Below are 71,141 nucleotides of genomic sequence, written 5' to 3' on the forward strand. Positions count from 1 at the left end.
GAATTTGGGGCAAATTGGGGAATATTGAAAAATATTGAAAAATGTTGACCCGCGGGTCATCGATTTTTTAAACTAGAGGAAACTTGAAAAGCCCATATCTCGGCTGAGGAAGGAGATAGAGAGCTAATATTTCAGACGCAGCATCCAGGCAGAAATGGCATGAGTTTGTGTGAATTTGGGGCAAGTTGGGGAATATTGAAAAAATGCTAAAAACGTTGACCCGCGGGTCATCGATTTTTTTAAACTAGAGGAAACTTAAAAAGCCCATATCTCGGACAAGGAAGGAGATAAAGAGCTAATATTTCAGACGCAGCATCCAGGCAGAAATGGCTTGAGTGTGTGTGAATTTGGGGCAAATTGAGGGATATTGAAAAAATTCAAAAAAACGTTGACCCGCGGGTCATCGATTTTTTAAACTAGAGGAAACTTGAAAAGCCCATATCTCGGACAAGGAACGAGATAGAGAACTAATATTTCAGACGCAGCATCCAGGCAGAAATGGCATGAGTTTGTGTGAATTTGGGGCAAATTGGGGAATATTGAAAAATATTGAAAAATGTTGACCCGCGGGTCATCGATTTTTTAAACTAGAGGAAACTTAAAAAGCCCATATCTCGGACAAGGAAGGAGATAAAGAGCTAATATTTCAGACGCAGCATCCAGGCAGAAATGGCATCAATTTGTGTGAATTTGGGGCAAATTGGGGAATATTGAAAAAATTCAAAAAACGTTGACCCGCGGGTCATCGATTTTTTAAACTAGAGGAAACTTGAAAAGCCCATATCTCGGCTGAGGAAGGAGATAGAGAGCTAATATTTCAGACGCAGCATCCAGGCAGAAATGGCATGAGTTTGTGTGAATTTGGGGCAAATTGGGGGATATTGAAAAAATTCAAAAAAAGCGTTGACCCGCGGGTCATCGATTTTTTAAACTAGAGGAAACTTGAAAAGCCCATATCTCGGACAAGGAAGGAGATAGAGAACTAATATTTCAGACGCAGCATCCAGGCAGAACTGGCATCCACTGTGTGAATTTGGGGCAAATTGGGGAATATTGAAAAAATTCAAAAAACGTTGACCCGCGGGTCATCGATTTTTTAAACTAGAGGAAACTTGAAAAGCCCATATCTCGGCTGAGGAAGGAGATAGAGAGCTAATATTTCAGACGCAGCATCCAGGCAGAAATGGCATGAGTTTGTGTGAATTTGGGGCAAATTGGGGGATATTGAAAAAATTCAAAAAAAACGTTGACCCGCGGGTCATCGATTTTTTAAACTAGAGGAAACTTGAAAAGCCCATATCTCGGACAAGGAAGGAGATAGAGAACTAATATTTCAGACGCAGCATCCAGGCAGAAATGGCATGAGTTTGTGTGAATTTGGGGCAAATTGGGGAATATTGAAAAATATTGAAAAATGTTGACCCGCGGGTCATCGATTTCTTATACAAGAGGAAACTTAAAAAGCCCATATCTCGGACAAGGAAGGAGATAGAGAACTAATATTTCAGACGCAGCATCCAGGCAGAAATGGCATGAGTTTGTGTGAATTTGGGGCAAATTGGGGAATATTGAAAAAATTCAAAAAACGTTGACCCGTGGGTCATCGATTTTTTAAACTAGAGGAAACTTAAAAAGCCCATATCTCGGACAAGGAAGGAGATAGAGAACTAATATTTCAGACGCAGCATCCAGGCAGAAATGGCATGAGTTTGTGTGAATTTAGGGCAAATTGGGGAATATTGAAAAAATTCAAAAAACGTTGACCCGTGGGTCATCGATTTTTTAAACTAGAGGAAACTTAAAAAGCCCATATCTCGGACAAGGAAGGAGATAGAGAACTAATATTTCAGACGCAGCATCCAGGCAGAAATGGCATGAGTTTGTGTGAATTTGGGGCAAATTGGGGAATTTTGAAAAAAATCTAAAAATGTTGACCCGCGGGTCATCCATTTTTTAAACTAGAGGAAACTTGAAAAGCCCATATCTCGGCTGAGGAAGGAGATAGAGAGCTAATATTTCAGACGCAGCATCCAGGCAGAAATGCCATCAATTTGTGTGAATTTGGGGCAAATTGGGGAATATTGAAAAATATTGAAAAATGTTGACCCGCAGGTCATCAATTGTTGAAAGTAGAGAAAACTTGAAAAGCCCATATCTCGGACAAGGAAGGAGATAGACAGCTAAAATTTCACACGCAGCATCCATGCAGAAATGGCATGAGTTTGTGTGAATTTGGGGCAAATTGGGGAATATTGAAAAAATTCGAAAAACGTTGACCCTCGGGTCATCGATTGTTGAAACTAGCGAAAACTTGAAAAGCCCATGTCTCGGACAAGGAAGGAGATATATATATAATGCTATATTTACTTTAGAACTTTGATTTGTGTTTTCTTGGACTATTCTGCATCACCACTCAACATCACAGAATACTCATACTGCAGTTGCTTCCCATCTTAACCCAATAAATAATGTTTTTTTAGTCTTTATAATTTTTCTCTGTTTTTAGGGTGCAGATTTTCTTAACATTGAAAGACATTGCCGACGCTTTTCCGTTTTTCCCGAAACCAAGACACCAATCTTAGTGAAACAATATCAGCATATTCTATATATCCTTTCAACAAGTGAGGCCAGACACCAAACTAACCCCATGCACACTCTGTCCAGAAGCATAAATGATTGTTATCTATATCACCACTGACTTCATCTCTTCCAGCAACAGTATCAAACTTGGCAGCGATAAAAGACAACCCTGTCTTCTGCGGGGCACCGTCTTCAATAATGTGACTCCTTTGCCTTGTTTTATAGCATTTTATCAATCCAATCCTCAATATGTTTGCTGTGAATTCATACCTGACAGCCAGGACGGATGAGCAACCCTCCCAAGGTAACTAAATGTATCATAAAATGAACAATAAAATCCAAACCCTGTTCTGATTTATCACAAGTGCAGGATGGAGCCACGTGGAGATATTAGGGTGATGGATGGCAGGAAAGAATGCGGGCACATATTGTGTTTTTGCAGTAAATTATGATCAAAATACACACAAAACTAAGAGGTTCTGATATCCCTGCCTTAAATCGCACAACCTGAACTGTAAATTGGAGTAAAGCAGGTCATCAAAAGCGTCATTTGTCAGTGATGGAACGTGATACATCAGAGTGCCTGTATTCATGTCAGAAAGTAACAGTTGAGGAAAGATTTCTCCATTTGCTGATACAATAAAAGTATTGGTTTGATATAGAGAATGAATTATTCCTCAAACTTTAAGGAGCTGAAATGTTGCCAGCTGTTCTGTCGATCTAAACCATTCTGAGCATCGGTCATGTGAAAGTGTAATGTAGTCTGACATGACGGCACGATTTGAAAGTCACGTTCTTCTATTCAATCTCAGTGACCATCAAAGTGTTGAGAGAAAAGCGTTTAGTGGAGAAGCTTCTCACCGTTGGCTCTGTGTGGCTGTCCTTCAGTCATTTCTTTGCACTTTGACTTAAAGGTCGGAACAGGCAGCCAGTGTGCTGTCGGCTGGAACAACGTGCGTGTCGTCTCCTGTTTCCTCTTTAGCCATGGCAGAGGTCAGACAGGAACATGGCTGCTTTTTAAATATGACACCAAACTGACACAATTTGCCAATATCTTAGTGTAACAATGGACCTCTGATTGTCGCCCTTTTGGTTGAACTGCAAAACTTCTTCACACTCTTTTTTTGCAGTGAGTCATTGTAATCCAAGCAACCTTCATGATGGCGGTAATTGTTTTAGTGAAGCACAAGGGAGGCGTGTTCACTGTTGAGCACATCTAGACAATCGTGAAAGTAATGCATTCATTTGTATGATAGAAAAACTCATACAAAATCATATCATGTCCACGTTGCATGTTTCTCTGGAACTTTCTTGTCTCCTGTTTACAGTTTTCTTTACATTTATGAGAAGAACACAGAATGGGGACTGACTCTGTGAATGCCAAAGACACGTAAATGTCTGTGGCTACGTATTTGACCCTTGCGTGGTCTTGTTAGGTTCAAAGGCCTCTATGGTTGTGTTTTGTTTATGGCCCAGCAGAGCCATAACTCACAGCCGTCCGTCCTCCCACAGCTCGTCCCTCACTGCACAACTATTCTCACAGTGGACTTTCTTGGGTCAGATCGCATAAACCTCTTTGCCTCTTTTTTCCGCAGATTTATTGGTTGACAGCTAATTTATCCATTATACACATTCTAAATTATAGGCTTTAGTCAGCAGGATGGCGGCAAGAGAACAAGGAAAGGGAGAAAAAGAGGGAAAGATGTGCAGTCATCCTCTGCATAACCACAACTCCCATGTGGATCCAATGGGTTTAGCTCACCGATTCTGTTCAAAGAGACTCTGCAGAGTTCAGCGCTGGATAACACCTCCGTCATGAAGTGTTAAGTGCAGCAGTGTCATGGCAGGCCCACTGAAAGGATGTGGAGACATGTCATTGCAGGTCGTGTGAGCGATGCCAGGGCTGCTGCAGAGCTCTGAGGTAGAGCTGATTCTGCAATCTGATGATGCAACGTTAGATGAGATGAAGGAAGAATTAAAGTGATAAATCGCAATTTTGCTGCATCCTCTGAGTTCACCCATCAAATCAATGGTTCTGTGTAATCAATGATTCCCGAAATGGCAGAACTACTTTTTTTGGCCATTGATTACAACTACACGGGCAAACATGCAGCAAATGTGAGTACATGTGTAAAAATCTGAACTGCTGCTCAATTTTGAAGCCGTTGCCCAAGGGACTCGTATTGATCACCACTGGAGGAAGACAGTTCAGTCTCTGCATGATACCAGCACAATTTAACGACTTCGCTTAGACACAATTTTCAGTTGTTGGTGCTCAAACTATGGTAATTATTAGCAAATGACACTTTGATGTATTGTGCGTCTGACGTACATTCATGAGCGCAATCTTCTTGTCACACAGCGGAAATGCATGCATGCAGTGTATGTGTGTGTGAGCTTAGTGTCCATGTGAAAAGTGAATTTGTAAAAACTGCTGACATTCATTTTAATCCCATATTTTATTCCAGGTCCTTCGAATCAAACTTTCTATTGTGGTTGTTTCTTTTACTTTCGTTGTAACCAACATCAGCTTGATTGATCTTACTGGGAATACACAATGCAAAGAAAACAACATATTTTTTTACTAATAGAATAGAAATAAACCATAAATGTTATAAACACTTGAATTTTAATGTGTGTGTGTGTGTGTTTACGCTAAGTTTAGGTCAGCCTGAAGGTTCTTCAGCAAAATCCCCATATATCAAAAGCTCTGCAGTAACAATTTAGTTGTTGATACTAAAATATTTACTATCTACACCGATCGCCTCCATGTATAAACTCTGTGCTGTGACGTGTGAACAGCACTGCAGCTCTCGGCCTCATAATGTGCCGGTGTCCAGACCCCTTGGCTGTGTTATGAGCTTATTGTGCAATGAGCGTGATTTCCTGTCTGTTGATATACTGTATAGTAAAGAGCTATTGTTGCTATAAAAGAACTGTGTTTCTGTCCGCCCACAGCAGCCGCTTCCATTCATCCACAGCTGACGACGATCTCACCAGCTACATTTCAATTTTATGTCCTTACTACTGAAAATCTAATCAATACCGCTTAAGTGGCCATCGCCAAAGTCTGAAGGCCTTAAATAAATGACTGCTCGCTTTATTTCATTCAAATTGTTCATGTCAGTGCTTTAATTATTTATACTTCTGCTTCAAGACTTCAACTGCAAAGCATAAAAACTGACCAGAAGAATTATATAAGCTTTTGCTTCGACAGGTAGCAGCAATGTGTGTGTGTGTGTGTGTGTGTGTCTGTGTGTGTGTGTGCAAGTCCATGGTGGCCTCACCACCCATTACCACCATAAAGCATCAACCCACCCCCTCAGCGGCAAATATACAATCACACTCTGCTGGTATCACACATACACACACAACCTGCTGTAATTGCACCTTTATTAGTCTCCCATTCACGCTTTTTACAACGGCACGCAAAGAGCAGGTCGCATCCCTCAAAATGGCCTCTAAAAGCATTGCGCTGTCATAAACAAGACCCTTCAGGCCCATTAGCCTGAGTGGTTGGGGGGAAAGCAGACGCAGCGCTGCTCTGCCAACACAGTAAGTAAAGTCAATTAGCGTACTTCATTAGAGGGTGGCGAACTTGTCCAAAGGTCATAATCCCAACGTCCAAACACTAATGAAGTCGCTCACTTTGAAAATCTCAGCGTCTCTGTAATAGTTGCAAATTCAGTACATGGATTGAATATTAATAGAACTTGCATTTTGTGGCATTTGATGAAGAAAAAAAAGGCCATTAAACTCTACTTTTTGTCACTTTTCAGTAAAAGTTTGAGTTTGAGACTTTTGACTTTGATCAAACTTTGCCCTCAGTTGCAGCTTTATTAAATGTAGCTGTGCAATCGAGTGTAATCTTACCTCAGAGGCTAAATGGGAGAGGAGAGGATTCTAGTGCCTACAATTGTTCTGATTGTGTTCAAATCAGATCTTCTCACAATAATTAGATTTTCCAGGTTATTATAACAAAATGGCACTAATATATAGCGTACTACTTTAAGACCCAATGCATCATAACGTGCCTTGGGGGCCCCGGCGTTTTTTTATTGCTAACCACACATTCCTCCACTTCGTCTGATGTCACGTCATCAGAATTTCCCAACATGCCGTGTTTGTCAGATTTGTGAAGGAGCGCTGATGGGCAGTGACAGGAATAGAACAGCTAAATCAAACCAGTCTCTGTCTGTGTTTCTCTGTGATGATGCCACTCTGACAGAGAAGTGGAAATTCAAACAGCATCCACGTGTGATGGAGGCCCACAGACGGCACCGCCCCCACACAGCCACGTTAAATCCACTCGAGAAACCCTCAGAGTCTGGACATCATAAAAATGTTAGTCTACTTTTTTTTCCATTGAGCGTTTCATAACATTGCACAGTATTTCTCACTCGCCAGACTTTACTACGCGGCTCCAGTGAAGTCTGTCCGCAGGCCTCTTTTGGTGGTGCCTCCCCACGGCCCACATTTATAGGCGCGGAGTGGAAAAATACGTTTTCTACCCGACTTTTCCACGCCTTCCAATACACCGAACAGCCTCCCGCACTCTAGTAGTGATGTTTGCCATTTGTCGGAGTAGTTTGGAATGTTTGACTCTGCTGTGTGCCACATGATGGACCAGGAACAATCCTGTCCTGGATCACATCGCCAATTTTCCGCCAAGAGACACTGAAACAAGACGGTGACGTTTACATCAACCTTTCTCTGTCTGCGTTTCTTTGGCAGGAGCTTTTTTTTTTCTCCATCCATTTTATTCAACGTAGCAAAATCTGCCATTTGTGAACATTTTGGCGGTTCATGGATAAGAATGACACCAATCTTAGAATTTCAGCTCCGACAGGGCTCACTGTACGGCAACAAATAAGGCGAGACGAAAATGTTGCTGACGTGTTTGCAACAGATATAGAATAGATGCAGATCCAGAGAAGGCTGACGTCTGTAACACGGCTGCACCATGAATTTGTATGATAAATAATCTTTATTTCCACATCTTATCTCACTGTAATAATATAAAAGTCTGTCTTTATATTGGCTTTATATCATATTCTGTTTGATTTATCAACACATATTCAACATTGAAGGAGAAACTAACATCTATTTCGACATTAAAGGTGGTTATGTCATCTATCTTAGATTCATTCACAAATATTCACTTTCTTATACTTTCAATAGGAAAGAGACAAGTAAGTGGTGGAGCTCTAAGGAGCCTGTGATGCCTGTCTGTGCCTCTCAGTGGAGTGTGTAAGCGGGCAGAGCGAATGTTTCGTGGCCTGCACCCACCAGGAGCAGCAGCACGACTCCGTCTGCATTCTGATTTCACGATAGGCTGAGCATGTGTTGGTCTGGCTTGGAAACTAAACAGTACCCTCTATTGGAGGATGCAGAGATTACATGTCTGACCCAGTGACAGGAGGACATTCTGCACTCAGTCTGCAAACTTCCTCTAAAAACTTCATCTGAAAGAGTTACAATGACTTTCTTCCTTTACACAGTATGTGTTTCTGCTGTTTTAATCCCGTCAGTGAAATCTGAAACGGGAGCCGAGAGTGTGTCAAACACTTATAAGTACTTTCTCTTTACGCGATGACTCTGGAGCATTAAAGGAATTAGTCTAAATTAGCTTCGCCTTCAGCTCAAGTTAATCATAAAGAAGGACCATTGATTTGTTATGTGCTAGTGTGCCCAAAGTGTCACTTTGTGCTTGTAAAAGTTCAGATGGTGAAGCATGAAAGTACAATATGGATGTGAAACAGTGGTCTGGTGGTTTTCCAAAATGGGGGCCAGGGGCCACCAGGGGCCGATGACGGGACTGCAGGGGGCCACCAGGGCCATGAGTCTGAATTTAATTTCATAGTTATTTTACAGACTACTTGGATCAAAGGCTTTACACATCCCATTACAGTTATCACCCCGGGCTCAGACTGCAGACTATTACGAGTATGTACTCATATCTACAACAGCATATGTCATAATGCAGTGGTTCCCAAACTTTTTCTTTCACGCCTCCCTTTATATAGATAAGGGGGGCCAGGGGGGCGTAGGGGGATCTATATAAGGAAAATAAAACAATAAAATCCTATGCTTTAAACCAACGAGAGATAATGTCATGGGCAAAATATATGCAAAGATGATGTCACCATTGCTGAGTTAAAAAGTGATTAACCCGCTTGATGAAATATGTTCAAGCGTGTAAATATCAACGACCGTGAATGTATTAACAATGTATTAACATATGATATGTGCCAAGCCAGATATGCCATCCAATTAAAGACATATACTGCACATGTTCATTCAAAGCGTTAATGCAACTGGAAAGCAATCTGATGTATCAGGATGTATGGTGATCAGGCTGAAATGTTAGATAAAGGTGCTGTGGAGGAAAGAGAGGAGTCACTTTCAGGACGTTGCTATGCTGAAGACCCGATTTGAGCATCTAGCTGCTGAGGGGTTAGAAATGAAGAGTGAGGACCTTAATGACGCTGCTGCTGCTGGCCACTGATGTTTACAAAAAGGCCTGTGAAAATGTCAGGTCACCTTTGTTCTTTCCCCACCTCTGATCCTCTTCCATTCATGAAGCTGGGGCGTCAAATTAAAATTCAATAGGGCGTCGAGCTGCTTTTCAATTCCCCAGCTGACACTGCACAGTTTATCACCGCAGTTTATCGCCGCACGGATTTACGCAATCCGCTCTTTATTTCCTCAGAGAGCCTGAGCAAATTTCATCGGCCAAAAGATGGCGATGAGGGACAATAATGAAGGCTTGTCTACTAGGACGCCCTTTGGGGGCCTCGCTCCACAAAGACCTGGTTATTTAGCAGGCAAACATCTGCTCTGCTGTGAGTATTTATAGTGGCGCTAAGGTGATTTTACAAAATGTCATGTGTGAAGCAGGTCATGACTTGTGAGATGCAGCAGAAATTAGAGCCCACTCAAACGCCTCTGACCTAATAAGAAGTAAAAAAATATCACATTCACTTACACAAATCTATCAGAATTGGTAAACTTCACCAGAAAATGCTTCACACACATCCTGTATTGTCCATCACTACCATTACACTGTGAACATATGGACCACAGGCGTGCATCATTACCTCTGCAAAGCTGTTCATTTCATCTGCCTCCATTTGTCTTTGTGTCTGCAATTATACGGCGCAATGATTGTAAAAAGATACTAATAATCGACATTGTTTAGAAATGTAAGTAAAATCTCAAAGTACCCCTAATTTTACTGCCATTTGCCACCAGTTGAGGCAGCGATGCGACCTGAGGAAATCCTGCTGATGGTCATTAAAGCTAATAGGAACACTTTGCAGACTAACAGCACGAGCATAAACATTTACAGCCTCGATAATTCAGACGATCAGCCTTTAAGCGTCACCGTGGCATCGGTGGTTTCCACGTCTGCAGCTTGGGACCGGAACGCTGGTAATCATGGAGTGATTTTACACCTGGGATGCAAGAGGAATGCAGTTGAGTTTAATTTATAGGAATGAGTGGAAAGCAAACAAACCAGGCAATACTGAGCCCGTTTAGACCATTTCACCTGAGCTGATGAGCTGAATCAGGTCTGTTTAGCGAACTTAAATGACCTATTTCAACCAATCTGGTGTGGGTAGAGCAGGGAGAGAAGTCCGTCGAGTCCCATTCTCTCAACTCATCTATTCTACTTTTATATTGGAGTTGCTGCTCATCCATTTCAGGGTGCAGTGATTGGAGTGACCAGGCATGAAACAGGAGGACTGGAGCTTGTCACTGCATTCTTTGCATTGGCTTTGGGGGTGCATGTACACAACAGAAACAAACATTTGGGGAGCATCGCAGAGAGACAACAGGGAAGCACAGACAGCAGCTCAATGTCTGCAAGTACACACTGTTTCCAACCGCTTCTTGACAGACGTGGACAGCCGTGTGGCATCAGCATCTAAGGGTGAAGTCGGTGTGAAGTTCAGTGGGAGTGAGGCAGTCGACTCCAGGTGAAAGACTTCAGATTTCATCGACCTGGCTCCTGGTGGATATTCTCACGCCTCAATCTCCGCCTGTCCCCTCCCCGTTTCCGCACTTCCCATCTTTTCAGAACATTCGCTGTGATCAAGTAAGCAAGACCACAAGCATAAAAATGTTAACATTTATTGCTGTTTCTGAATACCGCATTGAAAGCAAAAGCATTCAGAGTATACACAGAAATTATACAATTATATATGGTTTCACAAAGGCAGTGAACACATACTGTATTACAATCTACAAAAATCTACTTTACAGAAATTTAAAATTCTAAATATCAAAAAGTACAGCTGCAGAAACAGGTGTAGAACTGTAACCAGTAACTGCTCTGGATATCCGTCGGTGAAACAACATGGTGACATCACGATACAAAGAAAGCAGAAGTCATCTTTGTACTTACAGCTGGTTTTGGAAACTACAACTGGCAGACAAAACAAAAACATACTCCAAAATAACTGAGTTGAAATGATCATATAAATTATGGTGGTTCTAAGCATCCAAAATATATAATTTTACAGAAGATGCCTCTACAAGGTAGCATGTCAAAGTATTGTTCAGTGGGACTGGTAGTGTATAACTGAAAAATATGGTAAAAAAAAAAAACATATTTTAAGGGCACAATGGAGAGAAATGTCTCCCATCACACAAAGATGGAGGAGTAATTTAATAATGATGTGTTAAAGTGGCGGAGGGGTGTTGGGTCCAGGTCCATGCTGGAGTGAAGCACACTTGTACGTGTGCTTGAAGCCCAGATGGTGCTAGTAGCTCATTCTTATGTTGGACATTTCATAAACAACGAGTGGCTGGTGTGGCTTTGTTCTGACTCTGGTGCTGTGGTGCCGACGGTCGCTGGGCTTGTAAGAGTACAAAACAAACAAAAACTCACCCTCTACCTTTCCTGTCATCACGTCCAAATGTCTGGAGGAGGAAAGAAGCAGAACACAGCATCCCAACAACCCCATCTGGAAAAAAACAAACAATCTAGCCATGACACTCGAGGCCTTTGAAACCAATCCAACAATCTGAAGGAAACTTAATGATAAAGAATTAAGAACACCAATAAAATATTCCAGTTTTAAAAAAACTTCAAATGAAAAAATTTATTTGTATGCCCACATCGATGCCAGGTAGCCATTTTTTTGGAGGAGTGTCCAAAAGGGGGACGAGGTGTTCAACTTGTCTATGAGGTGCAGTTCTCCTCATTCCCAGTGACAGTCAAGCTGGATTCAAGGACAAGCTGGTTTGTGGTCACGCATGGCTGCAGGGGGGGGGGGGCTTCAGTCTAGTCCTGCTCCATGGGCTCCTCACTGGTCCCAGTGTTCAAGCTGGCACTTTCCATGGCGCCCTCTGTAGGGGGTTCAGTCGTACTGCTGGAGGGAGCGAGAGCCACGTCGTCTCTGGCCGCTGCTACGCTATCCTCTATGCTACTGCTGCTGCCACTGCTGCTGCTACTACTGCTGCTGCTGCTGACCGGGTCGCCGTTACTCTCCTCGCCGTCCCTGCTGGTCTCGGGGCTTTCCGACATGCCTGCCGGTGCCTGCTGCTCCGTCTGATCCATGTCGACGCCCTCGTCCTGGGAGCCGCACGGCACCTCCCTCTCAGCTTGCTCTGCCTCGTGGTCCGAGGCCGTGCACGCCTCTGCCTGCGTGCTGCTTGTCGGCTCTGCGGGGGAAAAGAGGGACAACGGGTCGGTCGGTTAAAACATTGGTGCAGGAATCTAAAGCGGCAGACTGTGAACCTCAAGCTCATTCCTCTTTACAAACCAAGTGAAAAGCTTTATATTTCAATCCATCTTCCTAACCCTTTTTTCCCAATTTGCAATGCTGTGAGAAAGTGTCACTTCTTGCTGGATGAGTAATAATGGGTCATTTTAAGATGTGTGAACAAATGACAAGTGATGGATACTGTCATTTTCTGGAGAGGCCAGTCTCTCAGATTGACAAGTGAAAATGTCTCTACGGTTTATTTGGACTCCGCTACAAAACATTGACGTACTGGGTTTAAGGATCCTTTCACACTGAATGGAGGAGGAGGTGGTGTGGCCGGTGAGTGAAGTGAGTGACTGACTGTAACTATGGTAATGTGAATGTTTCCCCTCAAGAGGACTTCACAGCCGTAACAGCATCTCTGTGTCCAATTTCTTACGCCACTTTATTTTATCCGCGACAGAATCTTTCTCTAAAATCTGCTCACCGTGTCCCTCTGCCCGGGGAGAGGAACACGGTACGAGAGCCATTATTGTCTGTTCATCACGCCGCACAGCAAATCACATTACGCTTAGCCGATTTGTCTCCGATTACTACGGCGAGATGGAGGCGTCGTGCTGGTAAGCGGCATTTTCATTACAGAAAGTGTTTATGTTTATGAGTTATAGCCTCAAATTGGTGAGCTTCCTTTCATGCGGGGATGAAAACTTTGTTTGACATCCCACAACCTTCTGCCATTTCTGTGCTCTTAACTAGCAGAACGATAGGATGAAGAGGTCAATGGAAGGCGATGGGGTGGGTGTGACCTATTCACTCGCCACCTCGACCGGGTGTCACAAATGAATAACACAGAGAAGAAAAAAAATGACATTAAACTGTTCCTTTTAGCAGTGTGACACAAAAACTGATGCTCAACTGGAGCAAAGCCAATCCAATCCTACGTGACAAAGCTTTCAAACAAACCCAGAGGACTTTTACTGGGAATAAACTCCCACTTATCTGGAGGAAGCACTATACACTAATGGCCAAACAAACCATATCCATAGCTTAAGGTCATGTTTGGAAATGTGTCACCTGGACAAAGGAATGTGCAACTGACAAAGTAACAACTTACCAAACAATTAAGAACAGAAAAGTGTGTTAAGGCTCGTGTCATGTTGTCAGCATGTTGAAGTTTGCTATGACATATTTCTGAGTGTCCGTGTTAACCAGGTAGATCACACTTCACACAACACTGTCAAACTCTAGGCGCCTTCCACGTTGTTTTGTTGTCAGCTAGACAGTGGCGGCTGTGGCCTCTGTGTACATCTGTGCACGTCGCCTGTGAATGCTCACGTCCAGAAGCCCGTTCAGGCTCTTACACAACGTTCCTATTTATAAACTCTGACTCGCTTCAATTCAAAGCTCTGCATACCATATAGAAATACCATCAATCCCCTCTGTACTGCAGTGTGACAACAACTGTACGTAAAGCAAACTGACCAACGCAACCGCTTTCCACGGCGATATTCTCCCATTACTTTACCTTGGTCTTCCGCGGCAGCACTGCTGGAGGCTTCACTCTCCACGCTGTAGCCGACCTTCTCCTCACTCTCTTGGACCATGGCTTCTGCCTCTTTCGAGAGGCTTGTGGCGTGCAAAGGTCTCAGCGTGTCCACCTCCTGCTCCTCGTCGTCGTCCTCATCCTCGTCATCGTCCTCGTCCTCTTCCTTGGTGAACTTAAGTCTCTTCACCTCGTGCTGCTCGGCCTCCATGTCCTCCTCCACGTCCTGGTGCTTGTTTTTCATCGAGCTCCCCGGGGAGTCTTCAGATGCCGACACCTCGCTGATACGCACACGAGTGATATAAATGTGATTCCAGTTGATTATTTGCGTTTCATGTAGAGATTTGGTTTCGGTTTGTGCAGCGGATTGTCACGTACCTGGACTCTTTGTCGTCTGCTGGCTCTGTGGTGAGGTCTTTGTTGTCTGTGCTGTCTGGCAGACCGTTTGCTGCTAGCGAGCTGGCCAGGGACACCTTTGGTCGGTTCAGTGGCCTGGGAGTTCCTGGGCCATTCACTTTCCTAACAGAGGACCAAGGGAGAGAAAAGAAAAGAAAACTCAATTTAACTAAATAAGTCCTTTGACTGAAAATTACGCTTTATGCAATACAATTTAACCTTAGGTGAATTTACAGTAGGAGGGACAAAGGTCGCCTCCAGCCCAACCTCTCTGTGAAAGCAGATGCGTTGCCAGGGAGCATCACGCCGTTCATCCTATTGACTGCACTGCATCCATTTTTTCTGCAAAAGAATATAGAACTTTTACTGAGCAGAAACCACAATTCCCAAAAAGTAATACTTAGATATTATATTATGGTGTTAGTCATACTTATGTTCAACTTATCAAACACAACATTAACCACTTTGTACACTTATATCATCATAAATGTATAATTTGGACATCACACTTACTCTGAGGTTGGATGCACACAGCTGACCACCATTACATTCTACATGGAAACAACCATTAACAAATTAGTGATGTGGGTTTTAATGGTTTAATGAACAATTTTGCTCCACACTTACCTTCTCTATGCCCCGAAGAAACTTTTCTATTCCTGTGTAGTTCCTCTTGGGCTCTGTAAGCAGCTCGCACAAGCGCTGAATCGTAAACGGGATTCTGAAATACAGAAATAAGCGAAAGACTCAACAGATGGAAACTTGAAGACCTGTAATTCAGAAGAGCTACTCTAAAAACAAACAGAGAATTCTTCTTTTTCATTTCATGCTGGTGTACTGAGGCATGGAACACAGCACACACTAGGGGAAACATAAATTATCCATATATTTTGTAAACATCCATTAAAAAAAAGTTTTAACAAATTACCCAGCCGTTTGTTATTTTAAGAGCAAATTCATCTCATTCCAACCTTCCAAACACCCCTCCAACATCATGTGGTCCTCCTCTGCCTCCTTTTAAACCATGTCTCTAGTATCCCATTAATCATACTACGACATTTTAAGTAACACCAGAATGCTAATAGTCTAAGCAATACCAGCACATTCCTGTGTAGCTACCAATGTCACTTAGAACAGAATCAAGCTTTTAGCAAACAAAATAACAGTGATGTCATCTAAACCAACAGAAGTTACAAAATGTCTTCAAAACTAGCAAAGTTTAATAAGTTTATAAGTAGGTTATCTGATTAAAAAAAACCCTGACAGGATATTCTGTGACAACAAGAATTCGAGAACCAGACTAGTACACTGCGCCTCTCACAAGCTGTCAATTAATGATCACATGAAAGCATTGCACAAGAGTTATCACATGACTAGAAGAAAATGTTTAGTCTATAAAGATTGCATCACTCAGCACACTGACATGCACTTCAAAACTTTGATTATACCGAATTAAGGGAATACAGTCATTGTCGTTTTTTGAAACGTACTATATACACTGTTATGTGTCATTATCGATTATCAGAGTTGGAATATGGAATTGTGTATGAAAATTGCTTTCAAGGCTCAGGAAACCTCAGCAGGTGATTTGAGTTAATGAGCTGATTAGAGTGCGACACCGTGAGGCTACAATATTTAACTTTTTCCACAATTTTTATAGATAGATAGAGATACTAAATGTCCTGACTGATAGGTATACTTGGTTTTATCGTGCAGTTACAGGTTAAGGTCAGCCTGAAGCAAGTAGGAATACAAACTTCTCAAGCAGGTTCTGGTGCCATATCAGTGTTTTGTCTTTGTTGGGTACGTACCCATTGTATCCCTTCACTATCTTCAGGATCCTCTCCTTCATATCGTCAAATGGAATGGACTCCACATTTGGATTGGCCTGGCCTCTTTGCTCAGGTGCCGAGGCTTTGAAGTCGTCCATCACCTTCTCCAATTTGAAAAGGAAGTAGGTCTTAAATTGGGACCATTGCACCCTAAAAGAAAATGGAGTTGAGACAAAACTCAAAGTCAGGCGTGACATTGAGGATGTGACATGTAAAAACTTCACCGACATTAAAGTGGCATGTACAATAAACCTACACTAAATTCTGTTCAACTGTTGTGTGTGTGTGTGTGTGTGGAGAGGAATTTCTGGCAGGCTTTCCATCAGGCCTGTAGTGTGTGAGTGTGAGTGTGTGTGTGTGTAGTTCACTTACATGGTCTCTCCAGTCTTTGCAATGTGACATAGAAACTGTTCCAAATAAGGAGACGGCTCCTTCTTTGATTTCTTGTCAAAATCTGAGGAGAGCAAAGAAATCAAAGTGAGTAAATTTTCACTTTAATTACTCAACCAGACAGCACAGATGGTTCAACCTGACCTTCCAGTCAAGATACCAACAGTGCCGAGAAACACGAGTGTTACCTTTATCTGCCATGAAAACAACCTGTTTGCCAACTACATTAAACTCGCCAATGCAACAATGGCTGATTATCACTGGCTATTTACATAAGCCTAGCCGCACACCGGGGCTAACGGATGCTAACCACCGCTCACTGTCTGGAACTAGCTTAACTTTAGCTCTGGTGGCTCACATCGGAAGTTACGGTTTAACGGCGCAGGCTGCTAACATTAGCCACTTAGCGAGGTAGCCGGTGACAGCGGCCAATGATTGAAGCTCGGCCAAAGAATATCAGTGAACAAGTTGGCAAAACTGGCGCCAGACTGGATCAAAAGAAGCCCCTAATGTGTCAGCAAGTTCTCCAGCCCGGCTAATGTGTTGGGAGCAAGCCAGCGTTCACATCTTCCGCGGAACTGCTTGTAACATTAGCATTAGCCATCTCTTGAAACAGCGTTATCTTGGCTAGCTGGCGTTAGCTACGGAGCTACAATTCATGTGTTTCTCAAATGTATCCACTACGGAAGTACACATGAAGCCGGTGACGTCAATTAACACAAAAGATGTCGAAGTAAAGCGAAATAACCTCTGAGCGCCTCTTGAAGTGAGTCAATTTCCATCACGTCGTTGCCCTCAGTCCAGTCCTGTGAATGTAAGAGGCAGACTGGCGGCTAGCTGCTGCTAAGGCTGCGGTCTCACAGGCAGGAGGAGGGAGAGGAGGGAGCATTTTAATATGGCGCCGGCTGCTCGCTCACACCGAACACTCACTCACTCACTCCACGCTCCGGCACAGAGCAGGAGTGAGAAGAAACGAGGAAATGATTGTACGTTAAAACAATGTGCATGTTCTATTAAAACAGTTGATATTATTATTAGTTATTGTTGTTGAATTTAAATACATATTTACTTGATGTAATGTCTTTAGTTTGTGTATCTATTGTTGTAGTTATGCATAACTCCTACATGTATGATACCAAACTGAAGAAAATAATCTCAAAAGCATTTCCAAAAACAACAACATGGGTTTGGTGGCAAAGTTCTTTGTTTGAAATGAGTGTGAATTGCCCCTTTGAATGTATTTATTAAACTTTGAAGTCAAAAATGAAACCTCAGCAATCTGGTCCAGGTGAGATCAATGTACAAAATAATGCATACTGAGACCTGTGCAGTGTTTTGGAAGAAAATAATTCAGCTCCATATATTGCATTTGATTTATTTAGAAACACGTTCTGACCGGGCAGTCATTTTCAGTTTCCAGTTTGAATCATTTGATACATTTAGACAATCGACCCACATTGAGTTAAGTTTTTAGAACATAACATCCATGTGACAGACACAAAGATGCCCTCTCAAACACACAAGGGCATACCAATCATTTCCTTGTAGTAATAAACATGGAAGACATGGCTATTTATATGGCACATATTCACCTGTAATACATCACTTATATGCTACCACTTTTGGTTTAAATTCATTTAGACATAGTAGCATTGAAGTTGGTCATACAGTATGACCATTCCGTCCTCAACTGTAGTTTTATTATTATGTAATTCTGAAAGTGCATTTTAAAATTCGGCTTTAACGTAACATAGAAATCTGTATTTTTATTCTTCTGTGCTGTATTCAATACTGTCAGTGGAATTTGGCAACTGCAGGATGGACCAATAACTCACAACTGTTCACATTCACAGACACATAATTCAAGTTATTTGTTGGTAAAACATTCACATGATTTTAGTGGAGTGGTTTATGAACCTAGTACATCACATAGTAAAGCTTCCCAAGTCCCAGATTGACTTTGTCTACATTCCCCCAAAAGGCAGAGAGGATTAATCGAAACCATTTTCACGAGGAAAAATTAAGGAAAAAAAGCCTTTTGAGGCAGACGCTTTCATGCAACAGTGGCTTGAAAATATTCCTTGAATGTTTTTGTTAGCCTACACTTGAGTTGAAGAGCCTTTACATTCCAAATTCCTGACATCATTAGAATTCATGCAGTCTTTTTCCACTGTACTGTATGAAGCTTTCCAACATTTTCATATATTCTAATCCCCATACATAATCTACAGCATCACTGACCAGCACTGTATGCTTAAATGTATACATAGGATTGTTACCCATACCATCATTAGATTATCAGAATGTCTGGAAAACCAGTCCAGGGTCTCACGTGTTGAAAACAAACACTGATCTAGGACCTGCTGGAATGACACATAATCCACGGCAAAATGGTCCTCGGTGTTATCAGATAAACAGGGATTTCCTTTCTCCATCATCTGTTTGTCCATCAGTTATTTGTGTGGTCTGACATGGTGGACCACTTTCTCCTCGTATACTTTCCTCATGGTCTTTTCTATCTGCTTGAGGAAAACTTGAGGAATTCGACCGCACAGGGTGTTGACCGTGTCCAGAAACTTGGTCTGGATGGGGTAGAACAGTGACTGGAAGAGGTTGTCCTCAAAAGGAAACTGCAGGGATGAAAGCAAAGGGATATGTCATTTCTGATCTCAAACAAAGTTCTACCTATTTATGGCTTTAAACACTGCCCCGCCTCACTTGACTTTCATTTATGTGTTTTTTAGAAACTTGTGTGACAGACAATGCTTGGCTGCCCCTGTTGCAGTGAAACAATAGTCACAATCACGCTAAGTAAATTGCAGCTTTCCGTCATAAGTAATTAATAACTCAATCATAGATCATACTTGCTCCATTATATCCCAACAATGAAGCCAGAGCTCTCAATGGGTTTCTTTTTGATCGATTAGTACTCATTAATAAGTGATCAACCACAGACTGATTGTGGGTCAGCAATGTTTCAACAGGGGGCGCCATGCATCAATACTAGATTGAGTCTGAAAATAAAGTACCCCACAGGTTTACTCACCTCTTGTATTGCATCATAGACTACTTTGAATGCCGGCTGCTTGTCATCGTGATACACGCCACGGTTGCCATGGAGGATAGACACGCCCTCCTCTTCGGCTCCTTTACAGTTGCTGCCGTACATACAGTGATCAGGTCTGTAGTTCCACTGACACGGAAAGATGAAGAGACACTCTGGAAAAACACAAGAAACACGGTTGCTGGGCAGAGAATAAACTGTAGAACACAGATAAAGAATCTCTTTCCTCCCTGAACAAATACAGAGGATACTGCAAACAAAATGCTCATTGCTTCTTTTTACCTGTTGTAAATATTATCTAGTATATGAGTGAATGTGACGGTGTGTTTGCTTGTCCTTTAGTCCTTGTTCCTTCCATTTCTTTCCATCCATTTATTATTTCTGACAAATAAAGAATGAGGCTAAGAGGACCTCTGAAAGGAGGATGCTGTACTGTAAGGTACCCTTGAGCAAAGTAATCAGCCTCCGACTGCTCCGGTGCACCACCTCATTGACTGAAAGTGTTTGCTCTGCAGCTGCACGATGTGAATGTGTGCAAATGCATGAAGATAAAATTTCAAAAGCAGCTTGAGTCTTCCAAGAGCAATATTAGAGCTTTGTTTACTTGTTGGCAAGTCAGTAAAACGATCACAAATGCTTATAACATTTGATTATTCAACTATCAAATATCCTGCATTTTTAATGGCCAACAACAGTGGTTCATGTTATGCATTTAAAGATGTGGAAATGTCAATATTATCAGTATCAAAAATCCAGTATTTATAATATAAACTTGATCTTGATTTGAAGAGAGCTGAAAGTCCTCAGAAGTCTCTTGACACTCAGCAAACAAATGAGAAGAGAGACTCAAACAAGCTCTCTGTGTGGACGGCAGAGGGCTCAAACACACACCATGTAAACAAACACCCTGCACGGCTCCGCTCTCACTGAGTGCGAGTCATCAAGCAAACACCAATTATGCCAACTCTGCCCGGAGCTTTGAGCACTTAATACCCACATCTGGCCACTGCAGCTGGGGCTCAGTCTGTTGCTGCCCACAGCCTTTAATGTTTACCGATATGTATTGAACGAGAAGAAATAACAAAAAACACAATTTATGCCATTATGTATGTGAAAACTAATGGAGTGTAACAGCTTGTCCCTCCCATACTGATACGGGACTATACAAGCATCTGGACTACAAAGTGCAGTGTGTTGAATACTGAAAGATGCAAACATGAGGAAAATAATCACCAGAGAAAGGATGTAGATTTATCAGTTTATCCAAATCAGTTAACTCGCTTCAACACGTTATTTGACATTGCAGTGCATTTTAGAGGTTCATGTATTTTACATCCCCCAACCACTTAAAATGCACAGGTACAGATACACAAGCGACTTGGGCAAGAAGGATGTACCTGGGTTATAGTGGAAGATAATGTTGAGGAGGTCCTGGTCGCCCCAGGTGATGTGGTTCTTGTATTTCTGGTAGAGCGGATGAAGAAGATCCTCCCACGAAAGGCCGCCACTGATCATACTGTTCTGAAATACCAACAACACGGTTCTCCTTGAGTAGCCGTTTTCAAATGCACATCATCAAAGGACAGGCACATTTACATACATTTCAGTTTGAAGTTCCAATTTGCTGGCAGTATTAAGAGCTGGAGAACTGCTAAATTGAGCTCTGAGGGCAGTCGTCTGTGGTGTTAGTGTGGTAATCTGAAAGCTTCAATCACAGCCCACTCAGAACACTCAGCCATTTCACACGGAGTGACTTCAACATAAAAATCCCTTTAGAATCTAAAAGGGACTGGCAGTTCTCTTTCACTTTGTACTGCTGAGTGCAAAGAAATATTATATTAGGTGGATGAAGAAAAAATATGGTCTTACTTTAAACAGTGTGCTGCGGATCCTTGTGAGATTCATTAGCATGACACCAGAATTGACCCCTGTGACCCCAAAGAAAGGGTGGCGTGCAAAGCGGCTGTACCATCCAATCTTGGGGACCTCGTGCTCTGGGGCCATTGCTGCCAGCTGAGTGCTGTTGAAGGACTTCAGGAAAGCCCAGATATCATCCATGGGCCGCAGGAAGAGGACGTCAGTGTCCACGTAGAGTAACGAGTCCACATCCTTCAGAATGACCTGGAAACACATCATAATGATCACATCCTTCCAACTTAAGATATTTATATGCCAAAAGATATTTATAGGCATCACACTACACTCACCACTATCTTCAAGTCACGTCTACGTTTGCATAAACAAACTGCTCCCCCCAGAGACCGAGTCATGAATACATAACACATAAAGACCCAAAACAGCGTAAACATGTTCACTTAAATAATCAAATAAATTCTGAGTAAAGTGGGATTTAAGAGACTTTGGATGTGGTTCAATCACTGGTGTCAAACACCTCTGTGCAATCATTTTGCTGACAGATTTCTGTGTATTTTTACTGAGAAAGATTACAAATAAAACTGTCAGTTGCAATCTCATGGGAATGACTAAAGAGACCAGAAAGACTTGGTAAGATCTGTTCCCAGAAATACCAGAAGTAATCCGAGATGGTCTGTTGCATAAAGGCAAAAAGCCTCTTAGTGTACGAAAATGTTACTCTTAAGGGCTTATAAACCACAAGGACAGACTGGATGACCATTCAAGGCAACTATTTCATTTCCCCAGTATCTGTAATGTCTGTAAAATCAGTCCTTGGTATATCCAGCAGTGTGACAGAATGTGAGAAACAACAATAAAATAGAAAGAAAAGTAATGACATTGAACAATGTAATGGTTTATGTCATTATGGATGCAGCACAATATTATAGAGAGAACGGAACAACTCAAGCGAAACTCAAACTCAAAAGTGCACCTCCATCACAAAATACCTTCACCAAGACCCAACAGTATTCTATTTGGTGATAAAGATAATGTATGGATTTCTGGTCTATGAGTGGTGTAATCTTCCAGGTGTAATGGGGATTATATAATGTTGGGTTACATTTACTTTAAATCCGTTCTTCCTTTGTTCTAACTGGCCAGCCTGACAATATAGAGCCAGGATTTGACAATCATTCCCTTGAAACCAGATGTGTCTCAAAAACCAATTTAGAGAAAAACTAAAACAAAATGCAATTTTAAAGAAATAGGAAGAATTCCTGTATCCAGACCTGCTTCACTATACAATAACACAACATTTCATAGTTAAGGTGTTTTGCTTTCTGGTGCAGGTTTCAGACAGTGATCAGAGACGCACAGTACATGCACGTCTTATGGTGATCTTGAGGACGTGGATCACTGGATACAACCCTGCCAGCATTGGCTGAAAGCTTGGTGTATACAGGAAAGGCTGGGAAGTATTTCTGCTGAAAGAATGGGCTCCAAAAACACTTACAGATGTGGATTATGCAACTGGGCTGGAACAGACCATCCCTGCACTAGAACACTGAAAGCAATTCTACCAAGTCTTCACTAGGTGTTCTTAATAAAGTGAATATTGGATTTACATCGATTGCCTTCCAGCAAGAGAAAACAGCTTCAAATTGAATTGACCTGCAATATGTTCATTACATGTCCAGTAAGCTGGTTGGTGTTTCAAAGGCGAAACATTAAGAAGATCAATGCAGAGGCACAGCCTTTCCTTGATTAGATTACTGGACTCGCTCTCTGGAGACGGCTTATTTGTTGAATGAATGGTGCGGAAAAAAGGTGTAAAATCATCAATAATCATGCAAGGAATTAATTAGAGCCATACACTGGACTGGAATAAAGCACTGGAAAAGTCTATTCAAGGGAAATGTAATGGATTAATGCATTTTTATTAAGGCCGGTTAATAAAATTATCCACAGTTAGGATATGAAGGGAGATAAGTGCTGCAGCCTTACAGGGAGGAAGAGTCTCTGAGCAGCACAGGGCTTGAAGAGCTTCTTCCATTCCTCAGCGTTCCCCACAGAGAAGGTGATTGGGTAGATGCTGTACTGGAACTTTGATGAAACAGCGCGAGGCCACTGCTTCAGCTGCAAGAGACATGACGGATCGTCATTGGACAGAGGCATTGTCTTCCTTAAAAGCTGAGTCTATGAAAAGTGTGTGAGGGCTAAATAAACAACATTATTCTGAGAGGTAAAATCCCTTCTCCAATCTGTTATTTGGCCTCTCAGTATCCATGGTGACGGATGTTTTCTTTTCAAGCTGAAGTAGCAGAAGAATTTACATTTACATGCTTGACTAAATCAAGTAAGTTACAATTGCACAATTTAGGGAAACAAACTTTTATGCCATAAACAAACATTACTGCCAAATTCAATCCAATTATGGTATTTAAAAAATCATCTGAGTTTCAAATCATAGTTTTTAGCTTGTCTGCAAACATACTATTATGTCTCTAATTATGTTTGTACAGGGTCGCAGAATTGTCAACTTGAAATGTTTTGGCTATTTAGAACAATGACAAATCTCTCATACAGATGGGACTGGATATTATATCACACTGTGCATATTTAGCATCTGTGCTACATTATCTACGTCTGGCTATCACAACTCTCCGTCTTCTTCGGCAGCTTTTCTACACGTGGAAATCATTCCCCTCATACAAAGGCTGGCAGAATTGAGAGTTTGGATTTTAAGCTGTTTAAACGCTCCAGTTAACTGAAGTAATGGTTAATAGACTGATGTTAGAAGATTATCAGGGGAACTAATCAAAATCATGCCAGGCACCTCTGTAAAGGTGACTTTGAAGTGCTTCACAGTATCAAAGCAAAGCGGCGTGTCTTAGTGATGTATTACCCTCCTTAAGATAAAAGGGGTACGTGTGTGTACGAGGGTGAAGCAGAGGCATTCCGCTGTGATCTGGATGTCAGGAGGGGGAAGGAGGAATGATTATCATGTGCAGCATTAAAGCAGGAATCGGTTTCAAACTTAGATCCACTAAAGAAAGACCTTATTAGATTAAGCTTCATACCTTTTCTTCAAACTGTGGAGCCAGAGGGTCCTCGGCAAAAATGTGGAACTTGATCTTCTTGATACTGAAGAGGAGGGCAGATTTCACCATAGTAAGGGTCTCGTCCAGACGAGTCCCACAAGCCACCACAGCCAGGTGCATGACGTTCTCAGCTCGAGTGCGCCTGGCCGTATTTTGGAACACATTACTCCTTTGTCTGCTAGGAAAGAAAGAGAAAACACGTTTGAAAGGAGTAAAAATTACTCTGATCTTAAGAAAACAAAAAAGAGTCTTAGGAGTCAATATATTGACATCAACATGTAAAAAGCATGAGCAATGTGTTTGGCCAATCAGAAAAGAGTGGGCTTCCTAGTAGTCCTAGATCAATTACTCTACATGTGTAAATGCATTCTCACATTGATTGATTTAGTAGCTTTCCCAAAAATCGGGAGTATCTACTTGAATAGAAATGAAGTGAGAGTGGTTAGTTTGAATTTATGGCCTTGGGAGGGGCATGAAAAGAACAGAGGCGTTGAATCATCCAATATTCATGCATTTCCTCTGGTGTCTGAGCAGAACCCAAACATTATGTGTTACCACACTTCTGCAACCAGCATCAGCACAAAACAGCAAATGTCAGGTCTCGTCAGCACCTGTCAACATGTCACCGCTGGACAGGAATGATACGATGCTTCATGAACACCTCAACAACACGGTCTCTTATTTTTGGCATTATGAGAACTAAGACAGATGTAATAAGTGGCGATATGATGCTGAGGCACAACATTTACCTGTCAGACAGACATGACACCCTTGCCTTATAGTGTTCACCAACTCATTTCTGCACACTACACGTATCGCACACCCACATCCAATTCTCCTCTTCTGTATTGCTTTATGTTCCCATTGGACATTGTTCTTACAGGGTAAAAGACAAGGAGGTTCTTTATCTGATGTAAAAACTTGCTCCGTCTGTTAAGGCAGCGCTGCCATTCAATTAAAAATAGACTCAACCGCGAGAAACGGCCCTCGCTACAATAGAGAAACATTTGTGCAGTGGAAGAGCCCGAAGCGAAGGCCATCCTCATCTGCCTGTCCTCCACAAACACTGCATGGGGCTGTTTTTGATAACAACATGTTCAACATAAATGTTGTCACAGCCGCAAGGACAGAAGACTGCCAATTTATAGTAAAAAAAAAAGAAGAAAGAACAGAGAACCTTCTGTTTTGGCGTTTTTGTGAGAATAGTGGACTGTCCTCTGTCATATCGCTGCACAATTCCAACAGACGCTGATTTCCTCCAAGACTGACAGAAGCAAAGAATCGACTGGAGAAGGGGGGTGGGAAGGAAGAAAAGGGAAATTTGACAGGTGGGTTGCAGGGCAGTCTCCAAGCATGGCACTTCGTTTTCTGCATGGCTGCAGGACAATGATGAACCGCAGATTAGGATGAATGGGTAGGTGCGGAGAAATCTGTCGGCTACGCTTCAAAGCCCAATGCTCTGTCAAGGTTGTTGAACACGCAGTCCTATTTTCCCTCGGAAATGGCAATCCATATCTCCTATGCACGCATCATTATGTCACATTTAGCCTTGCAATGTGGAGATTTCTTTAGAACTGGATTGTAAAAACAAAAAAAAGGCTCTGCTTCTTTGCAGCATACGGCATGTACAGAACACGTGAAGTTATGTGTCCGTGGCATGATTCCCCACATCTGGAAGCAGTTAGAAGAGTCAAAGCATTGAATTCGTTACTGGAGCTGCAGCAGGAGCAGAACCCTCTGCCTACACAACCGCTGCCATTCCCCCTAAAAACAAGACAAACATGCAGCAGGAAGTGCATTGTTAAAACTGTACAAAATTAATAATGGGAGTTAAAACATTGCCAAATGTTTCCTTCAGTACATCCACATGGCATGAGGCCATTTGGTGAACTCACATCAGATATGTTCATTACTGTTGGCACAGAGTGTAAAACGCATTAAACACATTGCCAACAAACTCTTCCTGTTGAGCAGGGTGACATTACAGTTAAATTCTTGGAAACCTACACAGTTCAAATCAATATCATATACACAGTAATTATTCAGAGAGAAAAGAAGTTCCTCCTACAATCACACTTTATTTCATTTCAGCAATTTCCTGTGATAACTAAATTTCTGCTGTCTCCAACCCGAGTCAATAGCTTGCCAATATTTGTGGCTGATGCAGACACATCCAGCTGGCTGATTTTGAATAAGAAACAGATCCCCTGTTTGTTTAATTTCAGCTGGGATGCGACAAGCTGTGAGAACATCAAGATGTCCAACTGAATGACCTAAAGCAAATTCCAATGCTAGTACATTGCCCACGACATATCAACCAATCCTGATGACATTTTTCAAATTTGATGCATCTTTGAACTCCTTTGTTGCGGCACCACTGTGCACACCAAGTGAAAATTGGTCATTTGTAGGTGCTAAGGACAATTCCACTGTTCTGATTGGCCACCTGTGTTAGGCTTTGAACTGACATAACAGAGTGAACACAACTTTCACAGCAGTTCAGCACCTAAGTTTGGACTTACTGTTTGTATTTCTTTAGACACGGGAATCAATATGAGAGAAATCAACAAAAAAAGTGTAATAAAAACCTTAATGGCCGAAGGGCCTCAATTAAAAAGAACATTTTCTCAAATGGCACAAAAACCCAAACAAAGAAGGTGTGACGAGAATTACAAGTCACATATTTCCTCATCAATGATCTTGATTGAAGTACTGAATGGTGCTTTAATGACACCTGAAATTAAAATTAAGTGAAACCATCAAGGGAACAATAAGGATCCTCAAGGTCAAGGATCTAAAAATCAAGCCTGTTGCTTGAGCCGAAAGCGTTACAATTGTGTGTTTTCCCCCAACTTTAACTCTCGATTGCAGTTGATTGGAACCAAAAGATTTCACCCAAACTGGCCCCTCTAGCTTCTCCTTCCACACCCTCCATGACTCACACTCCAGCAATCCACAGAGATTGAACCCAGACAGACACAGTACAACAGCCCCTGATGAGGTGCAATCACTCCGTCCAACCACGTCAGGACACACACGGGCAAGCGGAGAGGTTTCCAATCAGAGTGTTCAGTCCTCCGAGATGCCATTTTTATAGCTACTCAAAATTCCCACAGTGAGAGTAACTTACAGCTTTCACTGTTTAAGTGTACTTGGAAATGACATGAGATTTGTCTCAGCTGAGAGAATAGACAGCGATATAATTCTCCGAATGCTTTTATTCTTAATTATACTCATTGTATTGAGAAAATGTGCAATTTAAAGGTGAAGACGCTATTGTGATGATTACATTTAGTGTTTTTTTACAAAATTGGTAAGCATTCCTCATGAGCTTTAGTATTAGGATGAAGGAAAAGGTTGTTTTGGGGACACAGGAGATCTTCCCTCTATTTGTGGCCACAGGAAGTGGTGTGATTTGTCAAGAGGAAATGATATGATTAGGAAAAACAGGGATGTTTGTCTATTAAATGGGCTGCACAGGAAATTGGTCCGCAGCAGACTTGCAGATGAATAGCGTTAGCGGATAAGAGACAAAAAGGAAAAGACAAAAGCAGAAGCAGGTCGTTTGGATGACACGTGTACTTACTCACTCCTTTGTAAAAAAACAAAACAATTTCAACTCTGGAAACCATTATTGTGTTTTTAATTTGAGAGCACACTGAATGCACGTTAGGGAAACACATCGTAAAGTTTAGGCAGATGCTCAGTGTGTTTCCGCTCCTCTCAGCAGTCAGTCTTGTGTGTTTGCCAAACCTGTTATTGGTTTTCTACGGCCACCCGTGACCTCTCCCACCCCCGTCTCCCTTATCAGCGCTGAGCACACATGCAGGAGTGTTGCTTTCTGGGAGGACACAGAGGACCTTTCTCAGTGTAACGCCTTGATGGCTTTTATCTACAGAACAGTGTCTCCAACCTCCAGCCTGGCTTAGGGATAGAATATATTGTCTGGCAGAGGGAGCCTCTACACACAAACCACAGCATGGTCACTATGGTATCACTGGCATGCAGTGCAGGGTTGGAGAGGAAATGAAAGGGATGCACCGGGGCTGAAATTAGAATGCTGAAAGTCATAATAAAGCACGTCCGTCCCCGAAACAGAAATAGCAACCAGCTCTCCCGATTGTCTAAATTTCAGACTCTGCAGTTGTTGCGTTTCTCTGACAATCCACAAATTAAATCTGTCAAGCCTGTAGCCTCTAACTAAACAGTTTTCCTTCACAAGAGAACAGTAAGATCTCAGCAATGTTAGACTAACTACAGACTCAAAGCAATTCTGTGCCCATCATAACCTTTAAAAGCAATTGATGTCTGTCAATCTGACCTTTACCCCTTTCATAAAGAAAAGCCTAAGGGTCAAATGATCCAAGATTTAGAGGTCAAGCCATGATTTCTGATTCCCTTTGCAAACACTAGGCACAGTCAGTCATCCACTCTGCTCGTATTTCAACCAGATTTGAGCAGATCAAGGAAGACAAACATGCAGTCAACAGATGTCTTACGCGTGTTGAATCGGCCCCTTGACAGATCGAGCTATTGTCAAAGCACAATGGAGGAGCGTGTCTGCTTCGAGGAACGATTAGTAAGGAAAGATGAGGCTATGAGTAAGTAACATGTGAAAGTGGACGATTGTGTATAAGTGTGTAATGGGAAAGCGAGTGAGAGACATGGAGAACAAGGCTAACCGGAGGCTGCATAAGCAAACTCCCCCTCACCTCTTTGCATTCACGCCGGCTCCTCTGCTCGCCGCTTTCCCCTCTTTCCGTCTTTCCGCACCGAAGCCGACCCGGGCGGGGGGTTTTCTCTTCAACTTAGCCGCAACATCGCGTCTGAGCACGGGCGGCGAAGGGGAAGAAGAGTTGCCGGCCTCCACCTTCTCCACAACTTCTTTCAACGGCGGGTCGTCCGCAGCGTTGCCCCCCAAAAAGTACAAAAGTAGGAAAACTCCGAAACACACAGCGATCACAACTACTTTACAATGGATCCGCATGGTGCCAGAGAGTTGTTGCTGTTGTTGTTGCTGGTGGTGGGACAGCAGGATCCGCTCATGTCTGCGGGTGGAGGAGAGGCGCAGCAGTTGGCATTTTGTGAGCGATCCCTGCTCGCATTTTAGTGCCGATGATGGAGAGCAGAGAGGCGCCGCTGCTCCCCGTCCATGGAGGCTCACACAGGGAGGCGTGGCGTCAGCAGCCCGGCCGTAATGCTCCGAGTACAACGCCGAGATTGGGTCGTAATGACGGACATAGTATGTCTGGGGTACCGGGACTATGGGCCCAGACACCCGAGTTTGACAAAGAACCAGCAACACTAATCTAGAAATCTGAAAAGTGGTCACTTTTCTCCTTTGTGGGGATACAGCAGCAACACGAGTTCAGACTGGGAACTTGGGAATTCCGACTTCCAAGTTCAAATGGGACGCACCTTATTTTACAGCCACGTTCATAAAGTATCCCACCAAAATAAAAGAACAGCTACAAAAACCTTCGGCCCAAAGATGTATATCAAAATATGGCTCAGGCGTTTTCGTTAGAAAAAAAAAAATCTAATCCAGTGGTGACTGCAGAGACTGTAGACAAAGTTCCTGTTGTCCAGTTTAACTGTCAATTTTCAAGTAGCATTTTATTTTATGTAATTAGGTAATTATTGCATTTAATAATGACTGACGTTGACTGTTTTTCCTACTGACTGTTTGTCCTTTGTTAATAATGTGGTGTGACATCACTCAGTAAGTATTCCTACATTCAGCTTCAGATGTCCTTTTCCCAAACCCACAGACACTGTTCATTAGACTACAAACTTCGAATTCACAGGTGTAATGGATTTTCATTCATGTTTTTCTGTCTTTCTTGTGTTAATAAGGAGCCTCTACAAGTCCCTTCATCTTTGTTAAGAAACCAATAGACTAATTATTAGTTTACAAATATTAAACTTGTGAATGCTCAAATGCATTTAGACCATAATCTATACCAATATAAACGGTTTGTTTTTGTATTTTCATGTTTCTACAGTTCGCAGTATAACAGATATTTCTCACGGAAGTTGTATCTGTGGAATAAACCAATCCTTGGAAGATTTCTACGGCTAGTCTATTCCATACATTACGGTAAAACATGGACGCTACATCAGAGAGCTGCCAGTGAATCTTGAACTCATTGTGATTTTGGTGAGATTATGCTCATTCTGTTGACAATTACACAGTAGACGTAACTCATTTAAATGGCTGTGCCAGTATATTTAGACTCAAACATGTAGCGGTGGTAAAGTAATGGCGACAGAAGTGAGACCTGTCGGCGTCTCTGTTAGCCAAAACACACGAGGATCTCAACGTGTGTTAGCTTAGCTGAGAGCCCAATAGCAAGCTAACCACAACTTGATTTCAAAGTCTGTTAAGTTAACCTGGCAAAGTTTTTTGACATACACACATCCACTTTAGAACACAACGGCGTGTGTGTATTAGTATTGACAGCTAAATGTACAACTCGGAATGCGTGTAGACAAATATAGACGCGGTACTGTAACTCCTTTGCTAAAAACAAATCGTTCATTTTAGTTGCGACGTTCAAACAAGTGCGGTTTGGTAGATGAAACTTTTGCCGAATATAACATTAGATAATCTTGAATCGTAAAATCGGTTGAGTTATGCCGCTGAAGTCCCGCCATTTAGTTTTTTCGCCAGACAGCTAAGGCTTTCTAAGTGTTTCAACCGAGTCTGGAATGACATGAGACACGTGAACGTCCCACCACATTTTCCAGAGTCAACCACTAGGTGTCAGACTGGAGTCAGCTGCTTATTGATTCCTTCTAACAACACTGTTTGTAGTCTGCTTTGATGTCAGTCAATACAGGGCGACTGGATATTAACATTGTTCCTGTCATTGATTCTACAGATCAATATTCATAATGATAACACCGGCGTTTGATCTGAGCCAAGATCCCGAGTACCTTATCCTCAGCATCCGTGTGCCCTACACCAGAACATCAGAGTTTGATCTCTACATCGATGGAACAGACTTCAAGTTCTACGCCAAACCCTACTTCCTTAGGTGAGATATACAATATACATGTAACTGCATTAGTCTGTTGAAATTGAGCATAGTTATTGGGGTACTTTGCTCCCTTGTATCTTAGAAGGTTGATCAAATTAACTGTTTACTCAACAGAATCCTTTCTTTTTTTTATTTTAGATTAACTCTTCCTGGAAGGATAGTGGAGGATGGGAGAGAAAAGGCAACATTTGACGTTGATAAAGGTAGGTTACATGATGTTGTGAGTGTAGCACAGACAATAAGGTCAAAACAGCACATTTTTGGGACTAGTTTTATGGTTATATTTACACAAGTAAATGCTGGCTAAGGTTTTGAGAATGTGCTGTCACAGCTCTTGCATGAACAGGAGATTTATGAGAAATATGCCAACAGATACTGAAGAATCTGAAGCAGTGAGAACAGGTCGCTGTCCCAAACACAAACCTCACTAAAACTCAGCCGCAGCGTCCAACCAATCTGATTGGTTACATTACATTACATTACATTACATTACATTACATTACGATCATTTGGCTGACGCTTTTATCCAAAGCGACTTACATTACGTTTACCACCCTTCGCAGAGGGGGGAGCAATTGAGGGTGCGGTGCCTTGCTCAGGGGCACCTCGGCAGGGGCTCGAACCAGCAACCCTCCGGTTCCCCAGCGGAAGCTCTACCCACTGAGCCACTGCCTCCCCGGTTACTGTAATGATACTGGCCCTTGAATCAAATGTCATTGTTTGGTGAAAATGGAGCCACGGGTGCTTTGAGATAGAGACGGAATAAGAACTTCCCTTGTAGCATCCAGTAGCTTCCATTGGTTTTATTTATGGCACCATAATGATTTACAAACACAGTTAATGACGCTATTTCTCCACAATGTCTGTCTGCGTTCAACCAATTACATTTCTCTCCAGTGTTTATCAGGCTGTGTTGACATTTCTTTCAACGGGGGAAAACAGTTTGCCAGAGTCATTTGCAGAGCTTGTGTCAGACTGTTTACTTTTCACCCTTTGTGCTGTACTGCTGCACACAAAGCTGTTGTTTGACATGTGACATGCATTCGAATACCTGGTTGTATTCTGGCACGTAGCGGGAGAACGCGCACGTTTTCCAGTCCGTCATGCATCAACATGACGGCTCACTGAACCTAACAAGTGGCTGACGAAGAGAATCTGGCATCTAACAAACCGCAGAGACCCCAGAAGTCTTCTCGGGAAAAACTAAAACAGCAGCTTAATATTGGACGCGGATCAAGCGTTTGGCAACGCCGCTCGAGTGGGACGTCCGTGTCCCAGCGGGAAACGCTAACACATTAACCAAAACATCTCCATAAGCAGATCCGCTAATATCGAGGCTCCGTGAAATGAGTTTTGTTTCGCAATCTGTTTGCCAACATGTAGCCAGAAATTGCTTAACGCAGCTGCGAGGGTCCTTGACAGCAGTCGTCAATCACCATGGCGCCACTGGCGAGCGTCTCCGTCTGACCATCAGCTGTAGTTTTTTGCTTTGTCTGCACAAATTGTCCGTCATCAGCAGCGGTTTGGGCAATTAAGCCTGTTTTTAATTAGTGGCACAGGCAGCAGCGGCGATTTCACAGTTTTCTCTTTAATGTTTCACTTGTGACTTTGTTTTTTCTTCCTTCTCTTTTTTTGGATAAAGCAAATAACATTCCACCTATAAAACCATATGCACTCCTCCTATATGAAAGCAGTGCCAGAATCCTGTAGAACCTACGTGGAGAACACAGTTGGATAAGACAATTTTTTGCCAGTGACGGGTTGATCCAATATCTTCGCTTAGTTCTTGAAGGGGAATTGCGGGTGCAGCTTATTGTACTGTGGCGGCTCTGGAAGGTCCCACATGCTGCTGCTGCGCTAAACAGCAAGTCAGACAGTTTGGGGAAAAGGGCAGGGACTTAATGGAATTTATGCTGTTATAAACCCGGCTCCCCTCCCCCTTCAGGGTGGAAGTATTTGCAGTTTTTCCGCAGTGTTATTTGCCGAGATTAACGTCCCACTTGTGCGAGAGCTGCAACCGCGCTCGCTGAAGTGCCCACATGGAGCAGACACGGCTGAGTGCAGATTTGAACAATGGCGGTGCGTGTGAGGAAGTACCTGCACTTTCCTTTTGTTAGTACATGGTGGTGCTGGGATAACAATCATTCCCTGACACGTCATCCTGGGAATAAACCTCCACACGAGTCTTCTGGTTATATTAAAAACATTTGAATCTTATGTCTGTGTTTTCTTAAGGGGAACTCTGTATCGCCCTGTTGAATCCTGCTCCAAATCCTCTTATATAGCTGTTGTAAGTGCTTTTGTGTGGTGTTTTGGCCCAGCCCATTCCTATAAGAGCCTCGCAGCAGCTGATTGATCCCTGGGGCGTCTTTAGTTGCGCCTCAGTCAATCAGGGTAAATGAACCCACTGATCATGTTATTTCTTCCCATTTAAAGGGCCACTGAAACCCTCTGTAATGTCATAATGATTACAGCCTGCAGGCCTTCTTCAACGTCTAATTTAGGGTGACACACGGCGTTTCATAAATGTCTTTTCGTACCGAGAGATTACCAACTAGCTGTGTGATGTGTCAGTGTGTGGAGTATGTACATGTTTTCCCTCCCCATCTTCAGCCCCGTGTTGGATTTAGAAACAATGATGGTTGATGTTATCTTACGTCTGTGCGCTGCTGTCTATCGCTGTGATCCGACTGTGACTTTACATTTGAAGTAATGAGCTCTAATGGAGTCGTCTTTAGGAAGACGTCTGCCTTATGGACTCTGACACCTCATTGCCCGTCTGTCAGCGTGGCCCCGCTTAACACGCTGTGTCTAAATAAGCCCGTAACATCTGCTAATGCAGCGCCGCTAATGAGTGCCCTTGTTTAGACGTATAACAAGCAATCATTAGGATTCCTCTTTTGTGCGCTCTCTTCCACTTTTGCAAGGCCTGCAAAATCAAACAATTAGTCAGAAGTTTAAGCTGCAACCCTCGGGTGCGTTCAAAGTTTTATGAGGCCTCAAGCCGACTGTGAGATGTTTCTGTCTCTGTGCCGCGGTGGAATCGCTCAAATTCAACCGTTCCGTTCTATGGCGCTTGTTTTCTGTGTGATGAATCAATGTAACCAACTTCATTTTGTATTGAATGATCTGCGACTGATTTGTTTTCATCTGAAGCGAAAGCCTAATCTAGAAAGCTACTTGATGCATAATAATGCTGCCTAATATGTCTCAATAGTATAGGTTTTGAAAATATATACAATATCTGTAACAAACTGCAATCTTGAGCAATCACTGGATTTTCATGGAAAAAATCTTAAATCTGGCTGGATATTGTGAAACGCATTAAAAACCCCTCTCTGTCCTGTTATGGTTCAGGCCTCTTCAGTCTCAGAGTCCCCAAAGAGACCACCGGAGAGCACTTTGAAGGCCTGCAAATGCTGACAAGTCTACTCGCGCCCAAAGGTTCCCGCTCAGCAAAGCCACTGGTGGAGGATGTGAGCGTGGGTAAGCCGAAGCTCATCATCATCATCCTCCATTGCAAAGAGCATAGCAAAGAAAGCACTGAGCGCTGCACCATTTATCCTGCAATTAACCTTACCTGACCTTTCAAAAGCATGCGGTGAAGGTGTAGAAGACGACGACGAAGAGGAGGACGAGGATGAAGAATTTGACTGGCAAATTGAGCAGCAGGTGTACACGGAGCGCTCGGATGAAGAGCTGCGAGCCCTGCAGCAGTACGGCTTCGGCAACCAGAGGTCCGGAGTGTTTGCCAGACTACAGGCGAGGCCCCAAGACTCATTTGTATATATCAGACATTTGTATATTTAAGACGTAGACTTAACAGTGTTGGAAACGTCCCGACAGGAGGAACTGAGCGACGTGATTGATATCAAGAACCCAGAAGGTAGCACGGCGGCACAGAGGAGGCAGGCTCGGCTGGAAGCAGAAGCGTCCATCTTCTCCTCCGACCACTACCTGTAAGTTCACACAAGCAAACAGAGCCACAAACCTCTCTTCTTCCCTCTCCCGCCTGCGGCCTGATGATATCCTTCTGTCGCCGCAGAGCCGATTTGTTTGAAGACGAGGAGATACAGCGGCTTCTCAAGTTCCGTCCGTGGTGGGCAGAGCTGGGTCCTCCCCCGGACCAGGAGGGAGAAGCTGGTGAGTTTGATAACCCTTCAGATGTGAGTTAGAGATGATATCACCAGAGCTGCAGTGCGGATAAAACAGCTTAGATACAAAAGCTGCACCGGGAAATAAATAAAATAATGTAACATTTGGAGTGCTTAAGTTTGTTAAGCTGATTTAATGTTAAGGTGGTTTGACAATCATAAATCAAATCAGCACTTTTTTCAATTGAAGGTCTTCTGGTTTGATCCATCCCAGGTTTGTTTGTAGAAGTGGATCATTTGGCTTTTTGAAGCAATTAAGAATGAAGCAGTTGAGCAGTAACTGAAGGCGACCAGGAGGTGGCATGAAGCAGCAAAAATTGGCAATGGAGGGATCGGGCACTGGTTGTTTGTTGGTGTTATTTGCTCGAATCAACGTTCTTTGTGACAGCTTCTCCTACTGCCAGAGAGATTCCAAACCCTGTCTGGGTTAATGCTGCTGTGAATTGGAGTAAACCTCCAAACAGGAGCTGTGTTCTTGGCTGCCAGGCACGGCCATTGTTCTGTTCTCTACATCAATCCCCCAGGGACACATTTGTCTTTTCACTTTCCCCCTCGCAGACTGAGGTCAGAGGTCAGAGTCTGCTGCAGCACTGCCCTCCTGGCGCTTTCCTGCCAAAGCACCTCGGGCCATTTCCACTGTGCAGATCTGTGACATTTATGAAGAGCTGAACCTGGACCTCACCTTAATACGCTCCCCGTTGCCTGTTTGACCAATGTACGTTTTGCTTGAATGGCAACCCCTTAATGGCAGCAGTCTGATCCGTATACATTCCCATTATGCTCTTTTCTTCCTAATTTAGAAGTACCTTTTGTCCTTCTAGCTCCCATCCAGCTAAAATCAATAGCTAACACACTTAGGTGAGATATGCAGCCTGTCGACTGGAGCCTCTCGAATTCTCCTCTCAGCCTCTGGTACGGGAGCGACGGCTTATGGAGCCTCAGCCGCGGCGATAGACAGCGTGAATTGTGCCGCGGAGCTCTGCGCACAGCCCCGCCGGTTCCCCCGCCGGTTCCCCCTGCACCTCCGCTCCACTGCTTCAGCAAGGCACACGGCTCATAGCCACAGCTTATGTTTAAGCGCAGGGGTGTCACACGCTTGAGAGGGGATTTAGATTAAACTGATAGCATTATCTCAGGAGGCCGTGCTGCTGGGTGTGACAGTTTTCCCGCCAGCGCGAGGGGGGCCTGGTCAGCGACGAGGTGTTGCGGTCAGCAATGCAAAGGCCATTAACTGCAGTCGGCCAGACATTACGGTTCCCTGTAGCGCTGCCTTCCTCCCCTCTTCTCCCTCATTCAGCATTCTAAGACGGAGTGCCCTAGTCGGGAGCGCAGGCATGGATAAATGGGCCAAATTAAACTTAATGGCTTGATTGACAGGTCAAATAGCATTAGCCTCTACTGAGTGTGAAGAATGGGGTGGATAGGAGATTTAAGCAGCCTGCTGTCAAATCTTAAAAGCATACTCGTGAATTTTCTTTCTTTTTTTTTTACAGTTTGTCGTATTTTAAACATTTGAGACTACAATGCTCCCACGTGGGCTTTTTGACTTTTCTTTTTTTTGTGTTACCCCCTTCACCTCTGCTAAGTCTGATATATATGTCAGCTGACAGATGGATGTGGACACAAGTGCTAATGAAGTAGAAACGGGCCCCTTTGTGCTCTCTGGTGTCAAGGCCAGAATAGTGACAGGCCACAGCTGTCCACTGGAGTCCCGTGTTCACACTCTGGTCCCGGCTAAACGGACCTGACAGCTCGCTCTGTCTCTGTACCTGTGTGCTCTTCTGTTGCGGCTAAGTTTAGATGCTGTTGACCAACTTAAAATGCCCCGTTGTTCCATTAGCCTACTTATACCGCTGTCTGAGATGAGAAAAATGAATGCTTTCATTCAAAAAATGCAACAGGGGACATATTTGTATCCGACTGAGCTCATAGCTTTATGTGGAGCAGCTCCATGGATCCATACTGTTGAATAGACTGATATGGATCCATTCATTCATCATTTGTAGTAATAAAGACGTATTACAAATTAACTTCGCTCAAATGTAAATTTCCCTAAAACCCTGAATTCCTCTCTTGGAGCCACATTTTGTATACACACACGCACAGTTGCCCATATCTCCTACCCAAGGTCACGCTTTGACCTTTCGGGCTTCTGGAAATCCTGTGAGCGTTTTCCAGCCCACGGCAGGAGTTTGGAGAAGCATATTTACTCCATGCCATCCCACCATCTGGGCCCGGGCAGAGCGGCGAAGAGCCTGGGCCACCTTCCCAAGTGGGGGAATTAAGTCAGAAATTAATCTCCAATCATCATAAACCTCCCTACCACACTGTGCAGTAATGCCCGCTAGGATTGATTGGCCCCCAAAGCAGGAATGAATGAACACGGAGCAGGGGGAAGAGGGTAAATCTGTCAAGGCCTGCCCACTTCACTGCTCGGGCTTCGGAATGAATGGATGGCTGCCATCGTGTACCAACGTGCGAGAGGGTGCTCTGTTACTGATTAAAATGGAAGGGAAGTTGTTGGAAGAAGTTGATATCAATAGTTAATCACAGAATCAGAGTTGTGTTCGTAGCCTTCGCCAGCTTTTACGACGCCTAAGTCCCCTGTTTTTTTGATCGTACATCCTTCTTTACGTCGCCCTGTTCCGAATGTCTCCCGTCAGACAGGAGACGGAGCGGAGAGACATTTGTAGCTGCCCAAATTGCTGTCGCGCAGAGTCGTCATTTTTTTGAGCTTTGTAAGAAACGCTGTCCTGTCTCAGCACTTACTAGAAACATCTTTGTGCTTATATTTTTATCCCTTCGATCCCCGTGTGCATGCTCGTCTTTGTGTGTGTCTATTTGATGATTGTGTGCAGATGTGGGTGCAGAATGTCTTTTGTTCTCGTGCGAGTCACTGTGTGTTATACCCCTGTACTGTTCTGTGTGTGTGTGAGTCTGCAGATGTGGCTGGCCCGCACGTGCGTTTGGGTCTTTGTGTCTGTGTGTGTTCTGCTTGGCTGTGCTCTCCCGCTGCAGCTGCACTGGCGAGGGACAGCAGGTAGCGTCTGCAGGGAGCTAAAGCCTGACGTAATGCAGCAGGAATCTCCTTTCCTCGCCGAGCCAAGTTCCCACTGCAGCCAGAGAGAGAGATCATTTTGAAGCGCTGCATGCCTGTGTGTGCGTGCGTGCGTGCGTGTGTGTATCTGTGCGTGTGTATGCACCACAGCCGCACACACCAGTGCTTCCTGCCCATCGGGGGCTCAATGCAGGGACTCTACTCTCCTCATGCAGGGAGAGGAATTGCTTTCAACTGTTTTATAAGCTGCCGGAGAAAAAAAGCTGTTGAGTTACAGCGTGTTCCTGCAGACATCCAGCACACTTTTCAGCACGGATGGATTCAGACAGCTTAAATGGGATTGAAGTCTGTTTGTGTCGCCCCATTAGGCTTGCCATAGATCCCCATTAAGCAGATGTCTCTATCAAAAGGCAACAGTTAGTGAATTTGCTTAGATACACTCCGGCGCAGGAGCGGCAGGGTTTTAAATGTTTTAACAGGATTGACCTGAAAACACACTCGCGGGGATCAAATTGAGAGTTACATCACCGCGCAAAGCCTGATCCATTTACCTTCTGCGTATTTACCCCGACCCCTTTGCACTCCAGGTGAGCCGCTCAACACAAATGCCCCCTTTGTGCTCCAGTGTATGTCAAGAACCACTGTCGTACGCACATGTGTTTAAAACGCAGGTATGCAACAGAGGAGCCCGGACAAACAAATAGTTGGGTTTTGCATTTGAGCGGGCAGTATTCTGTTCATGTTTAGGGCGTAAACTTCGGCTACTCACCGGCTGGAGACGCCATTAAAGCTCGGCGCGGAACTGTTTGACCGTCAAACATAATGACATTTTAAACGGCTTTTAAAATTTTTAGTGTCGGCTTTCTTCGGCGTACGAACGCTCATTATAAAATCATTTCAGCCAGGGCTTTGAGCGGGAAATCATTGGGATATTTGGATCGATTCCATGCTGAGCGCAGAGACCGTTACTAGTGTTGATTGAGCATTTACCACTACCGTCTACTTTGCACTTAATTGGGGCTAATTTTATAGTCAATAACAGCGGTGAGATAAAAACTATTCAAAGATTTGCGGGCGGATTTTCCAGAACCTTCCGCAACACAGCAACTAGCATGGTTGACAGAGAAACAGGCTTCTGTGCATGACATCACCAAAATGTTTGATTTTCCTGGACACCTGGAGTTATGGGAGCGATGCCAACATGATGTCATATTCCTTTAAGAGTGCTTAGTGTGATTAGTTGAAACCGAACACCTTCACTCACTTCAGTTTCCTCCTGCAGCTGTATCGTTCACCGACGACGAGAAGGAGCAGCTGAGGAAGTTCACCAACCGCTCGTACCTGCTGGACAAGGCGTCCCGTCACCACGTCTGGCTCGGCCTCGTCGACGTCCTACTGGCTTACGCCTACGAAGTGCGCTCGACTGAGGGGGAGCACACTGTGAGTACGTGTGTGTGTAGAGACAACTCCTCCTGAGCAGCACTTAGCTTCGGATGACAAAGCACTCTATCCTTAAATCCCTTAGACCCCCTTCCATTTCATTCAGTGCCTTAAAAGATTACCGACAGATCCAAGAGCTCAGTTCAGGCTTCTTTGTGTCTTTCCACAGCAGTAGACACAGAGAGGCGAGGTAGGTGAGCGCCGGCTGATTCCATCGTGAAAGACGCGTCGTACGCCGTTTGACTGAATACTACAGGAGTCTTCGATGAAAGCACAGTTGTGAAAAGCAAAGACAACAAAGCTTTAAAAGTCATATGTTAGCAATTTCATTTCCATCCGGTGTGTAATGATCTGGAGCGACTCCGGGACGATTCCCATACCTCATCTGAAATCGCTCGTAGCCAGAACAGAAGTCTGATTAGGGAAAGAAGACGAACCTTTCCATACTTTTATCCAACCCGAGTTAAATGTGCTGCAGCTCTTTGCAGTGTTGAACGTTGTTATTTTTTATCTACGTTAAAGCAGCACGATGTCATTTTTTCCGAGCCCTCTGCAGCGTTGTGTTATCATTTGTTTACTCAAAAGACTGGAGACTCAAAAGCGCAACAACATTGCTTTCATAACTGTGGAATAACACACTTTACTTACACAGAGCTCCCTTATAGGCAGGGCTTTGGTTACTAACTAGCGGAGTGGAAAGGGCCGATTCACCCGTCTGCTCTGTGACACTTCACTTCACCCAGTGCCAGTTCCTCCCCGCTTCACTCTTCGTTTTGTCCCAATCTGGCCTCCACAGCTGGGAGTCCCGTTTGGTGGCTCGTCGTGTGTGCGTCTGTCTCTGTGTCTCTGCCATTTGAGAATAATAGAGCGAAACAAGCCACAGGAGGGCAGTGAGCGGACGGGACTGATCTATACAGGTCACAGTGGGGTTTTAATGTTTTAATGTTCAATTGTCCCTCTCCTCTCCCCTGCAGGTGGAGTCTCCGTGGACGATAAGGAAACTCAGCGGGACGCTCTGCTGGCTAGAGGTGAGAAAATCAGCATGCGGGGGAATAAATCTGGCAGTGAATGATTGACACCCGCGTACTCGAGCGTGTCTTTTAAAAGGTCGTCAATGTGAATGAGTCGGAATGTCATAACAACATCTCCCCCCCCCCCCCCCTCCCCTCCTCTTGTTATTCTTCCACTGGCAGCTGCTTCTGATCCTGGCTCAAGGCCATTTTCAGCAGCGGCCGTCGCTCTTTTGAGTCAAACTTGTTTGGATCTACGGGCGAGGTTGCGAGTGTGTTTCGCTCCGCAGCAGGGATCGTAGACTTGACAAGACCAGGGGAGAATACAAGCGCGTGGACGTGCCCGTGTGGAATCTGCACACACACGCAGGCTTTGCTCTGTGTAAATGTGTTGACAGTGCATCAATGTTTGAAGGCTCATTAGAGACTCGGGGCTGATTTCCTGGACATTTCCATCCCTGATATTTGCACTGGAATAAACTTTCCTGTGGTTCTCGACTCTGCTCAATTCATGTCACCGAAACCTGGCCCGCAGTGTGTGTGCTGAGTGTATACTGCAGGGACTTGATAATTGGTAGACTTGGCACGGAACCAGAGACCCGCACAACAGCAGAGACAGGTGTTCGGAAACTGAAGCAGTAAATGATTGTGTGTGTGTGCGTGCGTGTGCGTGTGCGCGTGCGCGTGTTGCCACTGGCCAATCAGTTGAGCTTGTGTATGAACGGCAGTAGAACACGCAGCATTTGAGTGTGTGTGTGTGTGTGTGTGAGCAGCTTGTCCGACACCTTAGGAAGGGGTTGACCCTAATCACCTCATTAGTGGTATTAAACCTGTCAAAAGGTGCTCACACCTGGACCTCTTGTGAGCCAGTAATATGTTTATATAACAACACCATTTCTCATGTTTTATTTTATAAATACCATGGAGGAGTTTCTCATGAGCTCGCTCTACTTAAAACGTTTAAGCTCATCTATGCATCAGGCTTCTGTAACCACATTAGGTTGACATGTGCACTGCATTATGCAAAAAAAGGATCAATCAAAAAGTGGACTCTTCTCTTCCCATCGGTGTTGTGTGATCAGATTCCAACGCGTGTACACAACTGTGATCAACACTCTTAATCAGACCACCCTGGAAACACTGAGGCGCTAATTGCAAACAGGACCTGGCCGTGCTGCTCGGAGGTGGTCGCTTGTTGGGGGAGGTTGTAGTTTTCCTGCAGCAGCGGCGGTGGCAGTGGAGAAGGTGTAAGGAACAGCCTCCACCCGCCTGGTAACGCTTTACGGCTCGTCAGTCAGTCAGCAGGGCTGTCAACTCCCATTGACAACACCACCTTGTTCACTCTCAGGCTCCCTAGCTTTCCCCCCCTTCCCTCCTCCTCCTCCTCCTCCTCCTCCTCGCTTCACCTGCTGATCTACAATAGATTCCTCTCCAGTCTTTCACTGCCTGTCTGTCTCTGTATCACCGTGTACAGCCGCCCTCCTTCCTTCACTCTCCTCTCCCTTTGTGCCATGCCTTTTTTATTCTCCGACTGTCTGTCTCCCTTGCTTGTGCCTAACGTTCTCCTTATCCCCAGCCCCTGCACCCCCCTCCCCCCTCCCCCTCCATCTTCTGCTTGTTTACTTGTCCTCAGTCGACTGCGCTGGTGTGACTGAGTCGTCGTTCCCCCCCCCCCCCCTTGCAAAAGCAGACCTTATTTACACTCCTGCTAAACAAGCCTGAGGGAGAGCATGATCCCCGATGACATGCACCCGCGAGCTCACAACACATCCTTAACAAGGGAGAGGAAAAAAAGAGAAAGCAACGAGGGATAAGATCTCTTTTTCTGTCCCCAGGCTCCGTGTCCGTTAGTGCAGAGAGAACCTCGGAGCTAATGCAGTGATTAAAGAGTAGCAGCAATTAACAGGCCAGGGCTGCAGAGGTGTTTAAGACTTCCTCGCCCCTGTTTGCAGGCTCTATAAATGAGGAGTTGTTTGGGAGTAATTAGTTTGCCAGTGACTCGCGGTTCACACCAATAGGATCTGGCTTACACCTGAAGCAATAAGACAGGGCAAGACTTTTCGGGGACAAAGTTGTCTTGTTGAACCGAAAACTTTTTTATTTTCACCAAGGAGGCTTTGTTTTCGCTCGTGGCGGTTTGTTTGTCTGTTCGTGTTTGTTTGTTGGTCTTTCCATGAAACTTGGCATGCAGGTTGGACACGATCCAGCCAAGAACCCTTTAGAGCTATGAGTAAAAGAATCAAACTTGTTTTTTTCCTAGATTGCTTGAGTCGGTCCACATCTGTATGCTTCTAGGCCAAAAAAGTTCAGAAACAGTATTTTCAAGTCAACTGGACCAAGCCTGAACCAAAAATCTCTTTAAGCTGAGTGGCTGTTGCTTACTCACCAAAAGTGCTGCGTCTCATGAATGAATGAGTCTGTTTAACCAAACTTGGTGTTGGACATTTCCCCTCATTAGTGCAAAAAAATGTGTGTGTCACTTTAGTGAGTGTGGTGCTCTCTGTCTTGCAGACGTACAGCTCTTTGCAGGAGGTCCTGGTGTCCTTCGGACGGAGAGTTTTGACCTTCCCCCTCTTCAGACACTTTGCCATGGTCTCTGCAGCCATTCAAGACACAGCTGAGATTCTACAGTCAGGTGAGGCCCCCAGACTCCCCCTCCCCCTCTCTCTCTCTCACACACACAGTCATAAATGTGTAACCCTAACCCCTGGTAAGGCCGGAGTATACTTCAAAGCGAATGCAGAGACGGGCAGGTTGGTGGTGTAGAGCTGTGCTGGGGGCACATGGAGCCTGAATCACAGCATCTTGAGCCTGGCGAGATGCCTGGCGCACATGAACAAGTCAGTGGTCTCTGCAGGCTTTGTAGGTCAGCGTTGGACTGGGAAACCCCGCTACATAAACAATGTGCTGCTCGGAGCGGATCCATTTCACTGCACTGTGGCCTCGTCTCTAATTAGCGATAATTGATTTTGAGCACCCTCTGCTCTCTTTGTGGCAATGCTTTTATATGTAAATAAGGGTTTGCAGTTTGCATGCTCACAGAGAACTACCGCCTGCCTGTAAGCAGTGGGACGCAGGTTGATTTTCTTTGTTTTTGACTGGATGCCGTGAAACGTGCTCAGAAGACAGCCTGAGAGTCGCCAGGCTGCCTCTCTGAAGCTGCTGGACAGATGCACAGCCCCACATGAAGGCAGAGTCTGGCAAAAGGGTTTCACACACATACTTAAGGGTGTGTTTGAAAGTAATATTCCTCCAGCTAAGTAAGAGAGTGGCCTGGCTTCTACCCCTGTGGGTGGGAAGTGTGGATTAGTTGTGAATGGACTGTTGACTTTGATGTCTCAAAGCCCCGAGTAATCTTTAAATCAAAGGCCCCTGTGGATAGATGAAACTCAGCCATGTAAACAAAGTCAGGATGTGTGAGGGCTGAGATTACTCAGTTTGTGATGACTTTTAACGCTCTTAAGTGGCAGCAAATTAAAGGCCTTTTAAGATCCAGATTAGCATTTTCGCGCCTCATTAAATGGGAAGATGAGTTGATCAGGAAAGCCAAGGAAGCAGCAGTCAGTCTGAGAGGAGAGACGTCCTCGCCTTCCTCTCACCTTCAGTCTCTCCCTTCACACACACGTTTGCCTCAATGAGCTTTCGCTTGTCCTTCTCAAAGCTTGGAAATTGTTTTGTCCAAGGCCAACCGACTGACGCTGAGAAACCCAAACTGATAAGTACAAGAAGCACTGTCGTTTGTGTTTGCTTCTGATGCAAGCATTAGTGAAGTATAAGTAGTGGGGCCTTCCTTAATGAACTCTAATGCTTCAGTAATCTGGCCTGCCATGTGTGTGAGGGGACACTTCCTCTCAGCCTTGTATTGCACTCTAATTAATCTGTCAGAATAAGGGGAATGGAGTGAACGCTCCAATTTTCGGCATTTCATTTAAGTGGTTTGTTGAAAGCAAACATTCTTAGGTATTAAGGAAAACAAACCCGTTAATGGCGGCACGCAGGCGAAGGCCTCGGGAGGAAATGTTATCCAGGGGTAAATATTTGAACAGTCCGCTGGCGGCGTGGCGACTATTCTCAAGGAGCTCTTCCGCCTGCCTCCTTAAGTGGATTTAACCAACGAGCCGGTGAAGCGTTGGGCCTGGCGGGGGGGGACCTGCAGGCGGGAAGTGTGGAGGGCCGCGGGGACACGCCGCTATCAGGAGCCAACCGACTGCCCCACACGAGAAGCTTCAAGGTGGGCAGACGCGTTAAAAGGCCCTAAGAGGGAAGAACAAAGGAACAGGCCCCGGTGAACCTCAGTCCTGAAGAACTGGAGCTGCACCATGCACAGAACGGGCACCCATCACCTGTTACTAGGGGCAACAGGGTTAACATCTCGCAGGGAGAGGAGGAGATGGTACATTTGTCCTCCAAGTCGGACCAAATTCCAGGTTAAGGGCTCCTCAATGAGCCTCTGCCACAGATTTCTCCACCGTGTTACATGGGGACTGGCGTTCACTCAGGCAGCTACAGTTTCACGTCATTGTGAGAGAACGACACACCAGCAGCAGCGAACATCGAACAATCTGTGAAATGATCCGGGGGAAGTCAACTTTTAGGTCACGCGAGCTACTCTGACCTACTTATGGAACGTAATGAAAAAGTAATAGAACTTTACAACCAGGCCAGCGTGGGAAACCCTGCTCAGAGTGGGGAACGCAATGCAGCCAGACAAGAGGAGAGAAAGCGGGGACTCGTGTTGAATGCTACTGTGCGTGTGTTGATTAGCGAGACGTAGAAGTAGATTGTGATGTCAGCGGGGAGCTCTATCTAGGCTAATTTGCGTCGTCTTGTCTCGGCACTTTAGATGTCGCGCGGCGGGACTGCGCGGCTTTTCTGTCCCCGCAGCAGCTCATCACAAAGAGACAAAATCAGACAGATGCATAATGCTCCTGGTGCCGCTGTCGCCCCGGTCCCTGGTAGTATTGTAAGCCTGTCTGACATTTGGGTTGAAAATGAGTTAAACGCATAAACTTGTGTTCCTGTGGGGTTTTGTCTTGTATTTTTCAATTGTATTAGTTTGATATCTTCCAAGAGTGCAGAGAGATAGAGTGGCGGCGCTTTTCTAAACGAGTCTCGGGCAGCAAGAAACCTCACAATGCTAACGTCACCATCCGTCTCCTCAGCGCAGATTGTAAGGTGCGACGAGAACAAATCGAATACCACTCAAGAATCGGGAGTTGTTGTCAGTCATGTAAGCCAAAGATCCTCCACCCGTCATTTTCTTGAGCGTTAAATTCAGCCCCTTCACTCGTCTGCCCTTGCAATTTTGGTAATTTGTCAGGCGCGCCGGCTTCACACCTATCATTGCACCTGTTCATTCAGCAGCAGCGAACGGAGCGGCTACTCTATAATTTAAGTGTCCGTTCAGTTCCATTCAGCGGGCAAATCTGCTCTAGTTTAATTCACACATCTTCCACACTTGTCATGGGCGTCCCAGATCGAGGAACAACGCCGACTGCGTTAGGAGACAGCGCTCTTTCTTCTGCTTTCCTTTGACGGACAAATTTTCAAGCTGGAGTCCAAACTTCAGACGGAGATGCCATGAGCAGTGTGTTTTTTTTTTTTTTCTTCTTCTTTTTTTTTGGCTTTTGTGATCCGAAACCCGGAGTTGGAAGCAGAGTCTCCCCCCGTTCCCTGCAAACCATCCCCATGCTTAAATGAGAACCAAATGTTTGTTTAAGGTTTTCCTCGGTGCGAGTGCGCTGTTTGTTTTGATTGGGCTGGAATGTCTCTGCGTGGACTCTGCCAACCAGCTCTGTGGAGGAGGAGGAGGAGGAGGAGAGGATGGTTTTCTCCTGCCCTCAGTGCAGTGTTGGCCGCTACATGAGGGCTATTTATACGCCCGATTCCAGGGAGAGGCGTTGGGGTAATTTGGCTACTTCTCCACTCTACTACACGAGTCACCCGGTATGATTGTGCGTCGTTGGCATCGTGCTTTGCGGTGCATTTCAAAAGCTTTCACATCACACATGTCCACCACAAATCCATGTAACACACACACACACGCATCATGATCAGTAGCTCTCATCTGTTCATTTGTTGATATTACAGATTTGACTGTCAAATGAATTTAAAATCTAATTCATCTCCAAATATCTATAACAAGTTAATTGCAGCATACAGATTCTCTCGCTCTCGCTCTCTTCGTTCAGTCAAATTCACATACATGGAAATCTGTTTCTTCTTATAATCGCCTTATATATTTATTTACTTATCCGACTGTCCAGGTTTTATGGAAAATGAAAGGCATGTGCTCGTATGTCTGCAGTCTCAGGGGGGTCGGACTTGCTGCCGTTGCTTGGATTAGATTAGATTGATAACTTGATAATCGGATCGTTCCTTGAGAATCCGTGCAGCTGAAATGGATTTACACGCCGTCCCCGGCAGCTCAACTCTGGACACACGTTACTCTCCCCCTGCAGATGTTCAGACTTAGCAAGTTCCACTCGCGCTCCTCGCTTAGGCCACCAACTCTGCACCGGGCCGTTGGTGAGCATATTTCACTCCATGTTTGTATTTGCATGCATTAAAATCAAGCCGAAGCACTGTCGTGTCAAATTCCTCGGGCCTGGAGTTGAACAGTGGGTGATTTGAATAAACAGAAGGTCCTCAACAATATTTTTTTCTTTGCTATAGATCTGTTGATTCTAGAGAAGGCGCTGCCGTCCTTAAAGCTCCGGGTATTTGTTTTAAGGCAGATTAGGCGGCAAAATCAATAGAATCTCGATTACAGTCGCGGCCCTTATTGGCCGTACAACTCAAACAAGTCTTCTCTGCATGTTGTGTTACTATGCAGCAGTGTATTCTGGGATGTAAGGCAAAGCCACAGCACCGCAGACGGTAATCGCTTCTGACAGTGGTGAATACATCAGTTTGGTTTTGACTTGCATGAGATTTGAAACTTTTTTTTTTTTTTTTGCAACTGCTTTATCCCTGAAAATGTCATAAGAAGCTTCACAAATGTCTCCCACAGATTCAACAGAAATACCTCTTCCAAGTATGACGCCGCTGTGAGCAAACACTAAAGAAACTTTCTGAGAATCTGAAAGTTTGACGTGAAGCCATCTGTTCTAAATACTGAGGTGACTCGTCTGCCACTGACCCGGGGGTTTGCCTTTGCATTTTGTCCTTTGTCCTCAAATTCATTGCCACACTGAGAGAGAATTAACACGCAGGCAACAAACATTGCGAATCGTGTCGGCAACCGCGTTTGTGAAAACATCAACAGACTTATTGTAGTCATTTAACTCTGATACGTTTTCAGGCCGCACCATCCTGCGGAAAATCATCAAAGACGCCCACTGTTGCTGCAGGAGAGCGACGAGTCTTTGACAGAGTGATCGAGCACAGCTGCCATTAAAATGACACAAACTGCCAGAAAGCGAGACGGCCTTTTTTGTCTCGATGAGCCACTTTCTCTTTTAACCCTGAACGCTTTCTCAAACAATATGGATCAAATTACTCCACAGCTCACTTGAAGTCTCCTCTGATCTCGCACCTCGGCTTTTATGTTTGGAAGAGTGACTGCGAGCCTTTAGAAGCACTCTGCGTCCGCCAGCGAGCGGAGTACGTTGTCATCTTTAATGCCGAGTGTGAATAACAGTGTTTTTCCATTTGTCTGTCCGCCGCATGTTTGCACACAGGGAGAGCGTGTGTCCTGAAGTGCCTGCTGGACGTTCACAAAGTCTTCCGAGAGAACGACCCGGCCTACATACTGAACGACCTGTACATCACCGACTACTGCATCTGGATCCAGAGGGTCAAGTAAGTTCACAAGCTCATGAAAACACCGCCGCAGACCCACGCACACACACACGCAGACCCCCGGCCCCGGATAATTACCGCCACAGCCGAGGGGAAGCGCTCCTCAGCTCCAAGGATGCATCAGTATTCTAGAGGAGAGCCAGTGAGTCATTTGTCACAGGGCAACAAACGAGGTCATTTCTGTTGTGTGCATTACATCGCGTCAGAAAAAACATCCAGACGCTGCTCCTCGCGCTTACTTTCACCTCGTCTGGAATGTTGGTCTTGCTGGTGCGTCTTCCGTGGGTCTAACCTGACTTTACCAAACGTGCCCGTTCTTCCCAAATGATATACGTTGGGTTTGATGGCTCTCTCCGCCCCCCTACTACATATTTTACAATTACTTGCACATTTTCAAATGTGAGCCTTGGAGCACATTACTCAGTAATGAGCTCTGTTTTACTCTTGGCCAGGGTTCAGCCAAGTGGTGTGCTCGTCTGGAAAAAGCCCAGTTGAAAAATGTGTGCCTGATGTTGTAGGCTCAGCGCCCAGATGCAGACACGATAAAAGGTCTGCAGGGATTTAGTGTTTTTTTCTCCCCCCCCCCCCCTCGCATTCTCATTTCTACATTTTTCCAGGCAGAAGTCTGAATTCTGCTGGAGCACCAACGCTACGGAGACCCGCTTGTTAAGGGATGAGACAAATCAGTGGCTGGGATCAGGATCAGCGAAGACAATAGACAAAGACCAGAGCGAAGACATGCCCGTACTTTTAAAAAGCTCTTTGTTCTACTCTGTAAGCACACAGAGCTGCCGAGTCTCTGTCAGCCCCCTGAAAAACTCAATCAGTCTCTGCTGAGCCCCAGTCAAGGAGGCGAAACCGCCGTGTGGCACTAAAACCCTGCTTTCCCGTTCACCTCACTTGCCCTCCCCTCCCTGCTCCTCCTCCTCCTCCTCTCTTCTCCCTCGTCCTCGTACGCTGGAACTAAATGTCAGCGTGACCTAACGCGTTGACTCCCACTACACCCCCGCATCGATCATTAAATGGATTAGCCCGTGTTCTCCCCGCGCTGACAAGTGATTGAATTGTCATATTTCTCCCTTCTCTGTTCTTATATTTCCTTCTCCTGTTGATGAGCAAAGCATCGTGAGAGACAGAGAGACGTGCGGAGCGGCAGAACCTCCCCTGACTTAAGATTCCGAGCTCTCCTACTACTTGGGATCACATTGTTGTCGTCGTCAGCTTGGATCTTCTTGTCCGTGCTCATTAGACGTTCCACGAAATGTCATCATTATTTTGAAACAAGCATCCTTATATGGGCCCACGTACGAATAGAAGAAGCTCTACACTCGGAATGCGCAGCAGCATTGGAGATCTGGGCATCGCTGTGGAGCCCAAGAGCGCCGGAACAATCGCGCTTTCCATAAACCGACCTCCGCTATCATACATGTGTTTTGTTGTGGCAGCCCCTTTTGTGTGTGTGACAGGTTTGATGACAGATTGCGTACGCGTTGTTTCCCTCGGCACGAGATATTCCCCCGTGCAGGATTTGTCATCCTCTCTAAGTGAGTCGTCTCTCGGAGCCGGGCGGTAAGATGAGATGTAATCTATACCCCCCCGGTGCAATCCCCCCCTATCTTGTCAGTGCCGCCGTAGCCGACGAGGCAGACGCGATCAGTCGCACGATGATAGACACGCCGATTAATAGATGTTTTCTGGCTGTGCGGGCTGGGGTAAGGAGGGGGGAAGAGGGGGGTGCGGGCGCGTCGCCTGATTTATTTCATCTTCTGCGTCCCACATGCATTTCTACTCCTTAAGTTCCTGTGACTGCAAAGACATCGGTCTCAAATTTACAGCCTCGTAAAGACTTCAGAGTGATTTAAGCCACAGCGCAGGCCCCCCCTCTGCATGACTCACACACACACACTAACACACACACACACACACACTGTCGGGAGTGAACGTCAACCTCGCACAAATTGCTGCTTGTATCGTTGCCGAGATGTGTAACTTTTTTTTTTTTTGTTGATGCGGCCGTCAGCGTTCCAGAAATCCACACGCTTCCCTCTCGTGCACACGCGTGTTAACTTCCCTCACAAACCCATCCAGGTCCTAATTATCTCCCAATGGTTCGCGTAGAGAATTCCTCCAAACGGAGCAGCGAGCCTCTCCAGTCCATTAGGCGGGAGCGTGCGCGTTTGAAGGTCGTCGCCCGAGCCAAATCCCCCGCAGAGCTTGTTGGACGCCAAAGGAACAGCCCTCGTCTCCTCGTCGTCTATCGTCTTTGTCTTTCCTCCTTTTCTACCCCTTCATCAGGCTTGGGCTTGGAGAGCGGCCAGTGTAGATCCACGGCGGCCAGCTTAGACAAAGACGGTCAGGCCGGTGTTGTGTTACTGCACCTCGGTTGAATCAAAAGGGTAGAACTTTCTTCCTCCCTCCCTCACACACACACACACACACACACCTACCTACCCGCCCTGCCACCCGTCAGTCTGCCTCACAATCATTAAGTGGGTCAATTAGATTTCACCGCAAAAAAACCCGGCGTGCGTGCGAGCGAGCGATTCTGCTGCGGGGTTAGTCTGAGAGGAGGCGAGCGAGGTGAGACTCGTATTTCCCCGTGAAGTCATTAGCGGGAAGACGAGAAGTTCCATCTGAGCGTCTCTACTCTTTTAGTTTTTGTTGTTGGAGGGCGAGTTTGCGACTTTCCCTGCAGGACGCGTGAATCGGGCGCTCGCACTCGCTGGGAAACAAAAAATGAGCTGTATGAGCGGGAGGAGGGCTGGATTGGACTGAGCTTCCCTGCGTATGCAACAGCTGAATGGCCGGACTCTGATAATTGTCAATGGTAGGTGTGAAGTGAGCAGTCTGCAAAAACAATGGGCGTAGCGTCCGTCCAAAGGAGGCGGGGGGAAAAAAACGTGTGCAACTCTGCATGACAACAACGGCGGCTGCCAGAAATGAAGCGGCGGTGGTTCTCTGTTTGTTTATTTTTTTCACAGACCAAACCCTTTATATTTGGACTCTGAAACAGCCCCTGCGGATTTCTACACACACACACTCACACACTCGCCCACACTCTCTCACTCACTCTCTCTCCCTTCCTGCCTCCTCTCATTCATCCCTCTGCATTGTGTCGGCGACAATGCTCGGTGAGGAGAGGAGAGGTGTCCGCCGCTCCGCCTGCAAGCTCCCCCGCGGCGGAATGCATCTGGTGGAACTTTGTTAGGGGTCAGGAGGTCAAACCCCGCAGGGGGTCAGCGTGTCAGCCAAGGCCCGTGGTCCAAAGAAAAAAAAAACCCCGCCTTTGGGAGTGCACTTGTGTGTTGTGGCTTTGTGTTCCAGCGCCCATCCCCCCCCCCCCCCCATCTGCAGCCACGTCAGACCGGCCAGTTCATCTCAGTTCATCTCAGTTCATCTCAGTTCATCTCAGTTCATCTCAGTTCATGTCTCCCCGATTGACCCTCGTTATCCCATCGGCTACGCAGGTTTTAGTTTCCGTTTTACTGCCGCTCAGTGGATTCCATCAATTTCCCTCAATCAGTGTATTAGGGTTAAAGGTTAAATGAAATAGATAAACATTCATGTGGATGTACTGAGTGGCGCAACTGAAGCTCGGATCACACACACACACACACACAAACACACACACACACGTGCGCCGGCGAGGAGATTTGTTGCGAGTTCTCGCAGCAGCGCCTCGATCTCGGGGCGTTAACAGCGAAAGGTGTCGCTCGGCTTGTTTTTGATGTGTGAGGTGATGTGATAATCACGCGAGTGTGTTAGAGGGGGGGAAACCTTCAGGGAGACTGGAGGCGTCCACAAAAAAAAGCCTGTTTTTAAAGTCGTAGCCGTTTCTGGTTGTGTAGCTGTGAAGATGAAAGGAAATTCCCCCGGTGATCTGGGAGGAAGTGCAGCGAAAACCACACGGAGAGAAACGAGCGCAGAGCCCCGATGACATCACAAGACACGTTCTACAGCAACAACTGTTTTTGTTTAGACTTTTTCCTCCTCTTTCCTGTTTTTCCTGCGAGTCTTCAGCTCGAGCGGTTGTCGCAGATTTCAGTCTCAAGACATCGGGACGCCACTTAGACAGAAATGGCGAACGTTTGAAAACCTCCACACGGCGTCACAGCAGTGAGCCTTCCCTCCCTGGGCTGGTTGAAGGACGTCCCCGCTATTACCAGACGGCATCACTCATCTGTCAAGTGTGTGTGTCCTCCAGGCTTTGAAACAGATAATAGCGCGGCTCTATCTGATGTTAGCCTCGGCGCTGGTGGAGATCCTAGAGGCCCCCGCTGGGAGGAACAAAGACGCAAATGTAGTACAGATTTCCTCTCGGCGTGAGGCCTCTCCAGCTATTTGTCTGAGCACACAGGCTCGACTTAAACACAGACGTAAGACGATCGCTTTAACTCGCCGCCCTTTGCTGCTCCTTGAAGGACTGCTGCATCCACGGAGGAAGCGTTCAGACGGCCCCCTTCCATCTCCGTCCTCCATGATGGCAGAAGGACTGAGACCTGGAGGTTTGTGTCTGGAGATGGAACGGCGGTTTCTAATGTCGAACCGAAGCTGAATAGAGGAGCCGGCCCAATCTGAATCTTTGAAAAAAACATCTTTTGAAATCTTGAGAGCTTCCTGAGCCCAGAACAAACGCCGGATTTGTTAAGAAAGTTTGACCAGCGCGTGTTTCTCTACAGTACTTCAAAGCTTAGACCATGAAGTGTGAAATAGAGCTGAACCTTGTTGGTTGAGGCGTGATTCTTCTCTCACGCCTTCCCGCTTCTGCTCCCACCCAGGAGAAAACCTTTAAATAGTGCACTCAGCAAACGTTTGTGACGCAGGCTGTGCAGTAAGTGAGTGGAACGTCCCCTTCATGTATGTATCGATCTCTATCTTGAGCTTTGATAAAGACGTTTTCAGTAAACATATCCGTGACAGCCGGTGATCACCGCCGTCCCGGGTTCAGCCGTCGCCTCGGCTTTTATCCCCTCCGGCGGGCGGGCGAGCGAGCGATTCATCCGCGGCTCGAGCCGAAGGAAGTGTCGGCGCTCGTCTTACAAAGATTTCTACATCTGAGCACGAGCTTTATCTGACATGTTTTGAAGAGCAGAGGCGCGCTGAACGAGTCGCTCTCTGAACGAGTCGCTCTCTGAACGAGTCGCTCTCTGAACGAGTCGCTCTCTGAACGATCACGGGCCCGATGAAAGAAATGTCAGACTGTAATTAAGCGCCGACTCAAAAAACGCTCTTCTTCCGCTCTCTCTCTCTCTCTCTCTCTCTCTCTCTCTCTCTCTCTCTCTCTCTCTCTCTCTCTCTCTCTCTCTCTCTCTCGTCCTCATCTAAAGATTTTTGGCAGATGGAGGCGCCTTTGTCTCGCCGAAAGTTTTCCCACTTTGAAAGAGCCACCCCTCCTCGGTTTAATGAAGGCGAGCCACAGCAGCGGTGTAGTAATGACTGGATTGTGTACAACATTATCCCTCCCCCTCCTGGACGGAGGCTTTGTATTCACCGCAGGCCTCGCTTCTCCCACCACAGAGCAAGGGAGGGGAGAGAAAACAAGCGCGCCTCTCCAATGCTAACTCAATAATGACTTCCCACGGGGGGAAAGAGAATACAGGGCCGTCTTTGAAGTGGCTGTGCTGCAGGAGGCTCTTCTGCTGCGGCTCTGCTACAGGAAGCTCTCACATGGGTTTTTATGGAGCCTGGAACCAAAAGCAGGCTCCACGCAGGCGGCACAGTTCGCCAGTTGAGGTTAAATTAGCGTCCTGATATCCTGTTGGTATTGTTTGAAATCGCCCCCCCGAGCCAATTTGTCAGTCTCTTCAAAGAAAGTGGTGTTTTAAAAAATGGGGATGTGAGCTGGGTTCTCCAGGTAGAAGTGGGGACGGAATACATCCTGGATGCGTTTGGCTCTCTGCCGCTCGGGGGATGGAATTTCATCGAGCGTGAATTGATTACGGTCCCGGCGTGACCGTGTTCAAGACTCGCTACGCCAGCCGTCGGAAAGATTTCTCCCCGGTTTGATTTTGTCCATCGAGCGGAGAGACCACCCAGTCGTGTCCTGAGACGCAGACAGAAATCTGTGAGTGAAGGCGAGAACGCCATTCAGCCGCAGAAACGCACGGAATCAATCGGAATCTAGACGTTATACAAGACTTACAGCTGCAGCATCCTGTCACAAGGTGTTTGTGACGTTTGACATTTTCTGGAAAGATCTTCAGTGCCACAAAACCTTATTTACATGCATTTCCAGGGTCCGCTCAATGGGAAACCGGCTTTGGATTCAGCACATTGGGGATGAGACGTCGTGCCCTCGGGTCATGATTTGGGGGGATTTCCTGTCGCCTTTTATGTAAAACACACACGCACACGCACACACACACAGTGCCGTAACCTGTCGCTCGCTCGTTGATCGTTGGCCGCTTTCATGCCAACCGGAGCCGGGGCAACGATTCCCACTAACCTTACTGGGCCGCCGCGAGCTGGCAAGCTGCCAAATAGTGGAGAGAAGAGAAAGGACGGCTCCTGGCTTCTGTTTTCACAATATGCCAACGTGAAGACGCAGAGCATTTGCTGGGGATTAAGGTGAATGTGGGAAAAGGGGATTCTACCACACACACCCGACCCCCCTACACGCACACACACACACACACACACACTCATTTCCCAGTGTATTTAGGGGAACATGGGTCCACTTGATACAGCACAACTAGATCTGTTTACACAGTCCCTCCTGAGAGTCTAAATGAATACGTGGGCTCTCTCTCTCTCTCTCTCTCTCTCTCTCTCTCTCTCTCTCTCTCTCTCTCTCTCTCTCTCTCTCTCTCGCTCTCGCCGGCTCCATGAATGCTCTCCTCCCCAACACAGGGAGCTCATTAGGCTGCACGGTAATGAGGAGCCGCCGCGGTGCTCAGCAGCGGGTTAATTGGGCCAGAGAGGGCAACAGGAGCCGAGTGTGAAAATGTGAATCGCAGCGGAAGACACACACACCAACCAACACCACCACCACAGCACACACACACACACACACACACTTTATCCCTCCCTGAATGGACGTAGTTTGAATCGCGGTGACCCACAGAGGTCAGCTCGTAATCACCATGGCGATGGGGGCGGCACACACGCCTCGACCGCGCTGTGTGGGGGTCGGGGCGGGGGGGGCGAATAGCCACCACTCAAGTTTTTGGCAGCATGGCGGGCATTCCCAGCGTGAATAATGCTCAGGCAGGGGCCTCTCAGCAATCTGATGGCTTTACATAAATGAAGGCTTTTGTAGGAGGACGTTCATCAGCAATAAAAGCCGCTCGCTGTTGTCTTGTCTGTTCTTACACACATCTATAAAAGTGGAATCTCCGGGATGGGAACATTGTTTAATATACTGCTTTATGAGGCCCATCTCTTAATCGTTATCTCTGAAGACATTTATCTCCCGGGCCGGAGCGTCAGAGCTTTTTCTCCGCCCCAGACTTTTATTGACTGTATTGCAGTCGGGGCTTTGTGCGGAGCTGCAGTCTGCTTGGTCATTTAAGGTTGAGCTGCTTCTCGTCTGCAGGATTTATTCGTGCAGCGTGCCGGTGCTGCTTCTCCCTCCAAAGGCCCATTGTTGAGTGAAATGACGAGGCCAGATACCAAAGGCACTAACACGCACATCAGACTGTGTGTGTGTGTGTGTGTGTGTGTGTGTGTGTGTGTCTTCACAAACCCATTGAAAACAGTTGATACAATTAGTTGCCATATACAAAGTGTAAACGGCGTTCCTCTGCTTGCTTTCATACCCTGCAACAGATTCTAGCCGGCACCTCCTCCCCTCCTCCCCTCCTCCCCTCCTCCCCTCCTCGCTCTGGCTGCACAGCAGAATCGCTGCGCTTAGCCTCGCAGTAAGTGGAGGTGAAAGTGTGTGTTTGCAAATGTGGAGTGCGGAGGAGGGGTGGTCGTCTCTCTCTCTCTCTCTCTCCCTCTCTCTCTCTCTCTCTCTCTCTGTAATCCTTCTCAGTCTCTTATCGCCTTGTGCAGGGAGAGCAGCAGTGGGGGAGGAGAGGAGCGCCGCACATGTATCGGCTCCGCTCATCTTCTTACATTATTAAACATCCATATTTCCATATTTCATTGAGCCCCCCGCGCCGCTTCAAATTGCAGTCTACTTAGTATTCAGATGAGAATGGGATTTGGTTAATGGGTGTTAGATTTGTAGATGGTTATCCTGTGGCTATGTCTTTAGTACGCAGAGCAGTCGGTCAGTCAGCTCGCAGCAGCAGCAGCAGCTCTGTTGAGTAGAACTGGAGTTGGAGTTGGATGTTTGATGAAGCGGAAACACGATGGTACGACCTCCTAACTTGTCGCCTCCACCTCCTCATCAAACCTCTCCTTTTTCCGCCCGCACAGATCCAGGAAGGTGTCGGCCCTGGCTGATGCGTTACAAAAAGCCTCCGTGCAGAAGAAAGACCTGGAGCTGGAGCTTGACGAGCTGGAAGAGGCGGCGATGATGGTGGAGGAAGAGGAAGGAGATTCCAGGAGCGCTTCGACATCCCACAGCGACAGCAGCAGCGAATCCAGTGACAGCAGCAGCAGCAGCAGTAGCAGCAGCGACTCGTCTGATGACAGTGAGGAATCTGAGGCTGAGGGGCACGACAGCACTAACTGTACTGATGGAGGAGGTGGAGGGAAAGGAGGAGGAGGAGAGACAGCTAAGGCCAACCCTCTCCAGCTCCAACCCACCTTCATCCCCCAGGAGCCCCTGAGCGCTGTCACATCAGTGGAGGGGAAACCTGAAGCCTCAGTCGGCTGCCGTCAGCTGATCCAGGAGCTGGGGGAGCAAATGGCGGAGGAGCTGAGAATCTCTCAGCCGTCTCCTCCAGCAGACAGAGACGCTTCCCAGACTCCCACCGCTGCGGCGTCGACCGGGTCGCCGTCGGGGACGGGAAGCAGGACCCTCCTGGAGCCGAGTCCTCGCAGGAACCCTCTGCTCATCGTTCACACACAGGAAGATCTCCATGAAAGTGACGTGCTGGGCTAATAGAAAGTTTGCGGCTGGTAAAAGACACCTGGCTGCTTGGTGAGCTCAGTGAAGCTGGTGATCGCTGCTTACATCGTGTAGAAACGGGGGTCATGCGTTCACGGAAATCCCGGAAACATCACGGGCTTAATCAAAGGTATTGTTTAATCGTTTGCATTCTGATGAAAAGAAAAAGTATTCGTATGAACTGCTGATAATTTACAATTCCATCGACTATCATTGGATGAGACTCTGGTGTTGATGCATGTCACCAATAATAACAAAGTGTTCCCGGGTCATCTGTGGGTTTCTCATGGACACAAACTTGCATGTCACAGAACATATAATGACAATACTCTCCTGCATGATTACACCTGAATGTCACAGGAAACTTACTCTCCAAAGTTGATGTACATGTGAATAACCAATCAAATCATGACGCCTGTATCGTTTATGTTACTTGAGGTTTATGTTGTTTTTTTTACCACACTCAATTTTTTCATTGGGTAGAAACGGTGTAAAATGCCACAATGGAGGTTTTGTGTGAAAATCATGGAAATTTGTCAGTGTTCACCAACCTGTCAGAATTATGATTGATTACTTTTGTCATTGCATTGATTTATTTTGCAGCTATATTTCTGCAGCTTTGAATAATACCAAGCTCAACTTTTTCTATGTTAACCCTATTCTAATGAATAGTATTTTGTGTATAATTGAAGTTGCTATGCATCAATAAAGCTCCTGTTACATATATACATGCTATGTGTTGTCTATCATTTCCTGTCAAGCAGCAGCAGCACAAACTCTGCCCGTGTAACCTTAATACTCACTACAAATACATGGACTCTGTCTTAACAAAGCGTTTACTGAGGTGGAGATCACAGAATCACGTATGTTTCTATTGACCTTTATCCATATTAGCAAATACAATCTGTTTATCCACATTAGGTTCAAATGAGCAACACTGCGTGTCATTCCAGGAAGCTGACAAGCATTTGTCACCATTCATTGCTATATATCACTCTGCCAAAGTGCTTGGCAGAGGCACTTTGAGGCAGCTATTCTTTTCCTAATAAATTGTAGGCAAAGCGCTAACTCCTTACTAAAGCCGCAGCATTGATTGAAGTGGGAAAGACTCTGTCGGCACTAAAGAGAGCTTTGGAGCACGCAGGAGTGATTGATTCATCTGGCGTGAATAGAGGAGCGCCGTCGACACGGCTCAATATCATCGGCTGCGTCTAGCAGGCGAGAGAAAACAAACAAGGAAGCACATGTCAGGCAGATAGATGAGGGCTGCGAGCGAAGCCACAGCACAGGAGCTGTTTGTTTGAGAGATAAGAGCACCCCAGGGCCCGAGGCAGCCAAGAGATAGAGGAGCAGAGGGCCAGCAGAGACAAACTGCCACTCTGACAGGCTCAGAGGAGCCACCGAGGAGCGTGCATGCAGTCGCAGCGGGCAATTTGACAAAATTTGATAATTTTCAGGGAAATTACTTCCTAAATAGGTTGATGACTTTATTGTTTTTCGAAGCTGCAACATAATTGGTGAGTCCATAGGCATTTGAATGGACCCTTATGGAACCCAATTGCTTCAACAATGCAAATATTTAGGTTATGCATGCAATAACAAACATTGAAAGTATCTTGTGGTTTCCCAAATTGAACTTTGTTAGGAGAGCAACACTTTGTAAATTCAACTATTTAGCTTCTCTGCTGTGTTTGTTGTACTGCAATTTAAACTTCCTGCTTTAGAAGAGCTATTGGTCCTGTTTAAAGTCATAATATAAGTGAAAATGACAAAGCTTTACTCTTGTCTGATCACTATACATTAGAGTCATGCAAACCATTAGGGTGCGTCTGCTACGGTTCTATGCTGCTCAGGTACGATGCACGAGCAGTGGAAAAACACCAGAATATCCACATCTTGCTTGGACAAACGTCATTGCTGTGAAATAGTTTAATGTGTGATTACTATAATTTTAGGAGGAAAGGAAGAATTGGAAATGATCCAGATTTGCACAACTTTGTCAGGGCTTGTGATCCCCCAAGCTCATAATCAGATAAGGGTAGAGTGAGCCGCAGTGTTGCCGCCGGCTTTTCCAGGGGAATTTCATCCTGTGTGACTGAAGGCAGCAAAGGACCCGCTGGTGATGATGGCTCCTTAGGTAGGCGGTGTCTGTAATATTGTGTTACGGAGATGGATGGTGTTGTTAAGCACCTCCCAAGAAGAGGCCGGCTCCTTGAAACACCCCCGTGGGAGAAAGCGCCATCATCCCTGTGACTGAGATGAGTTACACTGGGAGGGTCGGCACATTTAAAACCCCCTTCATTTCGTGGACTTGAGTGTGAGCGCGGTTTGGCCCTGCAGGCTGTGCTATCCTCTTCCCGCTGGGGTTTCACATTGATTAAGTGACACCGGGCTTCATTGCCGTTTTTCATCTTAAAGTGGTCTCCATATTCCCCCATTAGCACAGCCATAGCACAGCCTGACCGGGGGATTTGCGGCCAAGCTCGACACTTCACTCGGTTCTTCTGCGATTAATACTCCTGCACCGCCGGACATTTTTCAAGGAAGTAGGCCGCAGTTTAATGAATGTACTGATAAATTATACAAGGCAGTAATTAATGGGATGTGCATGTTCTATTTTGACTTAGATTTGATAGATCAGCCTCTTACTCCTGTAGCGAGCACGGCCTTTGACCCTCAGGGGTCTGCGACGCTTGTGTAATGTGTTCAAGAATGATCTGGGTGAATTGCCAGCAGAATGCATCTACTACCTTTTTAATGATGCCACCAGCAATTAAAAGTGTAATAAAAGTCAACCGGGACTGAAAATCCCATCTGTCTATGCATAGAAGAGCTAAAGAATGGGACCATGAGAAGCACTGGATGATGAAACATCTGCAGACTGCAAAGAGAGAGAGAGAGAGAGAGAGAGAGAGAGAGAATCATAGGGTATCTACTTAAGATGAAGCTCTATAATAGGAGTACATTCACTGTGACCTTGCTCCTCCACCATGAATTGAAATTCTAAAATGATCTCACTAATGGGATAATGTGTTTCCTTCCTTGTTTTTGTTTTTCAACGGGAAGGTGACTGTAAGGACACGGTGGACGAAGCCCCTCGCCTACCAATACGCCGCCTGTGGTTGATTGTAATAGAAAACTCAATCTCCTCTCCCCTTCCTGAGAGGCAAAGTGATTCTGGTGCTTGAAAAAGATTAATAGCCCTCAAGAAGAAATGAATCAGGTGCTCTCCGGGGCTTGACTCCTACAATGGGTGTGCAAATAAAAATCCTTTTGTGCACCCTCCCTCGCATGGCGCCGTCGTCTACGGCTCTCTCTCCCTCTGTCCAGAGACGGCATGTCGCTCCGGGCTTGGACGCGGAGCGGCTCTGGCTCCGGCTCTGGCTCTGGCTCGGGGCTGGTCATTCCCTCAGCTCGTTCTATTCTGGCTTTTATAGCCCAGCGTGTATGTTAATGAGGGAGTGAGAGAGTGTATGGGATGCCTCACTCCCTCTCTCCTTCTCTCTCTCTCTCTCTCTCTCTCTCTTAGCCTGACAGTGCTGACAGGGAGGGATTATCTAAATGGACCATTGTCGTGCACTTAATCACAAAAGCGACAGTGAAGCACGTCACTCCTCTGCGTGTGTGTGTGTGTGTGGGAGTGCACGCATGTTGACAGTGCCGCCATCCACTTGTTCTCCGTAGCGTTTGCCAGGCTGAGTCACTCTAATTGGTGTGAGCAATGTCCGTTAAATCGCTCCCTAACTCTCAGTGGACGTGTGTTATCAGACAGCCTAATGCAGCAAATTACCTTCGCCATGGTACAAGCGCATGTGGGTGTGTATCTGCGTGTGTGTGTGTCAGGAAGAAAGACTCAGAGATGGATTTAGACTTCCTTCATGACCTGCTGTTGTCGAGTCTCTCCAGGTCTAAATTCCGGTATATTCTGTTTATTATACGTCTCTCTGTGATTCTACCATCATTTATTTTCTCTATATTAAATGCGGGGCTTGATGACTGACGGCTCATTAGGACAACAAGCTGCTGTTCCACATAGCAAATACGTTGAATCGCAACGCTAACAGTTGCTAGTAGCTTGCCAGCATTCCAAGCTAGGGACAAGCTAGCGGTGCGTTCTTTCATTACCCCAAATGTTGAATGAACATGTCGTTGTCTTTTTCACTTTGTCACCTTTCACAATTAACAGAAAAGCACAATTTTAACTTAAACTCTAAACAGGCTGCTACTATAAAGCTAGCTTTTTTTGCTATTGTCCATTATTTAATGTTGACTTAGGGCCCCATGTTGACTCTTTGACGTGTGTGCCAATTTGTCTTTCACCTGAGTGTACACACGTGGACTGAAGCAGGAGAGGGAAGCTTTTTGAGGTGAAATGAAGAGACGTATTGCTAACATTTTTTCGATTTTCTTTCAAGGGTCCAAATTTTTGAAACCCTTGAAGTCCAGACGTCTGTCCTGCTGAACGTCCTCCTCCTCTGTGGTGAAATATGAGAGAGGCCTTATCATAATTCCACACAGGTAACCATCAGCAAAGCGAGCTGCTGGCACGCTGCGCCGTTTGAAGTCTGTCCAATGTCCACAACACTTGTTCCTTATCAGAGCCGAGCTCGAGCGTGTGTGTGTGAGTGTCTCTCTGTGCTTTCAAACAGCTACAGTCTCCTGTTTGTTTTCACAGCCAAAAAAACAGCTGTCAAACACAATTAATATTTCAGTGAGGAACAGTGCCGGGGGGAGCAGGAAACAACAAGCCAACGGTGTCGCTCTCCGGCGTTTTCCCTCTTCGGCGGCGGTGCTCTGTATCAGCCCCTCCGCCCCCCCTCTTCTCCATTGAACTGAGCAGCTCTTGTATGACTCCTGAAACAAAGCAGCGCAGGATGAAAAATCAAATGTAGCAAGTAAAGCTTCACGCCGGCGGTCTGAACAGGCTCTGTAGTTTTGTCAAGATGTTAAAGAGGGTGCATCTCTCAAATCAACTTCAGAGGTACTGGCTGTGCACAGGACGGCGCCCTTTAACCTCAGTGTGAAGCCCCTTTCATGCCCACCCCACACACACACACGCACACACACACACACACACCCTTGGCTCAGAGCGGAGCAAAGCTGCAAGCCTAATGATGCCTCACGGATGTTAGCATGTTGCAAGCAGACGGGGGGAACAAAGGTTTTGCACACTCGCTCTCCCCAGCCGCTCTGCAGACGAGCTCCCCTGACGTTACAGGCATCGGCTCTTGACACAGATAAAAGCATGCACGGAAACACACAAACACAAACACACACACACACTCTCTCTCTCTCTCTCTACCTTTTTCGAAGCAAACAAACACATGGACTTTACACCGAGACAGTTTCCTCGGGTGCGAAACACAACTTCCCGCTGCCATGTTTCATTCATGCACCTCCACCAGATTTAGAGGTTTTGCTATTTCTCTCTCTCTCTCTCTCTCTCTCTCTCTCTCTCTCTCTCTCTCTCTCTCTCTCTCTCTCTCTCTCTCTTTCCCTTGCTGCCTCTCTTGTGGTCTCCTTTCTTATCTTAAATTCTTCTCTCTTTCCAGATCTCTTTAACATGGTGTCAGCTAACACATGTCAATCCCACCCAGCGTGCTCTGCCAAAGGGGGGCCTCCTCCTGCTCATGCAGTATTTCTGGCACCTCACGTGACACGAGTTGGCCTCCTACCTCGTCCTTCCCCCCCTGGGACGCCATTTCATGAAAGCAGATACCCATACATGTGTCGCTATGCCGATCCTGTCAGCGTGTCACACAGGGGGCTGCCTGCCGCGATTTGATCATTGCTCTCAGGCACGGAGCGGTTTAGATTACCTCAACCATGCGGCGCGTCGTGCCTCCAAACTGCCTTGCAGACGAAGAGGAGTGAAAGGAGTTAAGGGTGATATGGCTGGGTATATCCCTCAACCAGTATGTAAACACCATAACACGTCTGACATTTTGAAACTGGTGTAATTAGATTAAAACCGCCTGGCGTCGGGCCGCTGTCTGAAGTCGTCGCCACCTTTGCCCCCTCATTTCTTGGAGACAGTCCCGGAGATTTCCGCTGATTCTGCCAACAAGCAGACTTAATCCAATACACAAGCAAACATTAATAAAGACAGAGGAAGTGGAGGATGACTGGGGCCTGATCCTCTTAAGTAGATTTATAGAATGCTAATATGACTGACAGTTCTTGGGATTTTCCTGGCGTCGGAGCGGTGTTGTATGCTAATGCTGTGTGTGAGTTATTATTATGTCAAGCTCTGGGAACTGTGTCACATCAGATAAGAAGTGATAATGGGGAATAAATCTATCTGCGGGCTCGCTGGGAGATGAGAAAGGAATGCGTTGCATAGCAGCTCATGCTTGAACGTAGATAAGCTCCCTGGATGCCTTTAGTCGTGCACAAGAAAGTCGCCGGCCTCTGAACCCTGGCAGAGTGTCTGCTTACGCTGACCTTTAGCTGGGCCGAGTGGAAGTGGATGATAATGCGGCGGTTCTCTGCTCTGAGTGGGGACTTTGTTCTCGGCGCAGACGTCAGAAGATGCGTGCTGACATTATTTGACAGAACAAAGTTTGGGTTTGTTTGCTGGTGTTTGTGAGGAGTTAGAAGAGCTTGAGGAGGAGAAGGGAAATAGGACAAGAAGGAAAACAAGCTTGCTCAGAGAGATAAAGCGACTGTACTACAAGATCTACTGCAGCTTTAATACAATGATGAGCTTTCTTATACTGTATATGAAAGAACTCCTGCTTCTTTACATGTACATGCACAAACAGCAGATTTCCTTTCCCACACTTGTGACAGCTGCAGATTTATTTACACACATTCACGAGATCCAAAATGAGACAATGTCCGATTCCAAGTGCTACATATGTCGACGATGCGTTCCTGTTATGTACCGCTTTTGAGCAGAAGTTGTAATTAGGTTGTTTGTACCTGATGGTGAAAACGTTGCCCACAGCCCCGACCTCATATTTCCTCTTCATATCATATTTTTTCTCAGAAAGTTTCAGTTTCAGTTTTAGGTGTCAGTATTCTGAAACACAGACATAACTCATTTCACGCCCAATACTTATCGACAACACATTTTCCGCAGATGTTGACACTTATTATTACATAAACCGATGTGTTAAGGTGAACACTGTGTGTCTACAGTGTGTCTGTTTGAAGTCCGGACCGGTTGATCATCCGATATCGACGCGGAGAAAGCAAGAGTGACAGGAGAGCGGTGGGGCTAAACGTGTGTGTTCATTCCTCTCTAATGCATCCCAGCCCAGTACGTAACCCTAGCGTGTGCTAATCTCTCAAACACAAAAATCAATGAGGCGCCCACCCACTCCACATTCATCTCTGTGGTTCAGCCAGTTGACTCCAGCCTGCACACATCTGTGGGATGTTAGCAGCATTCATGAATTTACAAGTGTGCGGAGAAACCATGTGAGCACACACACACACACACACACACATATATACACACTCACACCTCCCCTCAGGCCCAGCGGGTAACACCAGGACACGCATCAGACAACAGGACCTTCTCATGAGACTCTGGACTGTCAAGCATTGAGAGCCATGGGAGCCGCCGGGAACCAATCAGAAATCATTCAGAAAGAAGCTTTTTTTATTGAATTAAAGAGAGAAAAACATTATTTTACACCCGATGCCAAGAGAGTTAAATATTCCAGCCAATTTAATGCTAATTAACAGACTGATTAAGAAACAATTATCTTGACATTTTCCATTTGTGCCTCCAGTAGGCATTTGCAAAGGAACACTGCAAACTCATTTTGACATGGAAATGAAATATAAAACGTTTTTTTTCCAGATTGCTAAGTGAAAGAAACTTAATCTATGGAAACATTGACCTTGCTGTTGTTACTTTTAATTCAGTGTAGCTCAGACTTTTACTGAAAAGAGCAGAGAGGAGGTTGACCAGCACATTGAACTCAGCAGTGAATAAATCACAGAACAGACGATTCTTAGTGTTTATCTGGGACGAGAGCAGAGCAGAGCAGATCAGAGCGTATATATATGGGCCAGCGCGGTGCCAGCGGCTTCATTCTTGGATATGTACAGCTTGGCAGGCTCGCGTCCATTCCAGCCCGAGTGTGATGCGAGACACAGACGGCGTCATGACTCTCAGCTCTAATCACTAACAGACCTCGAGTGTAGACACCAGTTTTGGGAGAAAACAAGCATCTTGTCATACTCCAAGCTGTGAGATGTCTATTTAGACCGGAGTGGAGGACAGTATAGGATAATAAAGCTTTGACAGAAGCAGAGAGGCTGTTAGAGTCGAAGAAGCAGCAGCAGCAGCAGCAGCAGCCACTCATCATATAAGAGGATTTCCCCATGGTCTCTTTTCCCTCTAATCTCCCACATTAACTTAATCTGTAGTCATGATAATCATAATTCAGTTTGCGCATTAGAATCCTGCCTGATCGCTTCAGTTTTAGTTGTTTCTCTCATCTTCATCCCTTAATTGATTAATACCATCATTGTCTATAGATTGGTGATATGCATGCCTGATTAAAAAGACTTAATGTGTTTTGTAGGCTTTGTTTCTAAACATGTTGGATCAGCGGGGGAGCTTTATGAACATTTGAAGAGGTTTCATCCTGTAGGAGCTTTTTCAGGAAATGAGGAACGTTGGCTTCATTTCCAATAACTCTTTTGTCACTTCTTACCTTCATCTCGGCCTCCTTTTCCTCTTTTTTCCCTCTTTTTCCTCGATATATATGCTGCTCATACATACACACAAGCACACACACTCTAAATATAGAGATAAGATAAGATATTTGACAAAAAAGACTCTTATAGTGTCACTATCCTGAACCATTTCTCACACTTTCTTCCCTGCCCCACCAACCTCACATGACTATAAAATCCCACATTAGTCAAATAACGTGTCAAGATGCTCTGTACTGATCCCCTCGTGTTCTCTGAAGTGCTATGATGTCAGCTGATTACACAGTTTTGCCTTCGGCGTGACAGTTCCCGCTGTCATGTTTCATGTGTTCGACAGAAGTCTGGTGGTGATGACGCCCGAGCTGCTGCTGCGTTATCATAATTAGATCTTGCACACACACATGATTCCCCCACTTAACACTTAGTCAGAAGTGTGTCGGGGTAGGAAAAATAGAGGCACTGTGTGGGATTTTTTATGTTAGTTACATGGATGAGTGCAGCACGGACACACAACCTGCCCTGGGCATGTTTTCACTGTGCAAACATTCGCTCCAGTGGACAAGGACGAGATACAACAACCTTCCCTGAACGTGACAAGGCAGTGGGCTGTGTAAAAGACTGATCTGACACAGCTGCTTGACTCTTAATGGTGTGTTTGTCCTCACATGGCCACCTTTCTCCCCGTGTTATGACCGCGAATTGTTGGCGTTATGTGGGACCATTGGAGAGACGCACAAATACAATTTATTCAGCTGCATTTCCCTATGTGGTATTAAGCGCAGCGCGATGCAAATGGAGGTAGTTACGTCTGTGTACACAAACCTTGGTGATACGTGGATAAATGTGTAAATATCTCATTATTTATCCAGCAGGAGCAGCCACTTCCTGCTTTTGAAGGCTATAAACACGTAATCAGACAATTAATTCGCATTTACGGACCCGAAGGTGTGAAAAAATGCAATCAAATCTGAGGCCTGGCATTGTAAACTCAGTGGTTACGGCTGCAGAAGGTTCTTGCTTTAAATCTATCTGGAGCTTTCCTGTGTGGACCCTACATGTCTGTGGATTTCCTCCAGGTGCTCCAGTTTCCACCCACATGCAGTTCGTGCCAAAGTCAGACTTCATATTTTGGAAAATCCACAAATCGCCAAACCTCTCAAAATTACAAGTCTTACGTCTAAAGAGCCAAACGTCTTTACTAGGAATGGAGATCCAGAATAGAGGTTCTGTGTTCTGTTACTTAAAGATCTCAGATTTCCTGCAAGGGGGAATTGAAAATATGCTTGAAAATGTCGGAGTTCAGGTCGAATCTCTGAGCTGCTGAGGTCTGATGGATGTCGGCGATTGGGCCCCCGAGCAGTGATTTGGCTCTAATCGGGGATTTTTCTTCTGTCCCAGATCTTAAAGAAATTTGTCTGGGACTGGAAAATCTGAGCTAAAAAATCCCATCCCATCTGAGCTCGGCACTCAACGAGCTGGAATGCAAATGTGTGTCTTCGCCCAGGTTTCCCTCTCGCCTCCTCAGCCCTGTTAGCACTGCACAGCATGAGCGGATAAAGAAACGCAGGGATGAAAGAAAATTGTAAGATGATGCTGATAAATCTCCAAGAAATCCTCCCCGGCATAGCGGCGGGAGAATCATTCCCAGCTCTGGAGCAAATGGCTGTTTCAAATGGCTCAATTCCTTAAGGACAGAGCGAGAGATGAAGGCGGCACAGCTCAGCGGACACATTGAATATCCCGTATTGATTTGTTTTGCCGCTTGGCTTGTTAGGAACGCTGATTTTATTTACATGCTTGTTTGACTGTAAACGCCTCATTATCAGTCGTCTCTTAATTAAATCAGGCGTATGAAGCCCACGCGGCGCCGCCTTGTATAAACTCTCCCCACGGCAGACAGCAAAGGGCAAAGCATCACCCTCAGCAAGGAAACACAGGTGTATTAACAAGTCAATGAGAAATCCACGTGTGTATAATTTCGCAGTGAGCACATCTGACCTTTGTTAATGATGCCACTCAAACCTGCAGGTGGTGTTTCTCAAATAAACTCCCCGGGGACCGGCATGCATTGCTGCACCGAGGCGGAGCCGATTCCCGATTGCGACGACGAGCGGCAGAGCGGCGAGGAAACGCGTGTCAGTCAAAAGGGAAAAAGGGGCGAAAATCCAATTGCTTCTTCTTCTTCTCTTTTGTCGAGTCACCTTTTTTTGTGCTGCCTTATGCTCCGTCGAATTCCTGTGTGTGTGTGTGTGTGTGTGTGTGTGTGTGTGTGTGTGTTTTCCCTTGCGAGCACTCATCTGTGCATAGAGAGCACGGCCACTTAAATCCGCTGATGTGCAGCCGCTGTGATGGATCACTCCCGTTTTACTTCTTCCCTCTCTGAAATGTACTCTCATATTGTGTCGACTCTACCTGGACTACTGTTGGTTTTGAGGTCTAACTCAGTTTCCGGAGGGGGGGTTAGAAAGTCCTTGAAAAGCAATTTATCCTCTCCCGTCCTCTTCTTCCCTCCTTATGACGAGTCGCAGCTATTTCCCTCTTCCCATCTTCCCTCCCGTCTCCCTCTTTACTCCATCTTAATTTCCTACCTCGCTCTCATCACCTGCTGACTCACCCTCTTCATCTCACCTCTTCGCCCCCCCCTCCTCAGCCTGCCATATTACTCTTTCTCTCTCGCTCTCTCATCCCTCTCTCCGCATCACGCGCACATCACGCCGAGCATCCCAAATATCAAATGTGAAGGCCGGCTGCGCTCTTTGCTGCTTAAATCTCCTCATAATGGAGCCCAAGGGTATCTGAAATTGAGTGTGAGGACTGCATCAAGGTCATTTACTCCGCCCTGCAGGACGGTGATGGATGCCTTGTCTGATTGCTGGGTTTGGCTGCCCTACTTGAAGGGAAGCATATCCCGTTGCGGTTTTTACGAGACATCGGAGAGTGTTGCCTTTTTTGTGTGCGGATGGTCAGAAAGTCATTCCTAGACGGAGAGCCAGAGAGAAATTATGAGCGGGGGGAGGAGACAGAGTGGGAAGCGGGAGGGGTGGAGACGGGAGCGTAATAGCCACTGTAGTCTGAACTGAGCCATTCCGCGAGTATGATTCTTGAGTAAACATTTGAGAGGGATTGAAATGAAACGTATTGATTGCTGGTTGGATGGTGCAGCGTCTGTCAATAGACTAATCTGCCAAATTGACTGCATCTCCCGGAGCCTTGTGTGGCTCCAAACAGCTGGATTCAGTCAGAGGAAACCATAAACACCAGCCGGACTCAGCTGAAACCTTTTTTCCCCCGGAGCCTGTGATTTATAATCCACCGCCTTTGTGTGCACGCACTTGTGGGAATTGCTATCCGACATGCCTGGCCGTTTAAGACTCCGTTCCGTACTGTAAGATGAAACGGATTTACGCTGAGTAAGAAAGTGAACGCAAGTGTGTGCCATTTTTCTCTCCCCGCCGCCGCCGCGTCGTCTTAAAAGCGCCGATGAAGACGGGATCGGGTTACAAAGTGGAAACGAGTGACCCGTGACCCCGGCCTTTCATCCGATCTCGTTTGTCACGTCTCTGTAACCGTGGCCATTATGTAGGTTTATTACATCTGCGTCCCATTTGATCCACTCAGTGATACAGAATAATGTCCTGGTGATGGGATTGAATGAGTTGAAAACTAGGAAACAGAAACAGAAACATTTGCATCGCACACAGAGGAGATTGAGATTTTCGTGAATTTTTTTTGAAACAGCGGCTTTGCTTCTGTCTTGGCCACGACGCCGAACCCCAGCTGGAACAGAGCGACCCTGACGCCTCTATCTTCTTCACTCCATTCATCTCGGATCGCCGACATTTCCCGTCGACGATCCAAGGTGTCGCCTCCCCCCCCCCCCCCCCCCCCCCCCACCTCCCACTGTCACATCTCTAATCGACAGGCAGGTAAATGACAAGCGAGGCGTGATTGTCTGGCTGCTAATTCAGTGTTCTGGTTGAGGCTTAACAAAGCGTGAGATTGGGCCGTGCCTCTGCGCCGCACATTCTCAGCTTGCAGGCCCTTTTGTTCCGCAGCCCTTTGTGGAAGCTGCCCTGGATTCAATGAAACTCTCCACTGCTGAGTGAGCTGAAGGAGCTGCTTTTTTTTTTTGTCACACACTCTCATTCTCCGCTTAACACAGACACACACACACACACACATGCATATATATATATATACTACACACACACGCACGCACGCACGCACACACTCACTCGCACAGACAAAGGCTGAACCTTTGCCAGCATTTCGTGGGATAATCTACCTTCCTGAAGGTTTGCTTAAGCACCCCCCCACCCCCCCCACACACACACACCCCTCCACCTCCAGCACCACTAACCCAGCGTCTTCTCCTCCCTCCTCCTCCGCCTCCTCCTCCTCCGCCTCCTCCTCCTCCTTATCGGCCCCAGTGTAAGCAGCATGTGGTTTCCTGCCAACTCCTGGGAGCCGTGAGCTG

The 71,141-nt window shown here is 45.7% G+C and overlaps 3 protein-coding genes across 3 annotated transcripts; 1 reads left to right on the forward strand and 2 right to left on the reverse strand.

Annotated features, from left to right (window-relative positions):
• Positions 1–10,702: 10,702 nt before the first annotated feature.
• ppp4r2b (protein phosphatase 4, regulatory subunit 2b) lies at positions 10,703–17,374 on the reverse strand. Its single transcript, XM_076141242.1, has 9 exons — positions 17,206–17,374; positions 16,440–16,521; positions 16,047–16,217; positions 14,863–14,956; positions 14,749–14,786; positions 14,503–14,577; positions 14,218–14,358; positions 13,822–14,120; positions 10,703–12,252 (listed from the first exon to the last, which is right to left on the reverse strand). Exons 1-9 carry the CDS (start codon positions 17,237–17,239, stop codon positions 11,873–11,875), a joined length of 1,314 nt encoding a protein of 437 aa, XP_075997357.1. The 5' UTR covers positions 17,240–17,374; the 3' UTR covers positions 10,703–11,872.
• A 444-nt stretch (positions 17,375–17,818) lies between these two features.
• gxylt2 (glucoside xylosyltransferase 2) lies at positions 17,819–29,636 on the reverse strand. The gene is made up of 7 exons (XM_076141403.1): positions 29,192–29,636; positions 24,459–24,657; positions 23,383–23,514; positions 21,391–21,642; positions 20,919–21,042; positions 19,504–19,676; positions 17,819–19,087 (listed from the first exon to the last, which is right to left on the reverse strand). The coding sequence occupies exons 1-7, from the start codon at positions 29,464–29,466 to the stop codon at positions 18,911–18,913; spliced, it is 1,332 nt and encodes a 443-aa protein (XP_075997518.1). The 5' UTR covers positions 29,467–29,636; the 3' UTR covers positions 17,819–18,910.
• Positions 29,637–30,575: 939 nt separating this feature from the next.
• shq1 (SHQ1, H/ACA ribonucleoprotein assembly factor) lies at positions 30,576–58,712 on the forward strand. Its single transcript, XM_076141255.1, has 12 exons — positions 30,576–30,639; positions 31,364–31,519; positions 31,661–31,725; positions 34,880–35,008; positions 35,118–35,284; positions 35,369–35,481; positions 35,568–35,665; positions 40,017–40,174; positions 41,149–41,202; positions 43,696–43,819; positions 48,867–48,987; positions 57,352–58,712. The coding sequence occupies exons 2-12, from the start codon at positions 31,377–31,379 to the stop codon at positions 57,980–57,982; spliced, it is 1,803 nt and encodes a 600-aa protein (XP_075997370.1). The 5' UTR covers positions 30,576–30,639; positions 31,364–31,376; the 3' UTR covers positions 57,983–58,712.
• Positions 58,713–71,141: the final 12,429 nt, after the last annotated feature.

The sequence above is a fragment of the Genypterus blacodes genome, unplaced genomic scaffold (assembly GCF_046128005.1).
Source record: "Genypterus blacodes isolate CSIRO-AG114 ecotype Tasmania unplaced genomic scaffold, CSIRO-AGI_Gbla_v1 ptg000017l_1, whole genome shotgun sequence".
Taxonomy (NCBI): Eukaryota; Metazoa; Chordata; class Actinopteri; order Ophidiiformes; family Ophidiidae; genus Genypterus; species Genypterus blacodes.

Excerpts from the sequence above, each read along its gene's own strand:
- gxylt2 (XM_076141403.1), bottom strand. The coding sequence starts at position 29,466 with ATGCGGATCCATTGTAAAGTAGTTGTGATCGCTGTGTGTTTCGGAGTT. Across the intron at positions 24,658-29,191 it reads GCCGGCGTGAATGCAAAGAG|CAGACAAAGGAGTAATGTGT; the intron begins GTGAGGGGGAGT and ends TTTCTTTCCTAG. Across the intron at positions 23,515-24,458 it reads CTCCACAGTTTGAAGAAAAG|CTGAAGCAGTGGCCTCGCGC; the intron begins GTATGAAGCTTA and ends TGTCTCTTGCAG.
- ppp4r2b (XM_076141242.1), bottom strand. The coding sequence starts at position 17,239 with ATGGAAATTGACTCACTTCAAGAGGCGCTCAGAG. Across the intron at positions 14,957-16,046 it reads ATAGTGAAGGGATACAATGG|AATCCCGTTTACGATTCAGC; the intron begins GTACGTACCCAA and ends TCTGTATTTCAG. Across the intron at positions 14,787-14,862 it reads TTCTTCGGGGCATAGAGAAG|AATGTAATGGTGGTCAGCTG; the intron begins GTAAGTGTGGAG and ends GTTTCCATGTAG.
- shq1 (XM_076141255.1), top strand. The coding sequence starts at position 31,377 with ATGATAACACCGGCGTTTGATCTGAGCCAAGATCCCGAGTACCTTATC. Across the intron at positions 31,520-31,660 it reads GCCAAACCCTACTTCCTTAG|ATTAACTCTTCCTGGAAGGA; the intron begins GTGAGATATACA and ends TTTTTATTTTAG. Across the intron at positions 43,820-48,866 it reads AGCTGAGATTCTACAGTCAG|GGAGAGCGTGTGTCCTGAAG; the intron begins GTGAGGCCCCCA and ends GTTTGCACACAG.